Below are 62,275 nucleotides of genomic sequence, written 5' to 3'. Positions count from 1 at the left end.
AATGTTGTGGTTGAGTTCTTAATGTCTGCCCTTCTATATGAATGAATCTTTGTAATGACTTAGGTTCCTTTCAAGCAATGTTTATCTCTCCGTTGAGTTAACTTCCACCTCAAATCTAACACCCACAATTTTTGCGTTGGCTGAATTTCTTGACGAAGAATTTGGCTATCACAAAGCCTTTTCTTTTCCTTGTAGATTTTGGCCTTCTTGTAGGATTTTTCCCAAATTTCTCTAAATATGATCGGCTGTGCTGGTGTATTGTCTAGTACAACATTTAAAATTTTCTCATCACCACCCGTCTGCCTTGTATCCAAATCTCTTTGAGTATTCATGCATTTCTGCTGCTTAGCAGGTTGCCTTAGAGCGTCAGATAAATTGAAATTTAGTGATTGCTTTGGAGCTTTCTGAGTCGCATCCCGTAGCGGCATATTAATGTGCACTTTTGCATCTGTCTGCATAGAATCTTGAATGTGCTGATCTATTGTGGTTTGCTGCAGCCTTTGGGAAAAAGGCATAGGTGGCTCAATAACTTGAGTAATAACATATTCAGGGGAAAATTCAAGGTTAGATGGCGTTGTTTCCTCTGTTGGGCATGTGTCATTGGCTGATGGCTTTTCTATTTCATATTTTTCCGTCCAAGTATCGTTGGTTTTTTCCCATCTCAATGTTTGATCTGCCGAGCACTCCTTCGAACCATGCGGGTTCGCAATTGGTTGATTATGGACATTGGAATTGGAATCATTTTCTTGTTCTGCCAATTGATATGTGAGCTGCCCAATTTGTTGCACTAGATTGTCGATTGAATTATTATATTCTGCATCTTTTGGGTGCTGCTCTCCGTATACAACCTAGTGGACTCCTCTAATTTAGCGATCTGGTCCTCCAAAGAAGGTTTCTGTGACCCACTAGGCTGCTTAAAAGTCTGTTGATTGCTTACCCACATAGAATTTTGATACACTGGCCATGATGGACTGTAAAAATTTGAATAGGAAGTTAATCTAGGCCTCTAAAAATTGTTCTTCATATTGATATGGTGCTGCACAAACTCTGGAAAAAAATTGTCGATGAGGACAACACATAATATCATGAGTATTCAAATTGCAAAGCGCACAAACTGTAAGTGTTTCTTGTGTGGCTCCAAACCAATACATTCCTACAATGCTCTTAAAACCAAAAAATTGTTACCTAAAAAAAAATTAAAATCAAGTAAATAAAAAGATATATACAAAAAATAATTAACTAGAAGTTGATAAACAAAAATTATTTAAAACAAACCCCTGCAACGGTGCCAATTTCTTGATAGTATTTTTACCACCTGCAAAAGTAGGGATAAAAATACTTGCAAGAGAACAAGGTAGTTGTAGTATAAATGGCTCAAGCAATATCGTTTTCCGCAGGGATTATTTAAAACAATTTGTGCAAAACCAAAATCTTAGTTAATTATTTAAAAACAAAGATTGGAAAAGGTTGATTTTGAATTTATAAATAATAAAAACGAATTTAATAAAAGTAATTTAGGAAAAACAACAAATAACCAATTAAGAAGAAAACAAATCAAAGAGAAAAAGTTTTGAGAAACAAATTTGGAAAAGCACTAGGCTTCCACCATCCCCTTAACAATCCTATGTAGATTTACTAATTACTTATGAATTATCCATGCAACTTTGAAGGTTAGGTTTTCCTTATGCATATTCTACTTATGGCATTCAAGTTAGAACGTATATCAAACATGCAATCCGTCTGTGGCATTCAGATCAAATGTAAACATGCATGACTCATTACACTTTGTGAAAACCCTTTGAAAAACCATACAACCCCTTAGACGTGGTATTCACCCTAGGTGAAATTACAACTATCAATCACAAGAATGACTCAATCCCCTGGTGGTATTCCAACCGAATTGCATCTGATTACTTATCTAAACATCCTAATGGTACCTAAGCATTAAGATAGAGAGACAGTTTAAACACAGTGATTAATAATTCAAAGCATGCATTCATAATATCATAAGCAATTAAATAAAGACTGCATATTCATGCAAAGGCTTAAGGCATCGCCGTAGCAAACAAAAATTAGTTACGAATAACCATAAAATAAAAGGACTTTTATTGAAATAGAAAGAGGATAGAAAACACCTTGAACTACAAATTGTCAAAGCCTAGCTAAGTTCTCCAAATTGATGCCCCTCCCCCTCTCTAATGGCTAAATAGCCTTATTATACTACTACAAAATAAAATCCTACCTCAAAAAGGTCTTCTAAAAACTAGGAAACATAATAGAATAAGATAACTAGGAAATAAAAGGTTTCCCATTTGAACTGAAATTCGGACTTCTTAGAAAATCAGACTTTTGACCGAATAAATCAACTCTGATTTGGTCCCAAAATGTGTCTTTTGAAAGGTTGAAACGTCCCTAACAAATTCTCAGAATGAATATTCCTCAAAATATACCATCTTAACCTCCAAAATACCCAAAACGTCCAGAAATGTCAATCTGGAAAAAGTTGCACGCTGGGCCTTTATTTCATCGCCACTGTCAAACGACTTGGTAAAAAAATCTGAAACTTTGATACAATCATCTTGAAAGACTCAAAAACATCCTTCAATTGGAATCACTCCAAAGATCATCCGTTTGTTTAGTTTTTGCTCCAAAGGAAGTCGAATGTCCTACATTGAAAATATATAACAAAGTATCAAAATTCTACTAAAATAACCAATAAACTATAACTAAGAATAGGGTAAAATATATGGTATAATATGGACTCATCAAATACCCCCAAACTTAGCTTTTTGCTTGTCCTCAAGCAAAACAAAACTCAAAAACAAATATAAAAATTAACAAACTAGAAACTTAAACAAAACTAACTAAGACACAAAAATTTCACTTTCAAGTTGCAATCCATAGAAAACGTTAAAAATTAGAACATCTTTCCAAAAGTTCCAATCAATCCCACCACGGAGTCTAAGCCATTTAGAATCAATTAGAAAAGAATTCATGAACTTCCTTTGGTGTAAAGTGAACTAACATGGTTAAGGAGACTCAACTAAAATCTCTACCTTTCGTCCTCTTTATTTAACATTTCACACATAATAACTTGATATTTTTTTTTCTTTTTTTTTTTACCACCTGCAAAAGTAGGGATAAAAACACTTAAAAATACTTGCAAGAGAACAAGGTAGTTGTAGTATAAACGGCTCAAGCAATGTCGTTTTCCGCATGGATTATTTAAAACAATTTATGCAAAACCAAAATCTTTGTTAATTATTTAAAAACAAAGATTGAAAAAGGTTGATTTTGCATTTGTAAATAATAAAAACGAATTTAATAAAATTAATTTAGGAAAAGCAACAAATAACCAGTTAAGAAGAAAACAAATCAAAGAGAAAAGGCGTTGAGAAACAAAATTGGAAAAGCACTAGGGTTCTACCATCCCCTTAACAATCCTATGTAGATTTACTAATTACTTATAAATTACCCATGCAACTTTGAAGGTTAGGTTTTCCTTATGCATATTCTATTTGTGGCATTCAAGTAAGAACGTATATCAAACATGTAATCTGTCTATGGCATTGAGATCAAATATAAGCATGCATGACTCATTACACTTTGTGAAAACCCTCTGAAAAACACCCCTAAGATGTGGCATTCGCCCTAGGTGAAATTACAACTATCAATCACAAGAAGCAATACTCAATCCTCCAATGCTATTCCAATCGAATTACATCTGATTACTTATCTAGACATCCTAATGGTAGCTAAGCATTAAGATATAGAGACGGTTTAAACACAGTGATTAATAATTTAAAACATGCATGCATAATATCATAGGCAATTAAATAAAGACTACATATTCATGCTAAGGCTCACGGCATTACCCTAGCAAACGAAAATTAGTTACAAACAACCATAAAACAAAAGGAATTTTATTGAAATAGAAAAGGATAGAAAACACCTTGAAATACAAATTGTCAAAGCCTAGCTAAGTTCTCCAAATTGATGCCCTTCCCCCTCTCTAATGGCTAAATAGCCTTATTTATACTACTACGAAATAAAATCCCACCTAGAAAATGTCTTCTAAAAACTAGGAAACATAATAGAATAAGATAACTAAGAAATAAAAGGTTTCCTATTTGAACTGAAATTTGGACTTCTCAAAAAATCAGACTTTTGACTGACCAAATCAACTCCGATTTGGTCCCAAAAAGTCTCTTTTGAAAGCTTGAGATGTCCCTAACAAATTCTCGAAGGAATGCTCCTTAAAATATGTCATCTTGACCTCCAAAATACTCAAATGTACAGAAACATCAATCTAGGAAAGCTGCGCGCTAGGCCTTTATTTCATCGCCACGGTCAAACGGCTTGAAAGACTCACAAACATCCTCCAATTAAAATCACTCCAAAAGTCATCTGTTTGAATACTTTTTACTCTAGATGAAGTTGAATGTCCTACATTGAAAATATATAACAAAGTATCAAAATTCTACCAAAATAACCAATAAACTATAACTAAGAATAGGGTAAAATATATGGTATAATATGGACTCATCAATATATACCACTGAACTTGATGGGATACACATTATACGAAACTAGTTTCAACGATCGAACCATCACACTTGTTTGTATATATTTTGAGATCGCATACGCCAAAAATCACAAAAAATAAAAATAAAAAAAAATAAAATTCAGAGATCTAGCAACGGGACAAAACTTTTCAACGGTTATAAACGAAAAATCACGATTTAACCGTTATTTTAACTCCGATTTTGATGATTTTTTACGGCTACACTCCTTGACCCTATATGAATACAATGAACGAATTCGATATTCAATTTAAAATATTTACACTAGTGGATACCACAAAATCTTAAGGAAGAAATAATTTAGTTTTGGAACCATTCATTAAGGTCTACAAAAGGTGATTAAAGTTGTCTGCCTGCAGAAATTTTATTAAACTAAACTTTTAAAATGTCACATTATATTCACCTAGAAGAAGGAGACACGCCCAAAACCTGCTGCAACTGGGACTGCATTTTCTACCTTCTTGAAAGTAAAGGAGTAATAAAAAATTTCTTGTTATATCAGGAGGTTTGTTATTGCTCCTTTACTATTTAGTCTTAGTATTTGTTTAGTTATTACTTAACTATTTGTTTTATTCTTTTTTTTTATAGTAAAAAAAAAAAAAGAATAAAGTTTTCAATTTAGGTTGTATTTTATCTTACAAGTAATGATAAATGGCGGATATTTTTTTAATTTGTAATACTACAGGGGGCGGATGTAGCCAAGTAGATCAAGGCAGTGGATTGTGAATCCACCATGCGTGCGTTCAATTCCCGTTGTTTGCCCATAATATTAATAATTTTAAATAATTTAATATTAAATATAAATGGTAGACACTGAGGACCATGTTATTATTATTTCTTTTTTTGCTTTTGTGTTAAGTGTATTTATTTTTCTTGATAAATGATTTGCCACAAAAGGATTTTTTTTTTTTTTTTTTTTTTAGTGAACGTGTCACAATTAATTACTCATATTTTTGTTTTTATTTATTTTTTGTAAAGACAAAGAAACGAATTCTATTTTCTAAGGAAAAAGTCATTGACTTTGAGCGACGAAGGTTCACCTTCGTTGCGCAAAACAGTTTTGTGCGACGGCAGTAGAGTGACTTTTGGAGCCAACACACCATGTTCTCTTCTTATCGGCAAAGACCGGGAGTTAGTCGCATATAAACCTCCTCGTCCAAGTCGCCACGAAGGAAAGTGTTTTGAACATCCAATTGATGGAAGTGCCAATTGAAGGCACCGAAATGTCACCAATTTGGCTGTAGTTAAGACCTTGTTGGGTGTACCCTTTGGCAACAAGGCGTGCCTTGTATCGTTCAATGGTGTCGTTGGAATTATACTTAACTTTGAATGCCCATTTGCATCCAATGGGTTTCTTGCCTGCAGATAAAGAGGTGAGGACCCCAAGTGTTATTTTGTTCTGGTGCCCCAATGTCCTTGGCCACAGCTTCACACCAAAGAGGATCAGAGGATGCTTGAGTATAAGTAGTGGGTTAAACTATTTTGGAGATGGCAGCAACAACAGCTTTATGGAGATGAGATAAATTGTGATATGAAAAATAATTGGAAAGAGGGTTTCTAATGCTCGTACCTGGTGTAGAAGAAGATGATTGGATGGGTGCGGAGGGCACACGCGCGTCACAGTGGAAGTCGTGAAGGAGGACTGACGGTTGCGAGATTCGATTCGAACAACGAAGCGGGGGTGGAGCAAGGGGACAAGAGATGGGAGCGGTCTCGGGTAGTGGGGAATTAGGAGATGCCGGTGACGGGAAGAGAAGGTTTGTTTGGTTTTGAGGTTTCAGATGGAGAGGAATGGATAGGGAAATCAGATGAGGTATTATTAAGAGGTGGGGATGTAGGGGATTGTGGAGTTGTAGGTTCGGTGGTACGTGGAGTTTGCCTGGAGAGTGGTGTAATGGGTCTACTAGTAAGGAATAGGTTGATTAGAATTAAAAAGAACAGGGACAGATGTATGATTTGGAGATGTAAAGGGGAAAATATTTTCGTGAATAATATCATCCCGGCTAACCAAAAATTTGTGAGATTCAAGTTCATATAGTCGATATCCTTTTTGCCTAGAAGGATAGCCGACAAAAACACATTTGCAGGCACGTTGGGCAAATTTGTTTGTGGGTTGGAGATTTGTCGCCTAACACAAACACCCAAAAACTCTCAAATGGTTATATGATCGGGTTCGGGAAAAGAGAATTTCATCCCTGGAACAGTAGAATAGGATTCATCTAGTTCCATTAGTAACTGCATCAAGCGTTGTTGTTCTTCGCGCTCAGTCAGAGACTTTAATGCCCCACATGAGCAGGAATCTATCTGGTTAGAGGGCAGTTCATCCCACTACCCTTTGAGTGTGAAGAAATAAATAGTGTACGTAATAGGGGTCGGAAGGATCAGTGGAGTCATCCATGGTGGAGGATATTTTTGCATCTGTTTGGTTTTTTTTTTTTTTTTTTTTTTTTTTTTTTTTTGTGCCGGAAGGTAGAATTGTATTAATAATCAAATACGAGTGGATACATTTGCATCTTCTACTAAAATATTAAACACAAATTATGGTCTTAATTCATCACAGCCAAATATCCCACCATGCTTCAAAATGTACACTGCCACCATATGGGCTGCACGATTGCATTGCTGAGGAGTGAAGATAAACTTCACCGACTGGAATGACCACATCATATTCCAAAAATCAACCAAAAAGACCCTTATAGAAACATCAGCTTGGGCCTCTTTGTTGAGCATTTGAACCAATCCTTTAAATTGGGTTCAACCTCGAGCACCTCACCTAATTCGGGAATATCCCTTAGCATACACATCTCCAGAGCCAAACGGATAGCAGCTGCCTCAACCATAATGGGTCACCCTCCCCTCCCGCCAACTTCGGAATTCCCGCGAAATCCCACACCACCTACTCTTGTATCCTTCCTCCATGTCGCATCATAGTTCAGTTTCAACCTTCCAAAGGCTGGTTTCCTCCATCTCGTCACTGTCTCAATCCATTTTTCATCATTTCACGTGCAACAAAATACCCTGGTCTCGCCGAATATATCCCATTGCTCGTGTAGTGCCAAATGGACGATCTAATAATTTATGCATCCTCCGACTCGAACAACTCAGCCACAAGGTCGTCCTTCCATTCCTTAGTCACGGGGTCAATGAGAAAATACACCTGTGGAGCTGTGGCCCTTTGCTTCATCAAAGGTTTAAACGAGTTGGGTTTTGGGATCCAAGGGTCATTCGCTGCTTTAATACTTGAGCCATTCCCAACTCGTAATAATTGTCGACTAAGTATAATTCCTTTCCAACCCCACCAAGATTTATTCCTTTTATTGGCCTTGAGAAATGAATCCTCACTCACCTGGAAAGCCAACGATCCATCAATCCTCTCTTGCCAAGAATCCAATACTAAACCTCGGCACTCTTGAATTTCCCCCCATCGTGAATCGTAAAAAAACCTTCTTGGTGATCTAATAGCTGGCCCTTCCTTTTCTTCATCATCGACAATGTCATTAAAATCCCCGATTAATAAGGACTTCCCAGCCGAATAGCTTATTCTTTTACCGAGTTTCCTCCACCGATCATCACCAAACCCGAGCTCAATGAAGAAACTGTCACTTTTAACAAGTGCGATCCTTGCGTCCTCTTTCCAAAAAATACATAGCCCACCACCAATGCCCCTTGGTTCCACCGGTTGCACAAAGTCCATTCGAAGCACCTTAATAAGATACTCATAGCGATAACTTTTATTTTTAGTCTCAACAAGTATCACTACGTCACGGTTGTGAAGCCTAACCTGCTTCACCAGTGCGTCATCTTTGGGACTGATTATCTCTGTCATTACCATAGAACAGAGTAGAAAGAAAAGCGGAAACGATGATATGGAGGAGTCGTCAGGTGACGAAGCCGGCGAGGAGAGAAGAGTGCCATATAGGAGGACACTTATAATTTTCAGAGGCGGTGGGGACCAGCCAGGAGGGGTCTCCATGGGGGCCATGAAAACATTATGCTGGAACCGTCAAGGAATTGTGTTGGTGGGGGGTTGGTTCCTAAATTGAATGGGTCCGATTCATGCGTCCCTCCTTTGGTTGGATCGTAGGCTCTGGTTACCATGTGAAAATGGTAACACCTTTCATTGATCATAGAATGGTACAGGGAGATCATATTTAACAAGGATTCTGATGCAATTTATATCCTAGGTTTTAGTTGTTAACCTAAAATACACCATTGACTAATTTAAACATAATTACATAATCAATTACAACAATCAAGGAAAACATATATCTTGACACAATCAAAGGCAAATCGTATCTCAACAGCCCAAAGAAAATGGTAAACAGGGGCCATTAAACTATATCTGGTATCGAATATCAATCTACTATATTTAGTGATTATCCATAATTCATTGATACTCCGATACTCTTACAATATTCATTTGATCATACCACTCAACCATGTACTACTAGACAAAATTGAAATGTTCATCCTTTTCGGAAAACCAAAACCTTCATCGGCATTCTACAACTGGAGTTTTCGAAGGTGCATTTACTACTTTCTAGAGATGAAAAAAGAAGAAATGGGCAAGGAAGCATTTTCCAAAAGGGAAAATTAAGAACGGTATAGACGACAAACATCATTTTCACAACACAATTCATTTTTAGCTAAATTAATTTTAATAATCAAGAGAATGCACATACAGGCCCTCTCCAATCTAAAAAGGAAAACAAAATAAGAGAGCAGACTGATTGTGAATGACATCTATGTTATCCATTACCTTTTCCTTTCGGTTTCTTTCAACCTAAACTGGAGCTAGTACCTGGTACAGGCCTCAATAATGGATGATTTAGCGTCGACTGGGCAGTCCCTGCAGAATTAAACGTAGCATTTGGAGCTGCTGAGGATGACTGTATGGATGTTAAGGGTATCCTCGGCCCCAACCCTAACATTGGTTGACGTGGCATGAATGGCATACGGGGATGGACTGGTTGGTTGTTGCTGTATCCTGATATGCTTGGCTGTGAACCTGAAGATGACATAATCTGTTGCCTATTGTTACCAATGTTATTATTGGACATGGAAGGACCAGCACCTGCTGAACTCATGGGCGAAGCTCCAGCAGGTCTAAACTGAGTTGACATGATCCGGGCACGTTCACTAGCCATCCTCTGCCTTGTCTTCTCCACTTGTTCACATTCTTTCATTAGGAAGGTTTCCACTTCTGCAAACTGCTTTAACTTCAGCTCCAATCTCTTCAACTGTCATAAATTGCACATTTAAGATAATCTTATTCAGTTTGAGTATGACGTTCGTGCGATATTAAATAAACCCTGCTAAGTGAGATATAGGCAACTAAGGAACCAACCACTAGTACGGCAATGTTATGCCCAAATAGGCTTTTGACTTTCAGAGAATATCCAGTGACCAAGGATACGAAATAAACCTGGGATTCGCATTGTGTTTCCCATGTTCGTGTCATTCGTTTTCGTGACATAACTAATAATCTTAACGGGTTGTGTCATGTAACACTCAGTAAAATGAACGAGTAATATGACCCAACCCAAACTCGACCTGTTAATATTAACGGGTAATATGACCCGACCCCTTACCCATTAAAGAAAATATATCAATAAATAATCAAATGAAAAACATAATACTAAATTAGTATCTACATACCACATTGTCACATAAATATTATTTCAAAACATAAAAACACATTTGTCTTCAAGCATTACATACCCCAAAATAAGAGCCTAATGAAAAACATTAGTGCATTATTACAAATATCAAATGTTCAAGGATATGCAAATTGGAGTTTTTTCTCAGGGTTGTGGAGCCTTTTTCAAAAGTCAGAAACTTGCCAATAACACTCAAAGCTTGCACGTTTTTTGACAACAAAACCCTTCAATTTTCATTCATCACCAAGGGAAATGGTCCATTCTTCAAGAGGTCTATTGTCGTTTACGTGTACGCTCCATTCTTCTCAGCAAATTTCATTTTTTCAGATTTTCTTTTTTTAAAACATGGTCTTTTAGTGGATGCAGAAAGATGAACGATTCGGATCGTTTATATCACGTTCAGATTTTTACGTTTAGTCAAAATATTGCTTGGAGTTTATAAACTCTCTAGATACTATATAAAACTCATACTTCAGCTAACCATAAACATTGGAATGTGATATCAACGATCTAAAGCATTAATTTTTCTGCATTTGGTAAAAGATCATGTTTTCAAAAATAAAAATATGGAAAACAAAATCAGGTGAGAAGAATAGAGCGTAAACGATAACCAACGGTTAAATCTAAATTTAGAGTTTATGGTTTATGGTGTCAAATTTCAAGGTTAACCCCTTCACCCCTTCACGAAAGTTGTAAAGCTTGTCGTTATGAGTGATTATATATATTTTTTTTTTCATTTTTCACACTTCTACATTAATTATTATTAATTTTGCACTCAAACAAAAAACACCATTCATGAGGGTTTGGAGGGTTTTAAAACTGTAAACAACAAAGTAAACAACGTCTAAGCATAGAGGATGCAATCAAGAGCGTTTGTATATTATTTTCATATTTTCACACTAATACATTAATTATTATGAATTTTAATTTATTTTGAAAGCCCCTAAAAACACTATCTACTAGGATTTTAAAATCCAAACGACGATGTATCCATTGTCAAAACGTAGAGGATGCGATGACAAGCGTTTGCATATTTCTTCACATTTTTCACACTTGTAAATTAATTATTACGAATTTTTAAATGTGCTTTGGTATTTTTAAATTACTTTGGAATTTTTTATCTCACTTATGTGAGATAAATATTATGGCAATTGTCGTAAAGTTTTTTAGTAGTTTAAAATTATAAAACTAACTTTTTTCTTATCGGGTTGAAACCGACTAACACGGGTAAACCTGTTAAGAACCAGTTATACGTGTGACCCAATTAGTTAATGTTTTGACTCTAAATCCGTTATTTTGTGTCATTTCGGGTCGGGTTAATAGGTCGTGTAAGCAAATGTCAGGTCTAATATTAAAGTATTCCTGTGAGTGTGAGATCGAGGACAGAACCTGAAGTGGATACACTTTTCTAATTATATAATAACTTTTAAGCATATGCCATATAATGAACGTTAATAGAAGTTGAAAATTGAGCACCACATAAAGCAGCTCCTGGCAAAATGAAATAAGTTTCTCTGAGCAAAAACACAAGGAATTAACCGTGGATATTAGCCGGTACTGGTTCGACCAATTTTCAATGGAGATGATCCATACCGGGGTTGTAAGCCCAGGATCCCATTTGGTCCAACACCCAGGTAAGGTTACCCACAGACCAAATAAATTGAACTAAAATCCAAGATCCTATATACTCAATGCTAATCAGAAAGGACAGTAATACGTGAATTGTGTTACGATTGGATTAAATTAATACAAGAGACAAAGACATAGCCCTACCCATACACACATGCGCATGCCAATAGTTCTCTAATTTTCCATATAACAACACAACAAAATATGGTTTTTAAGTAAGCAGCTAAAGTCGGATCTAAAAAGGACCTCTCTTGGTTTTGGTTCCTAAGAGATTCAACTCCATATTCACATATCTTCTTTTACTGCGTTTTTTTTCATCTGATGAAAAGAAAAGTCTCATTTTTACTTATTAATGAGAAAAGAAAATGGAAGTCTTCTCTTCTTTTTCTTGTTCTTTTTTTAACTAACACAAGAAAAGAAAAAAACACAAATAAGAAGGAAAGAAACAGTTACATTTAGCAATATTCATACCTGATGATTTATAATATTAGCAGATAGCCTCTGAATTTCCCGTTCTTCGTGATCAGCAAACAATTTTGCCTTTAGTGCAGCTGCAGCAAGGCCGGCTTTGGCAGCGGCTTTAACTTTCTCTGCAGGTATGGGAATCGCCCCTGCCTCATTTTGACCCCAATAACCATGGGCTGCTGAGTTCTTTTCTGAAGTTTGAATTCAATCCATAAATAACTGGAAGAGAGTATCCAAGACGAACATAGAAAACTCAAGGCTTACCCTTTTGCTGAAGTAAATTTGCAGAATTTCCATGAGCACCACCTTCTCTACCTTTTATATTCTCAGAGTTCGTCCTTCATAGGTCAGAAACAAGTTTTAGGGGAACAGAAAAGACTTTGCAATATCAGTAAAGAACATGGGGGAATTACAACATGAAAAACTTTTTAGGGGTTTCCAACGTGTTTACTAAATTAGCAAAATTAGCAGTACAAGAGAACTCATCTTTTACAAAAGGAATTTAACAAACCAACTTGAGGGTTAAAAATTGGGGAAGGGGGGTTAACTGCGGATGTCTAAACCACTAAAAGTCCTATGAACTCCACAGGTAACTATTTTGGTGATAAAAAAAAAGAAATGAGGGATATATTAAAGTTAACTCTGGCTGTAAAACATTACAAAAAAGGAAAATCACCTATGGCCTGATCCTTCCATAATACTTGCAGAGGCAGATACACCATTATCCTCAGAAAATACAGTCAAGGCTGCATGGGCACAAGATGCAGCAACTCTTGGCCCAACAGAGGAGGCCAGAAATGAAACCTGCAAATATTATACACATGTTAGCTATGTAAGAACACAAGTGAAGTCTGGATAACCTTTATCTCATTAAATTTGCACATAATTGAGAACTCAAGTGAAATCTAGAACCTTTATCCCTTTCGATAAATTCTGCATTCATATATCTAGATAGATCCCCTCTAGACCTTGTTTAGCATGACTTTAAACGACTAATCAAATTACACAACAACTCTAATAACGCAATGTTAAGAGAGCATGTAATCTTCAAATCTACTTACTCAACCCTCTATTATCAGTTTTTATCTCATATTCTTCTTCGTTTGTTTCTTGTGTGCTTGCACTAGTTGTAAGCTCGCCTCAATACCACTCTCTCAAGAATGTAAACCAATTATGATCAAGTGAATGCTTTGCACCCTCCGAATGAATGTATACAATGCATGGTCCTAGACCCAACCACGCAACAAGAACAAAAAACTGAACCATTGAAAAGCTTCACAAGTTCCCACAAGCATGTATGCATTCATCGTCTTAGTTGATAACTTAGAATCAAATATACTCAGTTTATTAAAATATTTGCCACTATAAATATATTTATCCTGAGTCCTGACTGCATAGTCTAGCTGCATCTGTTTAAAGCATTTCCATTTTCCAAACAGATGAAAAAGTCGCTTCATGAAAAGAAATGAAAATGCTTCCATTATCTGTGGTACTGGGGGTGTGTCAAAGATACAAAAGTAAAGAATAATTAATCTTGCTTCCTTTAATATAACTGGGACAGTACCTTTCCAGGATACCTGCCCATATGTTTCAAGGGAATTACAAGAAAATAAAGGATCATGATGCATCAGATTAGTCGCCTACCATGGCCATGACTGGATTCCCAGAATTCGCAAAAGGGAACCTATTATCAGAATCAGCATCTTGTAGGCAGGATCCTAAAGACAAATTGTGAAAAGATAAGTCAGAATGTAATGCAGAAAATACATCAGGATTACTGAAGAATGAGAACCATAAGTAAATAAAAAAAAACCTGCTGCATCCCCATTTGAACTTGAATGAAATCCTCCATGACCATCTCTATCCAATGAATTGGAAGACAGGGACATGCCCGGAACATCAATATTTTCAAGCAGGCCATCCTCCACAGGCAAACGAAGAAAATGAAGGATGCATTGTGCTTTTGACTTTGAACCAACATACTCAGCAATTTCATTCCAGTTCTCATTGTGTATTTCCATTGCCTCGAGCAGCAGTAGGGTTTCTTGATCAGTCCAACTTTCCCCATCCAGATCACCATAATCTTTTGTTGAATCCATCCTTATGAAATCTATGCTTGAATGACCAACAACATATCTTCCCTCGTGGAAGCAATTAGAGCACAGCAGTACATCAACCTGAAGCACAATACACCAATTAACTACAGTAGAGAATAAGAATTCAACCAAACTATACTAAGAATTAATATAAATAATTGGGTTCAGCTACAAGGATCTTTTGTCTCCACTCAAACTCATCAAGGTGACGTACTATCTTTTAACGTATAAAGGCAAACTTCAACATCATTCAAATATAGCTCGGGGTTTCAAATGTGTTTATAATGCTTGAAATAGACCTAGAAGAGAATTAGTGCCTTGAAGGCTGTTGAAATTAAGAAGTTAACCTTTGGTTCATGCTCATCAGGTATCGGCACAGACTAGTCAATTCATATGTTTGCAGCTAATCTTTTATATGAAAATTCACAAATTAAAAGGGCTGCTTATTTTAAAATTACAATACGATTTTCTTTCTTTTTATAATCCTTTAATTTAACTAATTGAAGCCCGTAAAACAATATCACTTGTGCTCAATATCTTATTAAATCAAATAGAAGCAACTTTTGAACTAAATAAATCCCATTTTAGATTTCTTTTTTTTTGCTTAATAATATCTTTCTACTTTGAAGGGAAAAAATATATAAGATGAATAAGTCAATTTATCAAGGGAAAAATCTTAGGGTAAGAAAGTTCCTCAATAAAGGGCAAAATCTTATAAGTTTGAATTAACATGAAATTAAAGTCAGCTTACCTACCTATCTATCTATATTTAGTTATGAACTACCTATCAGATGGTTTTAAAGCTTTAGAGGTATAGTTGTGTCCAAACTTGGCCCCCTATCTCTAACTTGTGGGTATTAACTTCATACCGGATGGTTTTAAAGCTTTAAAGGTGTATTCATGTCCAAACTTGAACAAAGACTTGAAATAGCATTGCCATTGATAGAGCCACCAGCTATTCTGCTGGCGTCTACATAAAATAACATAACGGGCCAAAATACATGAGGTCTCGAGGACATGCTGTTAATAGTAATGCATCTAATATGGAAAAGGAAAATGTGACATTGTGCTAAAAGTTATCACAAGAACCAGTATAATGCTTAATATCAAATCATGAAAGTTCAATTGCACTTGAGGATGCCAATAAGTTGAGTCAGTTTAGATAAGCTAGTTAAATTTTCATCAAAAATTATTGTGGTATCTTGCAGTGGCCTGGGAGTCACATCAACATGAAGGTAACATGCCAGCAAGTACTGCAAATTATTATTATTTGTTCCAGCAGTTTCATTCATCCTCTGAAGAAAAAATACCACCCATTTGATAGAATTATGGACAGAATAAACAGAACATGAATGAGATGATAGATATGTACCTCCTTCTGTGACTGATAGTATACATTAGGAAGAGAACAAGAACAATAATTGCAATGGTTTTCAGATAGACGCTTCCGAATTGTGTTGTCCAAATCAGAGACATCATCATCATCATGACATGGCAATGACGAATAAACTTCAGCTGCCTTGAGCCTACATCTGGGCTTGTCAAATTTGATTAAACTATCAATGGACTTAAGATCAGCTGATGGCACTTGAATCTCACCATTTACCTCCTCCCTTAAGTAGGAACAGCCATTCCACGGCTCATGACTGGGTGCTTCAGCACAGTAATTGATAATTCCCCAGTGATCAAGAAAACGGATTATTCGAGTCAAATCTTCAGTACTTAGACGACCAGATAATTGTGGGAAATCAGAAAATGCAAGCCTCTTCTCTGGATTTTCCATGTATTTGGCAACAATTTCATTCCTACAATGCATGTATAGCTCAGGAGTATGATCTGATGATTTTCCTGAGAAAAAATGCGGCACCACCTGTCTCTCCAACCGATGCACTGCGGCAGGTAAAAACCAATCTGCAAACAGGAGAATCCCAACAAAGAGAAATCCATATTTAATATGCATCTACATACACAAAAATGCATAAAAAACATGTATAGCGGTTTGCAACAAAAGCAATCTCAAAGCTTTAAGGTGCAGAAAATATAGAATCTACGCGATACACGCTTAGGAATCCAAATCATTTTAGAGGTTAGCAGAGTCTGAACGCAAAAGTAAATCTTTTGTAATTACATAACTGTCATATTGTCTGTCAAGGTCAGCAAACCAAACAATAGACAAGTGTCGAGTCAGGTCAGTTCAGTTATTAGGCTACCATGATTGTTCCATAAGACACCAGCATAAGAGTACAACAAAGATACTCCAGAAAAACCAATCTCGAAATGGGTTATTAAATATAAAAACTTCCCAGCCACTTTCTTGCACAACAGAACAAGTATGAAATCCTGCAGCTAACAAAAAAATACTCAGAAATTCTACTACTTTAGCAACTGTTTTCCACTTTATTGAGCTCACAAGTAACTAGATGTCAAGAGAGAGTTGGACAACCATATATACCTGCGTGCATTGGAACCACATTAACTCTGTTCCCAAACCGCTTCACAACGCCGTGGCCTTCCATAATCGAAGGCGGAGTGACCACGTAAGCCGCCACGGAGCCATCTGCACGGTCCGGATCCAGCGCCGGACTATCGGCAGACACGGCGGACAGCGCCTGGAGCTGACCGTACGACACATTCTCCAATAAAATGGAACTGGCGGGCCCCTTGGTGTCCCCGCCGGAATGATTGCCTCGCTCGAGCGCAACGAGGGCAAGAACGGAGGAGTGGGGCCGGTTGACGGTGCGCAAAACGACGGGAGGGAAGTCACTTACGCGGACCCCACCGTCCAAGACCTCGGTCTCGTGAGGGGCGGGATCGGGTGCTGCAGCGGATGGGGGGTTATGTTGGGGGTCCTCCGAGTCGTCGTTCGGGTCGAGCTCGTTGTCGTCGTCGGCGGCGGCACAGGCGTCGTCGTCTTCGTCGTCGTCGTCCTCGCGCTTGTTCCGGCGAATTTGGGGGTCGCGCTTTCGCTTCCTCCATTTGCCGTGTGAGTCTGTGGAAAATTCAAAACAATGTTGGAGTGAAAACAGAAATTGTGGAGTGCGGATTGCTGTGTGTGTAATCAATTGAAATGTGAGTCTGAATTTCTAGAGAGAGAAAGAGGTGTGGGAGAGAGAGAGAGAGAGAGAGAGAGAGAGAGAGAGAGAGAGAGAGAGGGTTTAGGTCTGAGTTTTACCTGAAGGAGAAGCTGGCATTTTTAGGAGAGAGAGTGAATTGGAAATTTGTGGGGACTTTGATTGGCGCAAAATTAGAAATCAAAGGCAGAGACACACACAATCACAGACAGAAGAGAGAGAAGAGAGAGAAGAGAGAGAGCCTAGTGCTTTGCCTTCTCTGTTTCTTCTCAGCTTTGTGTTTTTGCTTGCTTTGCGGAGCTAATTCTAGTTTTCAGGGTTTTCCTTTTTCTTTTTTTTTCTTTTTTTTTTTTATTATTTCTTTCATAATCGCTCAGCGTTGTACATGCACTTGGTAGAATTGTAACTTCATTTTTTCCTACACTTACAACGCACGATATGTACGCACTTAATCAATTATTTGGTTGAATCAAATCACTCATGCACGTAACTACTTCCTCCTTCAATACTAACAATGTAGATCGTACATGCACTTAATCTATATCTGGTTATGTACAATGCTAGCAATCTTTCTCATTGGATATTTTAAACTCTCCTTCTCATTCTCGTAATGTTACATCTCAATTCCAACAGTCTATTTTTTAAGTCATCCTTTAAAGATCAAACTATCAAAAATCATTCAAAATATTAAATCGTTTAGTCGTGTTAAAATTATTTAATAAATAATTGAACCATGTTATTAAGTTAAAAACATAAAATACGACATTTTTATGATTAAGTGACTTATGATTTGATTGATTTTTTTTTCAGAGTCGATCTTTGTATTAACTAGAAAGTACATTATTTTGGTCATCACACTCTTTGGTCAAACTAACCCACTATTGCCTTGCCTTTGACTACTTTCTTTTTATGTACTTCAATGTGTGTAAATTAATTCTTCTTTATACTTTTTTTTTTTTTTTTAACAAACGATAACGTTAATGAATTAAATTGTTAATTGTTAAAAAGAATGAGATCAGTGAGAATTGTACTCACAATTAGTACATAAACATCTTTGCTTTCCTCTGCTTTGCACTTACAATCAAGGCCAGCCCAAGCTCAATGCGGGCAAGGCGACCGTCCAAAACCCAAAAAAATTAGGGGCATCAAAATTATTAGTGTGACATATTTATATACGTTTTGGTATTTATAAAATTTGGTTTAATGACAAAGAAATTTAACTAGAATCGGGGATTTTGTTGTTTGAAATTAATGAGGAAGTATTGGGTTCAAAACATCATGTGTGCTTATTTAAATTCCAATTTTACAAATTTCTTTTTATAACAGTATAAATTTAAGGAAAACTAATGAAAATGGCTTGAAAACTTTGAGTTTTAACGATAAGGACAAACAAAAGGGTAAAGTGAATAGTACCAGGATTAATTTTTTACTGTAAAAATGTGGTTTTTCGTTAAAGTAAACAGTACCGCGGGCTTTTCGTTAAAACTGCCATAAATTTATAAAATTTGGCTAGATGATTAGAAGTTTAATTAGAAGCAATGGTTTTTGTATTTAAAATTAACGAGAGGTTCTAAGTTTGAAATGCTATGTGCATGTTTATTTTTTTCAATTTTTACAAATTTTTGTTTGATTGTTAATTTATTTTTAATTACTAGCTAGTAACTATGTGGGTTGCTATTTTTAAACATTTGTTCCAATTCAAGTCTAAAATTCAACAAAAGATAATGCGTAGACTAATTTTTTAAACCAAATTTGCAAATCATATGACGTGTCATCAAAAGGTTTAATTTGGTGCCCGTTCATTACTTATACATATCCCTAAAGACTCAAAGGTATCATTATTTTTTTAGTCTTACATTGACGAGGTTAGTAAATAAGAACGATTTATACAAAAACACTTTAAAAGTTCAAATGGAAGACAAAACTCATAATCTATCTACTTGTATAAGCTTGAAGTCTTTTGGTTTCCTTCTCTCGATACAAAATAAATTAGTTTTTTCGTATTTCTAAATTACTGAGTTTGAAGTGCTTTTCTAAATATAATTTTATCAATGTCTTACGTGTAAAAACAATTAATAATTTTTTTATATGAAGTGAGGGCACATTTTTTCACATTGCTCCGGGCCTCAAAAATCTTTGGACCAGCCCTGCTTACACTACATCGTTCTTACACTTATCTATGATTTCTTCTTTTCTATACTTCAAAAGGATTAAATTTAAGATGTTCTAGAATTTGAACATTAACAAAAAAGAAAAGAAAAAAAAAAACAAATCTAACTTTTTGTAGATGTGACACATAACCGAGCGCAATGGCGTTCCAGGAATCATATAGCCGACCCTACGTAGTGGAAAAATGCTTTGTTGTTGTTGTTGTTACCTTTTTAAACTCAAAAATACTTTTTAAACTTGTTTGGCAGGACTATTTTCAAAATTTGAATTTAAGACTAATTTTAAAAAAATAACCTACTCTCTAAAAACATCAGAAGTGAGTTTTTAGAGTTCTTAAATTTAAAGTTCACTTTTTTTTCTCTCTCCTCCCCTCTTACTCCAAACCTCTCTCTCCTCCCCTTTCATTTTACTTCTTTCCCTATCCTCCTCTCTCCTCCATTCCACTCACTTGATTCTTTATTCTTTTTCTCTCCTCCTTCTCGTATCTCCTTTGACCCCTTTCTCATTTTTCTCTCTCCTCCTGTCATCTATTTCTTTCTTTCCTCTTTCTCCCTTTCATTCGGCCTCTCTCTTTAGATCTCTTTGTCCAGTTTAACTTTTAAGATTTAAAACCAAACAAATATTTGAGTCTTAAAAAAAATTGTTTTCAAAATATATTTTTAAGAAATGTTTTGAGAAACGATGAAATTATTTTAATAGATACCAAACATACCCTAAAACGATTTGGGCTTGGAATTGATCCCAAATAACATAAACCAGTTTGGGCTTGGCCCCATGCATATTGATGAACCGAACTTCCCTTTTTACCCTCATGCCTCTCCTGCCTTTCCCTCTCCGCCGGTCTGGAGGGAATTGCTCTGCAGACCTCAGAAAATTCTTATTCGTACCCACCATTTCCATGCTCCCACTGCACCTGAGGTCTCTCTCAACCATGAGCAAGCGACAAAGACCCATCAATTCTCCTCCATCGACCCCCCAAACTCCGCAAACCCTCAACTCCAAAAGACCCAAATTACCCCTCGTACCCACCACCAAGTGGGTCCCACTCAACCTCACCCAATCGGAGCTCTCCCTTCCCCTCACCTTCCCCACCGGCCAAACCTTCCGGTGGCGGCAGACGGGCCCTCTCCAGTACACCGGCGTCGTCGGGTGCCACCTTGTCTCCCTCAAGCACCTCCCGAACGGCGATGTTTCTTACTGCCTACACAGCACCACCTCCTCCGAGCGCGGCGGCGTGGAGGCGGCCCTGCTCGATTTTCTCAATATGGGTATATCTCTGGCGGGAATGTGGGAGGTTTTCTCGGCGTCGGATTCGCGGTTCGCCGAGCTCGCTGGGTACTTGGGCGGGGCTAGAGTGCTGCGGCAAGACCCGGTTGAATGTTTGGTTCAGTTTCTTTGTTCGTCGAATAACAACATTCAGAGGATTACAAAAATGGTGGATTTTGTGTCGTCGTTGGGGAACCATTTGGGGTCTGTTGGTGGTTTTGAGTTCCATCAATTTCCATCTTTGGAGCGCTTGTCGATGGTGTCAGAGAAAGAGTTCAGAGAAGCTGGCTTTGGCTATAGGTCTGTCATTAATAATCACTTTATATATATGTATATTGTTTGTTTAACCGTAGCGTGGAAGCACTAACTAATTAGTAAGTTCGTACGGCGCTAACCATTTGTTTGGGTCCGCGCCGCGGTTTGATCTCATCTCGTGTTTTGAGTTGTTCACTAGTATTCAAAGATCATCGTTGCAAAAAACTTCACCGATCTCGGAAATCATTTAGCCATTTGATTATTACCTTAAACATTTAGAGTTTGTGTCTGTCTATTTTTCTGTTCACAATTAGATACTTTGTGGGGATGTTTTTCAATCATGAACTAAAAATTGATGGGTTCAGATCATGGGAATTATTGTGGAATGGTTCAGAACGTTTGGTTAATGTCGTGGTTAGTGCTTGAGTGTCTGCTTTGTTTGTGTGTGTGTAATATATATAGGGTTTGTTGGGTTGTAAAGTTTACAACATTGAGATCTGGTTTGTTGGGTTGGTTTGTACGGGCAGGGCCAAGTACATTACTGGCACTGTAAAAGCTTTGCAGTTAAAACCTGGTGGAGGTGCAGGGTGGCTTTTGTCTCTGCGTAAAATGGAGCTTGAGGAGGTGATTGAAGCTCTTTCGACTTTGCCTGGAGTTGGTCCCAAGGTGGCGGCATGTATAGCTCTATTCTCGCTCGACCAACACCATGCCATTCCTGTTGATACACATGTGTGGCAGGTATGCTCTTCAAATTTCTATTTCACGAGTCACAAATGCATTATATGCTGCTATTAAATTTTGTTCATAGCTTCTTGGTGAGTTGTTGATTGGAATTGTAGCGTATCTGCATTGTTTATAAAGTCCATGAAGTGCTGATGTTTCAATGATTTTTGGATGAGGAAGATTGCTACAAGATACCTCATACCTGAGCTGGCAGGTGCTCGTCTGACGCCTAAGCTCTGCGTCCGTGTGGCGGAGGCATTTGTGAGTAAATACGGGAAATATGCAGGATGGGCTCAAACTGTGCTTTTTATTGCTGAATTACCTTCACAAAAGGCCCTTCTACCAGCTCATTTTACAAGTGCAAAAGAGAGTAAAGCTACAAAGAAAAAGGATCGTGAATCGCACACTGTAGTGGATACTTCAACTGTTGATTAGTGACTTGACAATTGGAATCTGGACGTTTGAGTTAAAACCTTATAGTTAGATGATTTCATCACTTTTATTATGCGGCAAGGCGTCTAATTGTTAAATACTGCAGTATTGAAGCTCAGTGTGCAAGACGATTTTCTCCAACATAATGAACTCCTTGCAAATCAGAACTCTGTAAGATGAATGAACGTGGTTTACGCACTGCCTATTGGAAGGCCAGGTTCACATTGCATTCTATGAATTTTTCCGTCACCTATTTCTTTCAAAGCTCATTCTCATTCCGGTGAACGTTGCTCTTTCCTCTGCATCATCACTGCTTGTATTTCTTCCTTGTTAAGGTATATTTCTTGGCAGTCATATTATTGGATTTCAGTAGATTACAAATTGATGTTTGTTCAAACATTATTTGCATCTCAATCAAGAATCATGAAGTGTATTTAATTTATGAAGTTGTTTGGACATATATATATATATTGATTTGTTACCTTAGATATCGTTGTTTCGTTTATGTGAATGGAGATCGAAGTTGGCTACTAACATTATTTGACAAAAACTTGAACGAGAAGCTTAGAACCCTCCAAACTTTATTTCAAATATAATACGATGACACCTCATATCCTTTAGGTAATACTCTACACTTGTGGAGAGTTGTATAAGCAATTTATACCTGTATGTAACAGATGACCTGAAAACTATACTTGCATCACGTGCATTGTGCATCGACCAACAGAGTTTTGCTGATGCCTGGGCATGGATCGCCAAACCTGTTCTTCGATAGAAGGATAGAACATCTCCTCTTACCAATACAAACCTGAAAAATTAAACCATCATAAGAAACATGCACATCAGTTCTTTCGATTTTGGGGCAACAAAATGGAGCTCTGAGACTGCTGTAAAACGGTAAGTGATGCTCACCTGCTCTACAATTGCTGTAGAAATAGATGAGTGGCAGCTTCCGGTGGAATAATTTTGACAATCACCAGAAGGGTTGCCAAAGCTTGCGAACAAGACCTTGGAGATGTTCCTCTTGGGAGGGCAACTGAGCTGAACTTTTGGCTTTCTGTTGCGGTTCTTTCTAGTGTTGTTTTGGTTCTGAGTTTTCAGACCTAACCATTTGACTACCGGGGGTAAATGTGTCTCGGAAACATGCCCGCATACTTGTGCTACTGAAATTTTATCCAGTGAAACTTTGAGGGGGTCGCCATTTTCTTCTTCCAGGAGAACTAATAGATTGCCGGTAGGCTTGAGGAAGGCTCGAGGTACATGGTACCTGAAAGATCAACATTTCAAGTAAACGCTTGTGCTTACAAAATATCATCGTAATAACAAATTTACAGGGTTGGTATGAACTCTTACCATGTCTGGGAAGGTTTGCCTTCCGGGGTTTGGAACGAGACCCAATATCGACCGATACTTTGTCCATTGACGAAAGCTTCACCCTTTCCCATGGAGCCGAGATTTAATGCAATAGGATCATTTCCTGCTGGTGCATCAAAATGAGTCTGCCAACAGAGACAATGACTTAGAAACAGCCAACGTAACGAAATCAAGATACATTTTTCGTTAACCAATAGTCATACCTTAAACCATTTGAGTCGTTGATTAGCGGAGCTTCCCAACGTATTCCATTGAACTTTACTTGATCCGGCATCTGTGTAGATTTCTAACTTCTCTCCAGACAGCCCAACCTGATAGCCCCATGAGTTTTTGCTCATCTCTCTCTCTTGAATCAGTACTTTACGTAATCCGCCCACTCTACGCTCTAGATATGCTCCCGAATCCTTCAAATAAAACGTAAATTTGACATAAATTGCATGCAGATAACTTGATTGTGACTTGGATTGTGTGTTTCCTTGCTACAGTTATGGTAAATATGCAACGGAGAAACAGAAATTGGAAAAAGTGAGACTGAAAAATACCGGTAATCCGACCATTGCGCTAAGAAATGAGAGGGAGTTCACCCCTTTGTTAAGAGTAACAGTCTGCTCCAAGGAAAAACTTTCATTCCCGTGCCTTCCATGTGCAGATCCTAAACAATAACGAAGCATTTCGAAGTATGTGAAGTTGGTGATCAATAAGGCAATCGAACAACAAATCTGAGAGATGTGTGGGGATAGGAAGGAAGATATAGTGAGATGCAAAACTTACCTACAAATACTCCGTTTACAAACGCGTGCAAGACATGTCCTCGCGATTGAACAACTAATTTAGATTGAGTATTTGAATCTTGCTTAAGGCTGCATTTGGACAATCAATCGAAAGGATATCAGTAAATGATACAGTTAAATTCATCAAATCCTCTGTCTGGTTGATGTTTTACCTGATAGTGTACCAAAGGTAATCAGATTCGTCTTTTGTTGTGAACAATTGCTCTGGCAATGTGTTTGCTCGCGACACGGTGTTGTCAAAATTAGGAATAGCTTCCTTGTACTCTTCCCATCGCTCTGTTGAATCAAACTTTTGGGTTAGCTGCCATGATCTAGTAGACTGTTGTGCGTTTACCTGTCGAAGGAGACTTTTCAGTGGTCGAAAAATATGTCTGAAATATCTTAACTAATTGTTGATGGATGTGAACTTACCTTTGCAGTGTTGAAGGCTACAGTTTTGCAGTCTGGCAGGATACTGATTGACTTTCGAGGCAACTGATACGGAGAATTTTGAAAGACAACACTCGCATCTTTAGGTCCCTTGTTCACTAAGAAAGCAGCACATTCTCCAGACTTAACTTGGAATACATAGGCCTGTTGAGAAAGATCGAAGCCCCGTTATTCTTATCACACTCAATCACGGTGAAAGAAATAAAGAAAATGCCGAGAATTTCTCGTCAATGTTCTTACATCTTGCAGTTCACCCAAAGAGACATTGGTTTGGTCTCCAGAGAGCAGAGAATTGGAGGCTAGCTTCACCGCAGCGTGCAGTTCCTTCAGATGACCCCATTTCGGTTGCCTTACTGAACCTGCAGAACTCAACACGTAAACAGTTAAAATGACAATATGAAAACAGAACACACTCAAATGAAAACGAGTTGTAGAAATCGGAATTCACTTTCTATAAAACACTAACGAAATCGATTCATGAAATCCTACATTCAGAATCTTACCGTACTCATCAAGAGGAGCTTCATCATAGTAGCTAGTGATCACAAATGCAGAAGCTGATCTTCCGAAATTGGTTCCTCCATGATACTGGATCAAAACCGCGTTGTTAGCAGAAAACATCATGTTTGATTCAATTCAGTTTTATTAGTTTGATAATTATATCTTGTCAAGATGATCATACCATATAATAATTTACATAGCTTCCTCTGAACTTTGCAATAAACAGTGCAACTTGATACGCGATATCTTCAGCCGATCTTAGTAATGGTTTGTCACCATATACTTGGTATCTTCAAAATCAAGAACAAAATCTTGGCATTAGTTAAAAGCTCGTTTGATAACCATTTCGTTCGATAAAGAAATGGAAAAGAAACTTTCTGTTTAGAGTGTGAAGACGTACTGGCTTGTCCAATTCTCTGTCCATAGTGCTGGCTTATTGGGAGAATTAGGACCAGTAAAGGTTTCTCCACACTTCATTCCATTGCATGTGTTGATCTGCAGATTTCGGGATTTAACTTGTCAAAGACTTAGAATAAAACCGACCTTATACGACAACATAACATGCCAAACTGCCTGACAAACTTCGCAAGCACATGTGACTGGAAAGAAACTAAACTAACCACGGGATCTGGAGCATCATCTTGTTTGCACATAACCCAGGGCACACCAGTTTGAAGCCCGACCGCCATTGCTGCAGCCCAACGAACATAAGGAGGTCCCCTTTCATGAAAAGCTGGTTCTATCATTTTGTACTCGTTCTCAATCTACATATACGTATGCAATACACTGTCAATTTACAGGGTACATTTATTTTTTTTTGCGACTTCCAAGCAAAAATAAACCTGAGCATGCAATGATCCAAATTTGCAGTATGACAATAGAAACGTAAACGAATATTGCAATTTATAAGTTTGTGTTATGGAGTATGGGCTTTTTACCTGTGACAATATAATTGGTCCACCTTGTGAAGCGTACAATTTTTCTGATTTCATCATGGTGACTATTCTGGTTGTCCATTTTTCCATTTCAATCTGCCATTAACAAAATGATAACGGATTTCAATGGATTCAATCATGCGACATCTTATTTACAACTAGAAAGAAATACCGGTCCCGAACACATGGTTAAACCCCTTAAAAATGTAAGTTATCTACCTTGAATGGTTCATTATCGGATCGATAGACAATGCCAGGAATATCCCTTAACCAAATTGGTAGACCCCTGCAGCATCCCCACCATAACATTAACATGGTAGTGTATTTAATTGCGTAACATGCTAAACAATCTAACACATTATGTTGCCAATCGTTCGTCCGCACTATTAGTCAAATTAAATGTTTATTAATATTAGGATGTTCTGATGATATAACATGCTAGATAAACGACAAAATATCATTACCCGTATGTCCATTCACTCTCGATGAAAGGTCCGATTCTAAGGGTGACATAAAGGCCTTGGTTTTGGACTTCCTTAATAAAGCTTATTATATCATTTCTTCCACTGAAATCAAACTGCAAAACAAGGACTAACCAGAATCAGAACCATTATTAGTGACTGAGTTAGCATGTAATTAAATTAAATTAAAATTAGAAAAAGGGAGGGAAGTAAATTCTGACTTTTCCTTGTTGGCGTTCATGAAGGTTCCAAAACACGTATGTTTGTATCACATCTATTCCTCCTTCCTTGGCCTTGGCTATCAAAGATGGCCACATCTGAGAAGGACATGAAATTTGAAAATAAATAACACTTACGAATGTAATTTCAATGAATAATAAACAATACATGATAATATTGTAAAAACGACATTGAAGAATTGGATTCCGATTACAGAATGCACTTTCAGTCATTTGTTTACTTAATCTATCAAAATGCACGTTAAGTCCACACGAATTTAGGAATCCAACTCTTCATTTTGAAAGAATTAGACCCCCTTTACCAATTACGCCCTCATTCGGTTCTTATCAGAGCACGAGCACTACAACCACTCCCAACCATTCTCCCTCTCCATCTCCCTTCTCCCTCGCCACTGCGCCACCTGCGCCATCAATAACATGGCCAGGCCACTAAACATTTGCAACTCAAATCCGTCAAATCGCCTCACCCCCACTACCTCGCATGACTGTCAAATCGCCTCACCCAAAACCACAAATTGATTCCATAACACCAAAACTTGAGAAAGAAATAAGGCAGACGAATTTCTGGCTTCTGTGGAGACGACTGGTCAGGGAGACTGTTGGGTTTTGGGGTGGCGGTTGCTGGGTTCTGGGTCCCATCGCTGGCTTTTGTTGTAGCGGTTTCTGGGTGCTGGGATTTAAAAGTCATAATAATTTTAACTGTTGGATTAAATTTTCAAGATTCGAATTATGTGACTTAATAGACTTGGTGGAAAGAATCTTCCATTTTTGGGTTTTATTGTCAGGTGCTGTTGAAGAATTCTTCTCTTATTAAATAATTTATTTATCCTACTATGTAATGGCAATTTTGACCTTATTAGGTTAAAAAAAAATAAAAATCTAAATACACCCCAAATCATTTTTAATATATTATTTATCTTCTTCAACTATCAAAATCTCTCCGACTCTTTATTGTTGAACAAAACCCTAACTAATGAAACTACAAACATGTTGATTGAGAAAAAATATTTTTGACAAATGAAACATGAAATTGATGTTTCGGAAGCTTCACATGAGTTAAGACTTCATATTTTGTGTTCTTTTAGTGATTTTGACGACATCGATAATTATTTAATCTTGCTTTTGCTGCGTTGTTCAAGCTTCTATGTTCGTATTCATCTTTTAGGGATTACATGAAGAATTAAACATCTAAAATTACCATGAAATATTAAAAACATATGACATCAGTTTTAATGGTGGAATTGAAAACAACCCACTTATGCTTTAAATCTCAGGCGGCATCTTTTGTCAAAATTTCAATCGGCATTTTTTGTCCAAATTAAAAGCTTTATAAGATTTGGGAAATGTGGGGTATAGAAAATATAGGGTGTATGTAGAAAATGTAAAGTGTATAATGAGAATGTGAGGTGTGAGAGTATTATGGGGAACTATGCATGGTGTATTAAGATAATTTTTCATTGAAAAAATAAATATAAGATGTATTAAGTATGTGGGGTTTATTCAATAATTTATGGGGTGTTAATATAATAAGTCTTTTTTAAATAGTCAAGCCTTCCATAAAAATAAATAAATAAACAATTAAAAAAAAAGCAGTTAAGGCCTTATTAATAATATAATTCATTTAGTTTTTTTTAAAAATATATCCAATTATCATATAAGTAAGGATATTTTAGTAATCACATTAGTATTCTTTCCAATTCGTGTGAATAAGTAAACGGTATAAATGAAATCAATACTTTTTTTACTCTGATTCAAAAAAATTTCGTAAACAGCTTCAATAAGAATTTGATTATAATTCTATCTCATTCCAACTCCTCCTTAATTCAATTTTTTTATTTTGATTATGAATCAGTAAATAAGCCACTGGAGTAGAATAGGGAAAATTTTTAATGACTTAGAGATACAATATAATAGTAATTAAAGTATATTAAATTCATTTTTGTTGTTTAGATTCAAAGTAGGAAAATGACTTGTATAAAACGCTTTCACCATCCGTCATCATGACATTTAAATCATTACTACAAGTCCACGTAGAGTTAATCTTAAATATAACCTTGTATTAATAATCTAAATCGTATAATAATCAGTTTCACGTCATAAGGTTGGATTTTTTGAATATTTCATATAACAGTGGATGTGAGAGGAAGAATGACACAAGAAAAAAGGGGTACAATAAAACCATATGGTTCGCGTGCATTCTTTAGTGACCTATTCGATTATTTGCAACAATGTATGGAGATGGACGCAAAAATACAACACGATACGATACGATGATACGTAAAATTAATAAGAATAATTATTGTATAACCACAAAAAAATACAACACAACATATCATCGAAATACAAGGAGTACTAATGTGTCCATGCTTGGTAGATTATTTGTTAAAGTTTTTATTAGACTTGGAAAATAATTTTTAAAAGGAATGATTTGAACGCATGAAAATTCACATAAACCCCATAATTATTACATTGCCTAGAAATTTGAGGCAATTACATGAGATCATGTAATTGGAATCAATATCATGCAATTGAGGAAAAAAAAAAAATGAGGAATGTTATCTGCCTTCGATTAACAAATTAAATTATATAATTAATGCAAAATTTTAATTTTTCTCCTTAAAAATAAGATTATGTAATTTAATTTATTAATTAAATAGAAGTATCGAGTAATAAGTATAAAAAATAGAAATAAAAAATGCATATGGAGAAAATAGCTAACTTCCTTTTTGAAAAATAGTATGACCTTAATTGAAGTCGTTGACTATAAACACATAGTAACGATACAACGTCACCTACTAAATCACTTAACTATTTCTTTGATGATAAAAAGATATAAATAAAAAAAAATTACTTCATGAATCCCTAACACAAATTTAACATTCACTCAGGATTATAGTTTGGTGGTATTCCTCTTTACTTAGAAGTGATAGGTTTTAGATTCAAATTTTATGGATGACGAATTCGATGTCAAATTAGGTTGGTTACTGTGTGACTTAACCAAACTCTCCCTCCACTTAGTATAAAAATGTATGGATGTACTAATAAAAGGGATTTTTTTAGCAATTGTTTACCATTTTAACACAGATTTCTCACAAACATCAGTAGATGCAATTTTCTCCGCAATAATATATATTTTCTTGGAAGAAAATCCTTTTCTTTTTTCTAATTCAAAGTTTTCTCAATTAAAGCAAGAAATACCCATTTTTTAAGCCTTGACAAAAATTTCTTTTGGCTCTTTTATAAAAAATATAAAAAGAATATTTTTGCTTTTTTGTATTATGGGGACTCTTCTTGGCTTGAATAAAAAGTATTTGAAAAAAATGTAGAAAAAGAAAAGGAAAAAACAAATGTAAAACGCGAGGATGCAGCTCTACTTGCCTACCTAACACGATGAGAACTGAACAAGCTAAAAACCCAGAATTTGTATTGTAATAAAACTTTGAAATAAAATTAAACAAAAGAATTATTCACAAGAATGCAATACAGTTTACCTCAGGAGCGCTTCTTGGATAATGAATTGAACCCGAAAACAGAACTTTACGTTCGCCATTGATGATCAATGATCTTCCATCGTACGTAACGTCGCCAGCATCAGACTTGCAGGCAAAGCTCATTAACAACAATGCAAAACTGCAGAGAAGAAGCCTCACCATCTCCATATAAAATTCCACAGCCTCAAATTTGTTTTTTGTTGCTAAGACTTAAAATTCTGTCACAAAAAAAAGAAAAGCGTTTAAAGATTTCTGGCAGAAGCTTATTGGGTTGCTATGATTCTATGAGTAAATGATATGAACCTTGATCCATACAAAAAAAAAGAAGAAAAAAAAAGAGAGAAAACTCGGGGTCCTTATCCCTTCAACGAACAAAAGGGGAGATTTTCTAATATGCTTTCGGAAAACTTCGGAGTATAAATAACCGGAGCGTAATAGAACTTTGTCGAAAATATACAAATTACTTGTATGAGGGTTTCGGACCAAAATAAAGAAAAGGCAGATTAGGGTTTCGTTGGTGCAGCCTACCCTTACTGCAATCTGCTATGATATCAGAGGTTTGGACCCTTTCACTGGCTTCTATTAACTTTTTGAGAGCCTTCAATTCAAACATGTCCTCTTTGATTTCCTACTACTTATAACACACACACACACATATATATATATATATATATATATATATTCTGTGTCTAGGCCTTGGATTATGATTACCTTTTTGGCTTGGAATCTAATTCAAATCCATTAACAAACCTACAATTTGGGGTTTGTTTTATGGTGTGGGAATCAAGAACGAGCGATTTATTTAGTTGTAAATCAATTAGGATGTGCAAGATGAATACATAAATAAGATGGCAATATTAACTGCACCAATTAATTAAACAAAATATATTCATACATATATATATACATGTACACGAATATAAAAATTAATGTGTTCTTGTCATACTAGTAATGTATGATGCTAAATTGTCCAACGCAGAATTTGGACAAACATTCATGTTGATTCTTGTTTAAATGTGTGGTTCAGATTTACAGTCTAACAACATAAATGTGATAACAGAACATTACTTTGCATAGCTATTGTATGAGATTAAGAGTGTAAGAAGGCTAATTGAATGGCTCGTTAATTTGCTAGAAAAAGTGTAACAAGTGGTTAGCTGCAGCACGCCAATTTGGTTTTGTATTGGTGAGATTGGTGGTTCTATCAGTGTGACATACAAGTATCATGTACGTATTCTACCATAACAGATTCTATCACTAAAATTGCGTGGATTTTGGTCAATATATATTGCCATAATTTAGGGGATGTGACAAATATATTTGAGAATACACTAATTAGAACATGTATACGAAATTGCTCCTGATTAAAGGGGAAAATCAGATAACCTATGTATGACATTTCTTGCCCTTCCAATAGTCAATGTGGGCAAATAAAAAAGGATCACAACTAATTGAAGAAGAAATTCTTAAAGTTATCGGAAACACAAGTCACGAAGGGAATTATTGTATAGTACGCTAAAACAAATACACGCGTTATAATTTGAGTGACGACATTCCAAGTACGTTGCTTGAATTGAAGATGAAGTTTTGCAGTTCTATACAAGGAAATGTTTGCATCTTACACCACGGCAACACGCTTGTTTTAAGGGACAAAAACGTCAAGCATCCTCAAATATAACCACCAACTTAATTAAATTTGGTTCTTTGAAGCAAACTAGGAACAAAATAACCAAAAGGGTTTCCAAAATCTTTGAGATAAGATATCCAAGCCTTTCATGAGCAGCATGCATGATGCATATGTAATATTCAGTTAGTATATATCTCACATGTGACCTGTGTAATCGCTAGGGTTGGATGCATCTTGCAAGCTAGTCAGTTGTAACAGTTCCACATATACTTCTGTTATTGATACACCATGTCTATAGAGATACCAAGGCTTCACGTTATAATTCATATATATCTCTTCATTGTTTCTAGCTAGTTAGATTAAACCACAACTTCAATCTATATAGCCCTCGGGAAAAAAGACACATAAAGTCAGTAGAGAAATTGGTCGAAATGACGACCGTAATGCTCCTAAAATTAAAATCACTAGGTGAAAGAAAATGAGCATAAGTTAAGTTCAAATTCTTATGTAACTGTTGACTCTTAAAATTACAAACCCTACGTGGCGCGCAGGCCGAGTAACTAATAAGCTAACTACGTCATTCGGTTGAATGCGGGGCGTGCCAACTCATCGGCCGAGCTCGGCCGAGGAGTAAAATTCGTTGATGTCGCGTTGAGCGCGTTGTTGACTTCTCTATCTTGCAATTGCGACCGAGGAAGGAACACTCCCGGTCTCTGGGTTCTATAACCTGAAGACAAGGCTACTAATTCTGCGGAGTTCACAAATCGTCGGAGCCCGATTCGGTCACTGTGATTATATTCGTAAGAGTATAAGCACGTCGAATCGAGACCAAACTATATGGACACAGGTACTCAAATGTGATGTATGTCTTGACGGTAAATGTAGTTCGGCCGTCGGAATGCCGAACTCTGAAACTTACTTGTGAGTATCCAATCATAAAATCACTCGGCGTCCAGTACGCCGAGTAACGCAATTCGTAACACCTGACTACGCCGAGAAGGCTAGCAAGGTGACCTCTACCAACAAGGGTTCGAAAACCCTTCTCGGCCGAGACTTAGATAGGTAACCGGTCGGCCTCGACGCAGTGCTGTTTATCCAAATTGAAGGTGCTTCTCGGTCGGCTGATTCTGTTGCAGCAGTGCTATTTATCCAAACTGAAGGTGCTCGCCGGGTGCCTCCACAGTGCTGTTTATCCAAACTGAAGGTGTGTCGGCAGAAAAAGAAAAGGAAAAAATCTCAAGGTATTTGAGAGATTTTGCGCAGGGCAATTGTATGCTGAATTGAAGGTCCTTTTTTTGTTGCATGATTTCTTGTATTTATAGCACCTCATTCCTTGAGACCGAATTGCATCCTTATCTGGATTGGGAGTCCTTGTCCCGTTTCAACTCTACCTCGAACAACCTACTCCCACTAGGACTTTGAACTTTCCCCTTTTTCGAGGCTTTATTCTTTGCCGGCCGGGAATCCTGGTCGCACCAGGACTTCCTCGACCCTTTCTGATTATCTGGACTACTTCTTAGGATAGGACTCGACCGACCCTGCCAACTGGCCCGAGATTTATCACTCGGCCCATAGCATTTGACACAGCCTTGGGCCGAGCACAACCTGCTGCTCGGCCCAACAATATTATTTTGGACCCAAACAGTAACAAAAGAAAAAACGTATATAGGCGACACAGGAGGTACAAGATACTTTTGTTGCATGCATACTTAACAAGAACAAAATAAATAAAAAAAAGTATAAATTAATGTAGTAATATCGTTTACATTGGGAAAAAAAGAAGAAGAAGATAGTTGACAAATCGGTCGAAATGGCGCCCATAAACGTGCCTTAGATCAAGTGGGATGAAATGAAAGGAAATGAGCATAAGTTGAGTTCGAATTCTTATCTAACAGAATGAAAAAGGGCACATAGCCGACTGAGGCATGAGATCCTTTTATGCCATGTATACAGTATCTTAACAGGAATGAGATGAGAAAACTTATGAATAGGAGACGAAAAGAAAGAATCAGCCTAGTTGATCTTATTCGACGATATATGTATTAAATTAATGAAATATAAAGGGAAATTCACACCTTTTCCAATGTGTGTTAGTAAACACAAGATAAATTAAGAATTGAGGGTATGTTTACTTAACAAAAATGGGAGAATGATAGAATCAAAGAGCTTTGAAATAAAGGAAATTTAAAAAGACAACCGGATCAATTAGCCGTTAGTTGATATGGTTCCTTATTTTCATACATTACATATTACAAGCGAAAGCTCAAATTTTTTTTCTTTTAAGTTCACGTGTGTGAGTAAATATAGAGAAGAGTTAAGATGTGAAATGATTCTCATACCCATACTTCTATAAATCCAAAAACCTCAATAATATTTGGCAAAAAAAACCTCGAGAATAAAAAATAAATTTAATTTCTGTTCCAAGTAAGCAGCTCAAAAATTGTTTCAATACTCATATTTAAATAAACTTAAGAAACTCATAGTCAGAATAATTTCAGTTTTTACTCGCAATAATAATCATGCCATTAGATGAAAGTGAGGGGAGAACAAACCAATTAAAACTTCAGAATAATTTCAATTTCAGTTTCTATTCGCCATAATAGTACTCGTATTTTAATAAAACTAAGAAACTCATAATCGAATTGACTTAATATGATGACCTGAGAACTGTGCTCGAAATTTAATTATTTGAGTAAGAAGTCTCGCAAAAGTTACATTTTAAGTAGACAAGAGACAAACTTGTTACCATCAAGTGGATGCATCAACCAAAATCATAAAAGTATCAAAATTGTCCACAAGGTGGTTGAATAGGCCCAGAAATATCTCTTTGAATTCTTGCAAAAATTATGAAAATTCAGCATCAACCTTTGATTGTGATGGTTAACTATACCAACTTCCCCTGAGAACAAGCCTTGCAAGGGTTATCATTTGATATAACAATATGTCTACTCAATAATGAATGCCCATTAGAGCTGGTAATCAGGGCTGGTTCAGAGATTTTTTAGGCCCGAAACGAAGTAAAAAAATGTGCCCTCACTTCATATAAAAAATTATTTGTTTTTACATGTAAGACATTGATACAATTATTGACATACCCCGATCGAGATCAGGGCATGCTGGCCGTCACGTGGAAGTGACGTAGCCATGTGCACAGTGCGGAAGCTAAAAAATAAGTAATGTAAAAAGTACGAATAAATAAAAACTAGTATACAAAAGGTAATAGAAATAAGTGCTAGCGTAAGTGAGACACAAGTTCAGAGCAATAAGCCTAAAGCAGTCCAAAAGAAAAATGGTGCGACAACAGTACACCCGAAGGTGACCCTACGCTGGTGATCGTCTGTCAGAAATGCCGGAAAAGTCCTCTGGGAAACCACCAAACTTGCTAATCAACTAGAACCTGGAGGGGCGCAAAACAAAAGCGTGAGTGGGCAAAAACAAAGCTTTTCGAAAATCATTTAATAAATACGTTATAACCCCTCGCCGTAAAACCTGTATACTTCCCAGAAAATAGACATACATATATAAATATATACCAATAATGATCAAGAATATGCCATGCCAACACCTTAAAATGAAATGCAAGTGCTCAGGTATAAATCATATCGATAACATGTAATCTGGCAGCCGGAGTCACCTAACGTGACCTGTACGGCTGAATCTAGAGCTCAAATCTCAATATCAATAACTAGACCTGCACACGAGTCGGAACCACCTAAAGTGGTCTGTACGACAGGCCTGGGTGTAATACATATAAACGCTCAAGTGCTACGATCACGTGAAGGCTGGGCGAGTAATCGCGGGTCATCTACGAGTCGGAACCACCTAGAGTGGTCTGTACGACAGGACTGTGCACCTAACTTGGATCCAAGCTGAGCGTGTTGTGCGGGAGGTGAACATCACGTGAAGGACTGTGCCCTACTCTGGGCGGGAGCACTAACACCGGGGGTGCAGGTTATAAGCTCTCTATGCATCTCAAACCACTACTGAATGTAAACATGAATAACAATTACCTGGCACTTACCTGTGCGTCCACAACACCAATACACACACATATATGCCAATGCAAGTAATTATGCATGACAAACGGCAATATAAAATATGGCATATAACTATTAAACATTTAAATCAATTTCTGGGAAAATATAAGTATATAGGTATATACGGAAAACCAAAAGCCCACTCACTGGTATGTGGAAGGGTCGTAGCCCCCCTGCCTCGAGTGACCACGCTCGTCCTCGGGATAGGTATCACCTATATGCGAAACAACTGCAAAAACGTCAATTTTAAAGCACATAACCAACCTTTAGAAATAACTTCTCATACAATGCTCAAATGGGGTGTATGAATACACCAACGTGATCTACTCAACCTCAGGAACATCCCCATATTTTTAAAATAATTTTTCACCACCGCACGCGCCCTCACGCGCCGGCCACGCGCAAGCACGTGCCTGGCACGCTGACGGCATCAACTGACGGCGTTAGGAATATTCCGTTATCTATAATGGTTTCCGTCAACGGCGTCAGGAATATTCCGTCAGATTTGACGGAATATTCCGTCGTCTTCTCCGGCGAGCCTCCGGTGCCGGAAAACTAGGAAATTTTCAAACTTTGATATCTTCTTCGTTTTTCACCCAAATTTGACAAAATTGGTACCAAAATAAAGCTTAGAACTAGAGGAACACAATCATACTACTTTCAAGGGTTAAAAACCACGAAATCTCACCTGTAGAATCAACCCAACTCCGGCCAACTTCGAAACTAGTGATCCCGACGTCCAAAACCTTCAAACGAACCACCCCGAGCCTCCTAGGGACCTCACCAAGCTACCTACAAGCTTGAAATTCCCTAAAACGTGAGAAATCACGTGAGCATGAACAGTACTCGAAATCGGACATCGTGGATTCGACGTGAAAACGAAGGTGTTCTTACCTGAAAATGGTATGGTTGGACTCCTACAAGCCTCACAAGCTCGAATATGTGCTTGGATTCCACGATCTGTGAAGGTTTGATGGGTGTGTGGGTGTGTCCGTACGTTTCAATGGAAATGGGAAGGGAATAGGGACTCGGGACAACACAGGGAAAAGGAACAAAAAGGGTGTGGAGTGTGGGAGTATATGTGTGGCTCAAAACATGCCAACAAAACCCAAAACAACCACAAAACGTAAAGGAAATCGAACTAGGGGCAATTTCGTCTTTTCACACGTACGTTGTAATATTTCTGGGACGGGCTGTCACAATTATATTGAGAAAAACACTTCAAACTCAGTAATTTAAAACACACAGAAAAACTAATTTATTTTGTACCGAGAGAAGAAAACCAAAAAATTTCAGGTGTACAAGTAGATAGATTATGAGTTTTGTCTTCCATCTGAACTTTTAAAGTGTTTTTATATAAATCATGAGGTGTTTTTTCTTAGTTACTAACTTCATCAATATATGACTAAAAATAATGATATTTTCGAGTCTTTAGGGATATGTATAAGTAATGAATGGGCACCAAAATAAACATTTTGATGACACGTCATATGATTTACAAATTTAGTCTACGCATTACCCTTTGTTGAAGATTAAACTTGAATTGGAACGAATGTTTAAAAATAGCAACCCACATAGTTACTAGCTAGTAATTAAAAATAAATTGTCACATCCCGGCCCGGGACGGATCACTTCCTGGGCCCGCTCCACCACCGTAGCACGATATTGTCCACTTTGGGCTTACCATTCCCTCACGGTTTTGTTTTTGAGAACTCATGAGCAACTTCCTAGTGGGTCACCCATCATGGGATTGCTCTAGCCCCCTTCTCGCTTAACTTCGAAGTTCCTATGAAACCCGAAGCCAGTGAGCTCCCAAAAGGCCTTGTGCTAGGTAGGGATGGGAATATACATATAAGGATCACTCCCCTAGACGATGTGGGATGTCACAATCCACCCCCCTTAGGGGTCCAACGTCCTCGTCAGCACACCACGACCAGGGTTAGGCTCTGATACCAATTTTCACATCCCGGCCTGGGGCGGATCACTTCCTGGGCCCGCTCCACCACCGTAGCACAATATTGTCCGCTTTGGGCTTACCATTCCCTCACGGTTTTGTTTTTAGGAACTCACGAGCAACTTCCCAGTGGATCACCCATCATGGGATTGCTCTAGCCCCCTTCTCGCTTAACTTCGGAGTTCCTATGAAACATGAAGCCAGTGAGCTCCCAAAAGGCCTCGTGCTAGATAGGGATGAGAATATACATATAAGGATCACTCCCCTGGGTCGGGGCGGGACCACTTCCCGGGCCCAACTCCACCGTAGCACAATATTATCCGCTTTGGGCCCCGACCACGCCCTCATGATTTTGTTTTTGGAAACTCACGAGCAACTTCCCAGTGGGTCACCTATCATGAGATTGCTCTAATCCCCTTCTCGCTTAACTTCGGAGTTCCTACGAAACCCGAAGCCAGTGAGCTCCTAAAAGGCCTCGTGCTAGGTAGGGATGGGAATATACATATAAGGATCACTCCCCTGGGTGATGTGGGATGTCACATAAATTAACAACCAAACAAAAATTCGTAAAAATTAAAAACAATAAACATGCACATAGCATTTCGAACTTAGGACCTTTCGTTAATTTTAAGTACAAAAATCATTGCTTCTAATTAAACTTCTAACTACTTAGTCAAATTTTATAAATTTATACAGTTATGAAAAGAAATTTGTAAAAATTAGAATCTAAATAAGTGCACATGGTGTTTTGAACCCAAGACCTCCTTATTAATTTCCAACAACAAAATCACCGGTTCTGATTAAATTTCTTTGTCATTAAACCAATTTTATAAATTTATATTCTTATGAAAACGTATATAAATTTGTACACTAATAAGTTTGGTGCCCCTAATTTTTTTGGGCCCCGGACGGTTGCCCTGCTTGCACTGGGCCTGGGCCAGCCCTGCTGGTAATGATCCTACACATCATGGTGGATCTTAGATGACCCAAATAGTCATGCCAAAACATTTCAATTTTTGGATCAATGAACTTCTGACTTATGACATTATGTGCTTCAATTGTCTTTATATATGTATAATACAATTCACTTGATAAACTACACAACTTCTTCAATGTACGCTTCTGGGTATCATTGGAGGTGATGCACAAATATTTCACATTATCTGCATTTTTTGTTACAATGTGGTATCGATTCGGACGTATATCTTTAAAACTTAATAAATTTCTTGTAGATCGTGTAGCGTATAACTTATTTTGTATGGAGAATATTGCTCCATTTGGTAACATGACCTAAGCTTTTCCTGAGCCTTTAGTTGCGTCTAATTGGCCAGATATTGTTATTACTTTTTCTTTTGTAAGCATCGGGCTTGAGAAATATTTTCAATCTTAAAGTATCGTATGTGTGGTTGTGTAGTCTGCGAGACAGATATCTTCGCCATTGTTCTTGTTTTGAGAACTGCCACAATTTTTTTCCATCCTTTCTGAGTAAGACAATCAAAATTAAAAACAATTTATTCATAATAAAAGGGAAGCTACAATGCCACCTTTATTGAATTGAAATGCAAGCTTTAAACAACAAGTTCAGATAATGAAAACAAGAGTACAATAAAAATAAAAATGATTTATTCGGACCCATGAACTTCATTCCCCCTTTCCACAACAAAGTCGGTTGTGTTCAATTAACCTAATAAATCGAATACTAGATTAGATATATCCATTAGATCAGCCTAGTCGATGAAATTAGTCTCGACATTCTTTCCTTTGAGGGAGGCTTGATAAAGATCTACAGGATGTTTCGGTGTACAACTGGTACGCGCTCAATGCCCATTCCAACCACACCGATTATAGACTCCTTCAGGATTCCTATGACTGTTATTGTAATAACCTGATTATTTTTAAATATGTAATTTAATTATGAAATTCAAATGGGGGGAAATGAAATCCCGCTTCTGAATTTTATTGCTAATTAAGTATTTTGTAGTCGTATTCGGAGTTACAACGCATTTATATTCATAGCATATAATTTTATTTCAATAAGTCAAAAAGACGAAAATGCCCCTAGTTGGCTAAACATAATTATGCAAGGACATATTTTATCCTTATACGTTTCGCCGTATTTCTTGGCATATTTGGATAGAGCTTGATCTCACGAATGTGTAGGCGAAAACCATTCACAAAAGGAGTTATAACGAAGGAGATAGAAACGAACAAAGATAAGGGCATTTTGGTCATTTGACCCTCCATTTCTAGAAGGCTTTCGCTTTGCTGGAGCAGGGACCGTGGAGATGACGCCACGTGTGTGGCTGTGATGGTGGAAAGAAAGAAAATGAGAGGAAGGAAGGGGAAAACTAACTAATGGGAAGAGGAAGCAAGGAGAGAACGAGGAAAAAGAAGGAATCGAATCCACCCATGATCCGTTTTCCCTACGTGACACAACTTGGTTTTGGGTGGCAAATTTTGACGATTTTTGCTGATTTTTTTGACGAATTCCACCCAACCACCACCTACACACTTCACCCCGACCTCCACTCTTCCATTTCCACCCAAATTCCATTTGATTTAACCTTAGATTCACGAAGAATGAAACTCGTCGGTTTCGTGGGTGTCATGGCGGCAATCCGCCGTTTCTACAATTACCATCATCAACCACCACCCTTGTTTAACTCCCCTTGAGGTATGGATCAAATCCCAAACAAGAGTGAGGGCAGCGGAGCAGCGAAGAAGACGAATCGAGTAACACCTATTTCTAAGATTTTCGAAGGATCAAGGAAAATTTTAGGTATTTCTCGACCAAATTGAACTTCGGCTCAGTATGAAAATTATTCCCCTAGTTATGCTCTACAATTTTGTGAAATTTGGCTATTTTTGGAGTTAGTCGAAAAATGAGGTTTTCATTCGCCAGAAACCGCCACCTGCTGTGACGCGTGGCCAGTAGGCTGACGTTACCTTTTTAAGTTAAATTCGATATTCTGATTTCATAGTTGATACTTGTTTAATGTGATTCGATTGTTTGAGTCTAGTATTGAACATATCTACCACTTGAATATTTTTAGTAAACGGTTTAAATTTGATGGCGAAATACGAATGGCTTAATCCCGTTTGAGGGTACATAGGCAGTCTAACGAGGAGGTTAGATGCAGCCATAAAGTAACCAAAATAAAATTTAGAATAATTGTTTTTTTTTTAAGGAGATTTAATATGGTTAACATAGTAAAGAGTAACCATGACTTTATTTTGGCCTATCACCGAATTTTGCTTCCAAATAATTTATGGATTGTTACATTTATTCATATGAGCTTTACCTTGGCAGAAATTTACATTTTGAAAGCTCAAGTTTGGATCGTGTCTCGCACCTTGGTTGTAAAATTGAACATCATCGTTCTTATCCTTTCGATTTCATCAGCCTCACTTGTAGTCACATCATCGCCTTAATTACTGCCACGAAATGAGGTGGTGATTGCTTCAAAGGAAGCAACATTCACTTCTAAGAGTGGTGCCGATCCAATTGGTCGAGACTAATGATTTTTCATCAGGAGTTCATTGTTCTACTCACCCACAAGAAGTACTGATATCAACTAGTTGTACTTTGTAAAATCGCCTCTCTATATTGTTGCTGCATGAGCAAACTAGAGGCATGAAAAGTACTAAATGTCTTTTCTAGCATGTTTGCTTCATTGACATCCTCTTCACAAAGTTTCATCTGAGAGTTGATTCTAAACATTGCGTAGCTATACTCAGGGACAGACTTAAAATCTTGGATTCACACATGTGTCCAGTAATAACAAGCTTTTGGGAGAATCACTGTTTTTTTGGTGATGATATCTATTTCTCAATGCATTCTGGAAGAGCTAGTGGATCTTTAACTGTCAGGTATTCGCTCTTAATCTTTCATGAATGTGCCAACGAATAAAGATCATGGCTTTCGCCCGATCTTAGGAGGATGCTGTGTTTCCTTTCTTAATGAGGTCCCCAAGATTTCCTGCCTCAAGATTGGTGATTATACTGCACCATCTAAAATTACAGTAAAATTAAGTATGTAGTGTAGGATGGGTGGTTATACCACACTAACTAAAAATGCAATAAAATTTAGATAAATAAACAATAGGTTAGTAATTAGAAGCTACACCAAATAAGAAATAAAAAAAATATAAGTAATTATTATGTCGAGGACTAGTAGAAGACATGTGGTAGCAACTCTTCCATGTGGTGGCGAAGGGTCACAATGCAGGTGAGGAAGAGAATGAAGAGAAACAGTAAGATCCTTACGGGAATCATTTTTTAGCAAGGAAATGAAAACTGGTTAGGGTTAGAGAGCTGTGCTGATAACGTGTTATAAATAGGCAAAAGTGAGAGAGAAAACATTTTTACTAGAGATTAAAGTGAAGCAGGAGCAATGTTTCACACTGTTTTTGTAATTGTACCATACAATGAATGCAAGTAAAGAAGGGAGGGAGATTAGGTATTCACTTTCTACCAAGGACGAAGCTAAAGATCTACATGGATGGGGGCATCTTTAAACAACAAAGTCACAAATTAAAAAGCTCAAGAATATACTAAACAAAACACTTATAAATTAGTCCATAAGGTTTTTCATACAACATATCACAATATCCATCGATGTGTTTTTATGTTTTGAAAGCGTTGCATGACAACCTTATTACCAATACCATCAAACATCCGCCCCCTCTGAGCCTAAGGTGGCTCCGTCTGTGCTTTCTATCTTTGATCTTGTGTATTGTACTGAGGAGGATACAAACATATCTCTATATATAGAGGTTTTGATCCGACACCATTTTAAATGTATGAAGAAAACTTTACATACCAAAATAGTAACAATCAAACTTATAGTATTTAAGCCTACAATATTACTCTACAATCTTAACTTCCCTTCTTCCCTCTTTAGTCAAATTATGTGGGCATTCACATAGTTTTAAAACATTTTGAATGTTTATACTAAGGGTGCATTTGGTGCACCAGACTATCTCGGACTGAACTAGCTTCAGAGACTAAGTTGAATTGGCTTGGCATGGACTAAACAGTACTAAAATTGTGAAACGTTTGGTGCAGTGTAGGATTAGATAGGTCTATTTTTTTATTATTTATTTTTAATTATGAAAAGCTTTCCATTTTTTTTTTGTCTAAAAACACTAAAATGCACTTTATAAATAAAAACAATCAAATATTTAGCAGTATACCAAGGAATCAAAATCTTGAATTTTCGATCTTTCCCATCAAATTTTCTTAGCAACCAAGCAAATTAACAGAAAAAATAATACAAATTAAACAATCAGAAAACTAACTAAAAAGAAAGAAATACTGGAAAAAAAAAAAAAAAAACCTAGGTGATCGACTTGAGAAAATCTTCAGCCATCTTTGGAGGCTTGCATTCTGCAAATCAAAAAAATAATCCAAAGTCAATCAATATTAAAACCAAAGAAAAAAGAAGGGATTGACTTATAACTTGAGAAGGATTAAGGTACCAGGGCGGCAAAACAAGGTCTGATCGCAATTCAATTTAATTTCAGCTGAGAAAGCAAACTTGATGAAGACGAAGAGTTTGATGAATTGCCATGATTGTTATTCTTCCCCATGGCCTTGACAACTGAAGAATGAAAACCATTAAACGAAATCATGCGCCTCAAATTCAAGACCCCAATCTCAAAATCCTTCTCATCTTCAACGCCAACCCATAAAATAGGTTTCTCTGAAAACAAGTTTATAAGCAGAAACGGCTTCTGCTGCTGTGATTCGCCTTCACGGACCCATTAGACTAAATCATGTGCCTCAAATTCAAGATCTGAATCTCGAAATCCTCTCTTCTTCAACGCCTACCCACGAAATAGGTTTCTCAAAAATCGAGTTTCTGCCGATGTTCTTCGCCTATACGGACCACAGATCCATGGCGACCTCGCACGAGGAGGAGTTTTCTAGAGAGAAGAAAATAGGAGCGAAGCGGGGAGGGGCGAAGAAGATCTGGTCTCAGCAGTCTGCCCGATTTTGGGGCCTCGCTAAGACGGGACTAATAAATATGGGACTATCCTAGTAGTCTAGTCCAGTCTATTCTAGTAGACTAATAAATATAGGAGCGAAGCAGGGAGGGGCGAAGAAGAACTGGATACAGTATTCACAGTATTTAGTATTATCATCATCTGACAGTCAAATATACTTCTTAGATGTCATAACAGCATGTTGACCGCCTTATGGTGGTAGTATTACTAAGTACTTATAAGTATTATAGCCAAATTCTATAAACAGATATTACGATAGAGAAAGAGTTCACATGTATGGTGGTTCACCTCTATAAGAGAGAGATATTACAGACAACATTGAATTTTAGTGCACATAAAAAATGCACATTTAAGTTACATATACAAAGAAAAGTTGTTAGATTTCATTCGCCTAAATGATCTTACAACTCTTATTAGACCATCTTTAACCATTGGGTTAAAATCTAAAACTTTAAACTCAGAAAATTTAGGTTTTAACCCACAAATAGTTTTTTTTTGCTTCAATCCTTATGGGTTAAATTTTTAGCCCGATATTATTAGGTCATCTCCAATGGAGATGGCTATAGGGCCATAGGCCAAATTTCAGTTTGAAATGCTCCAAAACCCAACTCCAATAGAGGGCTGGGTTAAAAAACAAAAAAAAAAAAAAAAAAGGGACCCAACATGCCAAGTTTCAGCCCTTTGGCCATTGGGCTAGGCATTATTAGCCATCTAGCCAGCCTATTTGAAGGGCCTAGTCTGTCGACACCGAAGGGCTACATGACATCAATTGACGTCATGTAACCGTTGGAAAATGTTTTTTATTTTTCATTTTTTAAGGACAAAATTAAAAATAAAAAAAATTAATTCTAATTTTTTTTTCCTATAAATACCTAAGCCATTTCTATACTATTTCTCACATCATTTTCACCCTTCCATACTATCTTACCTCATTTTATTTCAATTATTCACAATTTATTCACGTCAAACACTCTTTTCATACACACCCCTCTCGTACCTCTTCCAATAATCTAAATTTAAATTTTTCAATATTTTGACAAATGACCACATATTCAACCAAAGGAAAGACTTGAACCCAAAAAGATGAAGCTCTTTGCAAGGCTTATAGATGTGTCTCAGAAGATAGTATCAAGGGTATTTCTCAAACAAGTGAAGACATTTGGACTCGTACGTCCAAAAAGTACTTTGAGTTCTACGAAGACACCACTCCACTGAACCCTAGAAACCATGAGAGTTGTTCTTCACAATGGTAAAAACAACTTCATCCAAGGTTGAATAAATGACATCAAGTCTTGATAATGGCCGAAAGAAGACATGCTAGTGGAGCCAATCTATACGACGAAGTAAGCGTTTTCACAAGTTCTTTTAAATATTTAATTATATTACATTTAATTCCATAAATTAATTTTCTTTAATTTTTGTAATTATATTTTTTGGGAACGCCAAGCAGAGCAGTTGTATATGGATGACATGAAAAAAACCCTTTACTCATCAAGGTTGTTGGGAAATTTGTAAAGGGTGGGTATTATTTCATGATCCACCTCAAGAAAAATATGGTCCTACGCCGGTGATTGGAAATGTTTCCGCTATAGTTAGGGATGAAGAAGTATCTTCTATCATTGAAGAAAATCTGTCTCCGAGTCAATCTTCCATACCCAGGGCTATGGGACGAAATAAGGCTAGAAAATTGAAGAAAAAAAAGTAAGAAAAAGGAACATGGAAATGGACACCATGAATTATACTCCAATTGACACACCCCGTCTGAAATCAGGGCATGCTGGCCGTCACGTGAGGGTGACGTAACCACGTGCACAATGCAGAAGTTAAGAATAATAATAAAAGTATGAATAAATAAAAATCAAACTACACATAGAGTAGTTAACATACATGTGCAAGCGTAAGTGTGAAAAATAATATTCAGAGCACAAAAAACCTAGTGCAGTCCAGAGGAACCAACATTAACTAAAACACACCCAGAGGGGGTCCTACACTGGTGATAATCTGTCAGATATGCTGTGAATTCCTCGTGAGCCACCAAAAGAGCAATCCAAACTAGAACCTTGAGGGGCACAAAACAGAAAGTGTGAGTGGGCAAAAACAAAGCTTTTCAAAATCATTTCATTATCAAAAGTTCTAACCCCTTGGCGTAAAACTTGTATAGCTTCCCAGAAAATAGAATATACATATATATAGAAAATATGCTCAGAAATATGCCATGTCGAATGCCTCCACATAAAATGTAAGTAACCTAGGTAATGTCAAACAATGCAAATAACATGTCAACCGGAGTCACCTAACGTGACTTGTACGACTGAATCTAGAGCTCAAATCCCCAACTCACTAACTATACCTGCACACGAGTCGGAACCACCTAAAGCGGTCTGTACGACAGGACTGGGTGTAAATAAATACGCTCAAGTGCTACGATCACATGAAGACTGGGCGAATAATCGCGGGTCACCTACGAGTCGGAACCACCTATAGTGGTCTGTACGACAGGACTGTGCACCTAACTTGGATCCAAGATAAGCGTGTGGTGCGGGAGGTGAACATCACGTGAAGGACTGTGCCTTGCTCTGGGCAGGAGCACTAACACCGGGGGTGCATGTTATGAGCTCTCTATGCATCTCACATAACTACAAATCACAATCATATCATAACTTACCTGGCACTTACCTGTGCGTCCGCAACACCAAATATACATATATGCAACTACTAATGCATAAATCAATAGGCAAACATAATGCATGGCATTTAAAACATATAAACATTCCATTTCATTTTCTGGGAAAAACCACAGTATATAGGTATATACAGAAAACTAAAAGCCCACTCACTGGTATGTGGAAGGGTCGTAACCCCCTTGTCTCGAGTGATTGCGCTCGTCCTTGGGATTGGTCTCACCTATTTGCGAAACAACTATAAAAAAACGTTAATTTAAAGCACATAACCAAACCTAGGTAATAACTTCTCATACAATGCTCAAATGGGGTGTGTGAATACACCAACGTGATTTACTCAATCTCACAAACATCCCCATATTTTTAAAATAATTTTCTGACCTCCCACGCGCTGCCACGCGCCGGCCAAGGCACAGCCAGACGCGCCACCACGTGCCAGGCACACTGACGGAGTCAATTAACACCGTCAGGAATATTCTGTTAAAACTAACAGATTCCGTCATTAAGAATATTCCGTCTTCTTCTCCGGCATACCTCCGGTGCCATCGCCGTTGCCGGAAAATTGGAAAATTTTCAAACCTTTGTTTCTCACTCGTTTTTCAACCAAATTCCATGAAATTGGTACCAAAATGAAGCTTACAACAAGTAGAACAAAACCTTACCACTTTCAAGCCTTGAAATTCACGAATTCACGCCAGAGAAACTTCACAAAATCCGTCCAAACTTGCAACTCACGATCCCGACGTCCAAATCCTTCCAACAAACCACCCCAAGCTTCCTAAGGACCTCACTTCCTACAAGCTTCAAATTCCCTGAAAAGCAACATTTCATGTGTGCATGAACAGTAACCATAATCGGGGTTCCATGGTTCAACGTGAAATCGTTGAACTCGTATGATCCTCACAAACACAAAGGTATAACTTTCCACCTCGATCTACAATGTTTTCACGGGTTTTGGGTCTTATCCATACGAAGAAGAAAAAGAGAGAGAGACACACACACGGGACAGGGAAGGTATACGGGAAGGAGATAGCGATGAGAGGGTGTGTGTGTGTGTGGTCCAGATGCATCCCACTAAATCCCCAAAACAACCACATAAATGACAAATATCCACTAGGGGCAAAAACGTCATTTCACACCTATGGTACAAATAATCCAAGACAGGCTGTCACACCAATGGGCAAGGCATATTTTGAAAGGAAAAAAAGGGAAATTATTGCCCGACGGCAGTTGTTTTCAACATCTGACTATATTCCTGTAAGGGCAGATAGATCCTTGTTATTAGTTGTTGTAGTCTATAATATTTAAGTTGTTGTAATCTTTAATATCTAAGTTGTTGTAGTTTTAATATTCAAGTTGTTGTAATATTTAATATTTAAGTTGTTGTAGTTTTAACATTTCAGATGTTGTAATCTTCAATATTTAAGTTGTTGTAGTTTTAATATTTGAGATGTATTTCAATTAAATTGTGATCTTAAAAATTAATGTCTAAGAACAAACTTAAAAATAATCAATTAACCAATAAGTTAAAGAACAAATTTAAAAATGATAAATTATTGAAATGCTAAAACATAGCACGTTTCGGTTGGAGATGGTATATATTTCCTGGCATTGTTCATTTGAAAATAATTTATTGCAAGGCTACAATTCTGGACGGGACTATGTATAGCCCTTTCTGACACACCCTGACCTGGAATATCCATTAGGACCCTAAATTGAGGCATGCTGGCCGACACCATGAAGGTGACGAAGCCATAAAGTGGGATAATGTATAAAATGTGAATACATTAAAATCTTAAAGTGCCTAAGTACACGAGTGCGCGGTGAGCGGGTCTGGACCCATTTCACGTGTGATACAAAGCATAGATATAGTACAGTAAGGTAAGATAATGATTATGCCATCAAAAAAAGCCACCTGTACTAGGAAATGCCACAAATCCTCGTTGATACGGAAACTCTACTGCTAGTACCTGGAGGGGTGCATAAATAGAAAGTGTGAGTGAGTGATCGAAATAAGGATTTTCAAAATCATTTTCCATTATCAAAAGTAGTAACCCCTCGCTGTAAAACCTGTTTAGTTTCCAACAAATCATACTACATAAGAGTATGAAATCAAAAGCATACTAATAGTAAACCCGGAAGTATACCACTATCCAGCATCTCAGTAGCAATACAAATAATCACGTGCTTAATAAACCATACTAGCATGCAAGTCAAAATTACATATGGTGACTTGTACAACTGTACACATATCATATCAATCAATACTAATACATAAGTCGGAGTCACCTATCGTGACCTGTACGACTTATCTGTATCTCATAAATAAATGCTAGTCAATAGCGCAATAACATGCTAGCCCATAACTCATCAACATGCTAGCCAATAGCTCAATAATATGCTAGCCAATAGCTCAATAACATGATAGCCAATAGCTCATCTACCAAATCCTGCACACGAGTCGGAACCACCTAAAGCGGTCTGTACAATAGGCTGGGTGTAAATAAATACGCTCAAGTGCTACGATCACGTGAAGGCTGTACGAAGTATCGTAAGTCACCTACGAGTCGGAACCACTTAAAGTGGTCTGTACGACAGGCTAGCACCTACCTTGGATCCAAGGTGAGCGTGTGGTGCGAGAGGTGAACAATCACGTGAAGGCTAGGCCCTGGCCACGGGCGGGATCACTAACACCGAGGTGCAAGTTTATGAGCTCTAACATATCTCAATACAATCGTACTCACTACCATCATTACCATCAAAGTGTACATACCTGAATCTTACCTGAGCGTCCGCAGCGTCATTTGACACTTCAAAGCGTTCACAATAATTAAATTCAGGTAATATATGTATGAATATACCATGATACAATCTAAACCTAAACATTTCGTAATGCTTCCAAATATATATAATATTACCAAATATATAAACATATATACAAATGGCATGAAATGCATAACTGTAACACCCCACTCCCGAACTATTTACTTTCGAGAATAATCATCAATGATAAGTCCAAATAGACAGTAATTAAATTAACTATCACTACTTAGCTTTCCTTACCTCAATTTCTTGATTCTTCACATCTTAATTTATGACCAACATTAGTTATACCAAAACCTAAGGTTAAATCTCACATTTTTCACCGATCTCCCTCACATAGCTTGTGACATCCCACATCGCCCAGGGGAGTGATCCTTAAATGTATATTCCCATCCCTACCTAGCACGAGGCCTTTTGGGAGCTCACTGGCTTCGGGTTCTGTATGAACTGTGAAGTTAAGCGAGAATGGGGCTAGAGCAATCCCATGATGGGTGACCCACTGGGAAGTTTTATTGTGAGTTCCCAAAAACAAAACCGTGAGGGAATAGTAAGCTCAAAGCGGACAATATCGTGCTACGGTGGTAGAGCAGGCCCAGGAAGCGATTTGCTCCGGGCAAGGATGTTACATAGCTCAATTCCACAAGTAAGGCTATTGTCTCAATTATTTAGTCTCGTTTATTATATGGCTGTATCTAACGTCTCGTTAGACTGCCTACGTACCCTAAACAGGGATCAAGCCATTCGTAGTTCACACTAGTCCTCCAAAGCATTAACAGAAATTATATGAAATTCAATTTGTAAACGTTTGTGGAATTATCAGTCATATAAATACGATAAAAGGAAAATACCCACTCACTGGTATATGGAAGGGTCGTAGCCCCCTAGCCTCGAGTGACTGCGCTCGTCCTCATGATAGGTCTCACCAATATGCGAAACAACCATATAAACATTAATTTAACGCACATAACCCAAAACTAGGTAATAACTTCTCATACATTGCTCAAATGGGGTGTTTGAATATACCAACGTGATCTACTCAACCTCACGAATATCCCCATATTTTTAAAATAATTAATGCCGTTAGGAATATTCCGTCCAAAAGCAAGCATATTCCGTTAAAACTAACCTGACGCCGTTAACTGCAGTTATGAATATTCCGTTAAGATTAACGGAATATTCCCCTTTCTTCTCTGGCTAGTCGCGAAACTCCGTCGCCGTCGCCGGAAACTGGGAAAAACTTTAAACCTTTATATCTCAGTCGTTTTTCATCCAAATTTCATGAAATCAGTACCAAATTGAAGCTCACAACAAGTAGAACATTCCCTTACCTGTTTGAACCCCAACAAGGATGGAATATCGCTGGAAAAATCGTGATATTCCGGTCACCTCTGCAACTCACTATTCTCGAGTTTCCTGACGTCCAATTTCTTCCAAAATGCTTCTCTGAGCTTCGTGAGAGTGTCTTAAAGCTCAATATAACCTTAGAATCCTTTGAAACCTTCGTATTTACGTATGCATGAACAATACCTCAAACTGGGATCTCGGGTTCTCAGGTTTTTAAGTGTTTCAAGTTCTAAAAATGGTATGGATGTACTCAAGAGCTTACAAGGAACATGAAATCCACCTTCAAGGTCTCGATCCGTGCAAAAAATGGTTGAATCAAAGGTTGTCCGTATAACTTGTACGGAATTTACAAAAATATCCGAGAGGGAGAAGAGAGAGGAAGGGTCCATGGGTTGGTTTAGGGGTGTGTGTGTCCTGAAGGCAGCCAACCCAAAACAAAAGAAAACAAATCACCCAAAACACCAACTAACGTCCAAGGGCAAAATCATCATTCCACACCATCGAAGGTAAATTTTGAGACGGGTTGTCACACTTTCTATTGGAGATGACTTTAAAGAATGAATTTAGGATAATTTTGTTCTTAAAGTAACTTTAAAAAAAATTATGTAGACTATATAGTTTAATGTTATGAACATTTTAACCTAAAAATATTTATATTCCGATAAATATTGAAAATCGTTAAACTGACACCATGAAACACTATGACAGAATATGAAACACATGAAAGAATTTTTTTTTAAAATTATTTTAGCCGTTAGATTTAAATTTAGATCATTAGATTTTTTAGATTTTAATTGTTGGATTCAATAAATTTATAAATATAAAACTAAAAAGAAATACGCATATATGGTAGGTCAATCCACTAATCCAAGATGAATCTTGGACTAAATTTACCCTAAAAGAAGAGTTTTGAGTTAAAACTCATATTTAGCTCAATGGTTGAAACAAATTGGGGTAAATTTGCTCCACCTAGCCCAATCTAATATTTTGATATATAAGAAAATGGCACAGCCCATATCTAGAATTTTGACCCAATACAAACAACTGGAAGAAAAGAAAAGAAAAAAGAAAAAAAACAAACACTGGAAGGAAGGGCTGGAGTGACGCCGAAGAAATCAAGCGACCTATAATTTAGTGTTCTTGTGCGCAACGCATTTCCACGAACGAAACGATCTCTCTCTCCCCCTCTCTTTTCAGTTGTCTGTGAAAGCAATTGGATTTCGATTCTGATTTTTGAGAAACCCTAATTCTCCGATGTCGGTAAGTTGAAGATGCAAAGCTTGATTCTTTACTCGCACAGATGCTGATTAGGGTTTTCGTAATTACCCAACGGGGGATTTTGATTTTTGTTTTGAAAATTTTGGTTGCCAGATCACCGAGTACAATGGGAGTGCACTGGTCGCAATGGTGGGGAAGAACTGCTTCGCCATCGCCAGCGATCGCCGCCTCGGTGTTCAGCTCCAGACCGTCGCCACCGACTTCAAGAGGATTAGCCAAGTCCATGATAGGCTCTTCATCGGCCTCTCCGGCCTCGCCACGGACGCTCAGACTCTGTACATCTCTCTCTCTCTCTCTCTCTCTCTCTCTCTATATATATATATATGTACATATATTATTTTTGCGTTCCTTCGGGTGATTTTTGGGGATTTTGGTGTGAACTTGTAGGTATCAGAGGCTCATGTTTCGGCACAAGCTGTACCAGCTTCGTGAGGAGAGGGATATGAAACCCGAGACTTTTGCGAGCCTCGTTTCGGCTATTCTGTATGAGAAAAGGTTTGGAATTTGCTCAAATCTGATCCTTTTTTTTTATATATACTTAGGAAGTTTAATGGGTATTGATTACTTTAGCCTAATGTGATGAGGAACTAAAAGGTTTGTCTTCCTTTTTGTGATTTAGGTTTGGTCCCTACTTCACTCAGCCTGTAATTGCTGGGTTAGGTGATGAAGACAAACCATTCATCTGTACTATGGATTCAATTGGAGCCAAGTAAGTTATTTTTTGTCTTTCACTCGTTTTCTTTTTCGACTTTCTCATAACTTTTTAGCTGCCCATATGCTAAGGACTTCAAAATTGTTTCTTCATCTTCCCAAATAGGATAAATATTCATGCTTGCTACTTCTATTTTGTTTGTGTGTTGATGTGGATTTTGCTTCTTGTTGTGATGTTACTTGTGTTCTGTATATGTAGGGAACTAGCAAAAGACTTTGTTGTTGCTGGTACTGCATCCGAGTCCCTTTATGGTGCTTGTGAGGCAATGTTCAAGCCTGATATGGTTAGTTTCTCTATTCAATTTGCACTAGCTTTATCAATGGTTGGTCAATATTTTATTTGATCTGGTTGTTGTTGCAGTTGATCTGCTTATGTACTTCTTCAGATATGAGAATTTCAGTTTTAGGTGCTTCAGATATTCTGTTGAATCATATGTCTCCCATATATAATGAACATTCAGGCACGTAACTGTGACACGCTGTCTCAGGCGACTGTGATTCATATTTAATGGTATAGATGTGTTGTTGCTTTGAGAATGGGGCTATTGAAATCAAGAAAAAAAAACAAGCTGAGAGATCTCCAATCAGTTGCAACCTTTTGTCTTTGTGTGTGTGTGTTTGTGTTGCTACTACTGAAAGGAGTTGGGGAAGGGGCAATATAATTCAGGGGAAATGCTACATAAATAAAAGCATATATAGAGATAAACAGTTGGCTCCATTGCCAACTGAACTTCAATAATCATGTAGAGGATTCTGTGGGGCTGAAAATTTATTGCTGTCTGATCAATTAGATCATTGTGATAATGTTTGCTCCTAGTACCGCTAAAATGCCCATCTCCTTTATTATATTTATTACTAATGAGAACAGCTCTAAGCCTCTAACAGCAGTTTGTCTACCAATTGTCAATCAGGAACCAGAGGAATTGTTTGAGACTGTCTCTCAAGCATTGCTTTCATCAGTAGATCGAGACTGTCTAAGTGGTTGGGGAGGCCACGTCTTTGTCGTGTAAGCCTTACGTTCTCTTTACTTATTCAGATATTCTTATCACTCAATTTCTATACAAACGGTGTTATAAATGAAGATAGGTGTGTACATAGAGAGCGAATGTCTCTTGAAGCAATGTAAGATTCTATTGTTCCTTTTGTCATTCATACTTTAAGATGCTGATATAGGATTCGAATCATTTCTTCCATCTCTTTGCCTGCCAAATAAAGCAAGTAGCTATATATACTTCAGCTGAACATGATATTGGGGAAATAATTGTGAAACACTAACATTGTGCTTTACATAATATGATTAATGCTATGTGAAATCCAGGAATGTTGTTTGTCCTGAAGGCTAAAGCTACATTGTCGTGACCAGTGGCTACTCTTACCGTAACATTTGGATTAGTTATCTTGTTGGTGATACAGTAGAGCGTAAATAAAACCTAATTCCCTAACCGGTTAACATTATTTGGAATCTCAGGAATCAATTTCTTTGGTGGTCTGAATTCTCAATCCATTGTTGATTTTTCCTTCATGTTCTTTATATCCTTATTCTCCCTATGTTACAACTTCACAGTAATTAAGATTTGTGAGGGCCATTTAATTCCCTCCATTTATGTGAGAAGTAACACTACCCGTTTTAACACGTGCATTCATTTTTCTGCAGAACACCAACTGAAGTGCAGGAGAAGATCTTGAAGGGAAGAATGGACTGACCTCGCTGCATGCCTTCTAGTGAATCCTCTTGCATTTTGTTCTGGCTGCATCTTTTCCTCAAGTGTCTATGTAGCTTTGACGTGAATGAGCAGACATAAGCATTCTTAGCGATCATAGGCCCCTTGTTATGTTTTGATTTAATGTACTTCGACGAGTATAGACAGTGGGATCATAGGTCACTTGGTGAAAATGCCGGGAATTCAAATATGTTTCAGTTGGCACGCTCATGAATGTTTCTAAACAGTTTTCGAATTTATCCAGATGTATTTGCTGTTTCTAAGCATTATCTCGAATTTATTCGTGGTGCGTATTCGGAACACATGATGTTACTCTCGTGTGTTCGGTTCTGTTTCGTAGATGTGGTGTTATGGTGAAAGACATGCTGTTAACCAAAGTCTTGCGTTTTGACAAGAGTGGGAGAACCCGGCCGACGTGTTAATCGGTACTGGATAAGCTCGATATTTATTTTCGTATTTTGACGTAAGCAAGACATTGGAAGAGGGGTAATCGAACTTGAAACTCGGGTGTAGGGGGTGAAAATTCTTGACCAACTGAGCTACAAGGTCCATGAGAGCAATGTTTTGGGGAGAAACTTGATCTTTTTGTCAGAAATGGATTAGTCTGGCGTCTATTCAGCAACTCTTTCACAACATTCTCAACTAGTTCAATGCTGGTGTCATCGCTTCGCTTGTGGCATACGCAAGTCAGTGGTGGCAAATAAAGCATATTCCTTCACCCAGCCACCGTTTTACACGATCATTATTACGCTATACCCCACGCCATATGGGATTGGTTGAATTCTTTTGACCTGTTTACTTTAAATATCACAACGACTTGATTCCTGACTTTTCTACCATTATTGTATTGAATAAAATAAAATAAAAAATTTTGTGGATCTCATGTTACATTGCGTAATATACAGTACTCAATGTTTAATATTTTTTTGATATGAGATATTTTCATGGAAGTATAAAAAAATTAGAGAAATGTATGGAAATTGGGGGAAGTCTAAATTTCATCTCATGTGGGACAAACTCTTAAGTTTAGGCTAAAATCGACAGATATCGTCGGTGTTTCTGACACATCTGTTAAATATCGGAGAGTTTCTTATATTTTGTCCAAACCAATGTTTGATAATTCTTAAAATTTCATCTTAAATTTCCATCATTTTCATCGAAAGCAACCAATATCAATTTCGACATATCCGTCGATATTTTCACAAATTTGCATATCGATATTTCCACGTATACCGATATTTTAAACACTAACAATACTTGAACCTTTTATAATTAGATTGTTTTCTCTCCTCTATTCACGAGTTCCTCCCGTTTCACATAAGTAGACATGAAGAAACCTTGAATCAACCCATGAAACCAAGAACACAAAGGTAATCTCGCACAATTTCTTAAACGAAAACAAAAGATAACACCGAAACAGTTTTCGGTCTGATCGCTTGGTCTTCTACTACGAGAGTTGTGTTAGTCTTTAGAAATAGAAAATCTCTTTATGATTAAAGGCCTTCTGCTAATCATCTGCTTAACCTCATAATTAATTATTCTGGGGACCATGGATGTGAACAAGTTGACAAGAGGATTGTCTTTGCCCAGCGGAGAGGGAATTGCCGATTGCGAAGGGCACAAGTCACAACCTAGGAGCCCAAAATTTTGGACTAAGAAGTTGTAAATTATGGGAGATCATTTTCTTTGGCACACGAATTTGAACTAGGAATCTGGAATACTTGTATCGATGAGGAATAGGTTTCCCATTGCTTCCAAGGGACGTTGCCTTTTCTCTCAAGAAACCTCATAAAAATAATCCAATAGTTTCCCCTCATATATCTCAAATGAATCTGGTTTTTTGACACTGCGTTTCTGGAAGAGATTGATCGTAGTTTTCAATGGCCGGAGAAGAAGAACGAGCCAAACAATCTTCCCGGAGGACCCCTTTCACCGAACTCAACCAAGTGAGCGCAGATTTCATTCTAGCCATGGCTATGCAAGAGCAAGAGCAGGCCTACACAATGCTCGAAACCATAGAAAGCGATAGTGAAGAAGACGATGCTGAAATTGATGATGCTTCTTCGTCCTCTAATGAAAACTATAATCCAGACAACGCTGCTTTCTCCGAAAGCAGACAATTTGATGCTGGTGATTTCAGGTTTTTTGAGGACGAAGAAATTGGCAGCAGCAGCAGCAGCGACCAAGAAATGGATGATTTGGACGTGGATGAACTAACTTATGAGGAATTGTTAGCACTTGGAGAGTTCATAGGGGAAGAAAAAAGAGGACTTCCCAGCAGTGAGATTTCTACATGTTTGCATCCCTACACCTGCAAATTAGCGGTCGATCAGAGCAAGACTAGCATCGATCGGTGTGTGGTTTGTCAGATCGAATATGAAGATGGTGAATTACTAGCTGCATTGTCCTGTGAACACCCTTATCATTGGGAGTGTATAAGCCAATGGCTTCAGATTAAAAAGAGTTGTCCTATTTGCAGCACAGAAGTTTCATCACCATCCTCATCATCCAAGACCAAGAATTTATAAATAATTAGGGTTATGCATTTCATTTTATTTTATGGGTTTGATTGCAAAGTATAAATGTACAAGATTTGTGTTTCAGTTCTAGGTAATTAGTTGGAATTTGGTAATGAATGGTGTAATTAGTTGGAATTTGGTAATGAATGAAGAAATAAAAGACCATAGAATATACTTCATCTATAATTTTCTCTCTAAACTGAAATAATTTTGTAAAACTATGCATATTGAGGTTGCAAGTTGCAACTAAGGCCCAGTTTGATATTATTTTTTTTTTTCCCACCAAAATCTACTTTACTTTAAAGTTAAGCAGTAAAAAAATGTTGGTAAAAATTAAATATTCTACTTATTTTAAAAGTAATGACTTCCAGACAACAGCAACTGCTTTAATAAAAAGCGAAGTTGAGCCTTTTAATGAATATTTTTAATTCCTGTAATACGCTTATTAATTTTTTAAAAATATATTATTTATCCTTCTAGACATATTTAATCCTTGTAGAACAAAGTAACCACCACCACCGACCACTAAAAACCTTAACCTCTTACGTCACCGTTTCCATTAGCACCACCATTGTTGCTGCCACCACCACACCACAATCGCGCCATCACTTACACCACTTACACCACTACAACCACCACCACAAACCATACCCACCATCACTACCACCACAACTGCCACTACCATTGTTGTCGTCATCGTCACCACCACAACCACAACCACTGCCACCACAACCCCCAACATCGTTGTTGTCGTTGCCCCTATCACCATTGTTACCTATGCAGCCCAACCACCATACCCCATTATTGGCACCATCACCACCAACATCACAAACCATGGCCCTTGCTACCGTCATCGTCATCATCACCCACACCATCATGTATATTTGTCATTATATACAATTATATAATTTTTACATTAAAATTTACTAGCTTTTACACTATTTTTTATACTTACAATACTTTTAAAAATAAAGTTTATCAAACATTCAACTGCTTTATTTTGCAGTTGATTATTCTTAAAGTACAACATAAACAATTTAAAAAAAAAAAGCACATCAATCCCAAACTGATTCTAAATGACCGATTTAGTACCAACAGTCCCTGCTTTATTAGATGAGACTTGTTGACACAATATATTTTGTTTTTCATAACTCAAGTTCGACCACTTAGTATTATGGTCTAGTAGTATTCTTATTCACTTGTAAGTGAGATGTCTTAGGTTTGATTCTCGTTAAAAACAAATTTGAACCACATTATTGCTAGATCATTGTAAAGCTTAACACACTCCCACATCACCTTACATCGCCTTAATATAGATATAATCAATTATTCAAAAATAAATAAATAAATAAATAAACACTCAAGTTGGAATATTTGTAAGTTTATCAAACGAAGATCAATACATTAATCTAAATTAATTGAATAGTCTAATTCAGGTCAAATCACCAAAATGAATCTAATAAGTTCCACGACTAATTTATTTTTTCATAAAATCTAGAATCTGACATTCTATTGATTAAATACCTAGAATAAAGTGAACTGTCCAATCCGCTCTCATTTAAATGGTGAGCTGCTTTGAGCATATGTTGAAGGAGATGATGTAAAATGAAGAGAAAATGATTCTCTACTTTCCTAATCTTTTTATTATTTTGTATTTTTTTATTTGAACGATCATGTTTAAATTATGTTAATATTTTGTATTGATTTTTTAATAAAAATAATAAGATAAAAAATAATATATAAAAGAAGTAAATGGAAATAGGGAGGGTAGAAGAATCCTTTTCCCACGTGAAGCCTTTCAATGGCAAGGAAACGAAGAAATTGTCAAGATTAACAGCTATATCCTAATCCGATACGGACACAAGAAGAAGAGACTACAAGGAAAGTGGAGGATTATTAAAAGTTTGAAAGGTTCATGTGCGCCGCCATCAACCTAATCGCCTACAGGTTGTATCTGCCCTGTGGGTCGGTCTCAGCAGGTCTAATTTTGTCGCCACCTGCAGCATTGGACACGACGAATCTTAGACCCTTAATTGGACATATACGCAATATTTTAATTTAGCAAACACCTAAAATTTCAACTATTGTGAATAAAAGTCATGTCCTTAATTTGTTCATGCATGCTCTACTTTGTCACACAGACGACAAGAAAAATTTGGAAGTGCACGAGTAGGTTTTCTTCTTTTAGTGTAAATGAGTCGGAAGGTTTTCAATGTTGAAGGTAGATAATTGTCGATAGTTCATATAAATATAAAATATTGAGATATTATTATTAATGTATTGTGTATTTAGGCATGTATATATGATGTCAATTGTTGATGTCAATGCATTATAAATTACATATTAATAGAATTTTCTTTATTAACTGAAAAACGGTAAAAAGACTATTAATTTTTCTATTACAGAAAGAAAAATATGACAATAATGTAATTTCAGACAATCAAATTTTGTTTTATTTATTTATTTATTTAAGTCTTATCCACATGTGATTTTATCTAATATTAAAAAATAAAGGCTTATTATATTATCACCCCATATTTTGTTTAATGCACCTTACATACTTAATACACCCCACATAATTCCCCATAATACCCTCACACCCCACACTCTTAACATATACTTTATATTTTCTACACCCCATATTTTCTATATACACTTCACACTCTTCACATCTTACATCTTACATCTTAGGTGCAAGTGAAAAATCATGGAAGTATCCTTCTTCTATTTATTTTAAGTAAAGAAATAACATGGAATTGAAAAAAGATCAAGGAAGTATCCTTCTTCTTGTTTTAAGATTATTATGTGTGCGCAGAGAGACATATGGAGAGAGCCATAAGGGATGTCGAGCTCTTGGGTGTCAAACAATTACTGCAATTTTTGTTTATGCATTTTAATTCAACCACAAAAACAAAAACCCAGGAATAAAAACCAGAAAGTACAAAACTTTCAACACGTTCTTATATCTTCATTGCTTTAATAAACAACTCACAAGAAACCAACGGAGCATTGATGGGCGTTGCTTATGTTTTGTAACAGGTTATGACTTCCTTCCCTATTCCTGGAGATGCATTGATATCACTACTTCATGACTATTTTCTTTGCCTAATAAGCAAGAGAAAGCTTTATCAACAAAAACCAGTGCCTTCATCTAAGGGTCATCAAGAACATTCACTTTGTCTGAGAGTTGAAGAAGATAAATAATCTTGAGATAAGAATTTAAAATGATTTGGGGTGTATTTAGAATTTTTTTTTAATTATTTTAAGATTGAAATTGTCACTGTATAGTAGGTTAAATAAGTTATTTAGTATTAAATTTAATGTGAGATGCATTCAACATAATAGGTGGCTAGTCACGGCCCCAATTAATGTCTAGGCGTTTGAAAATTAAGAAAGGTTGTCTAGACTTGCTGAGGCGCCCATCTAGACCGCCTAACTCGTCCAGACCCGCTTAGGCACCCGCCTAGGTCGCGACTCACTTAGACAGAAAATAGATAACTTTCATTTTACATTTTATTTTTTCAATAAATTATAAGAGACTTGTTGCATACTTAAATGAAGACGCATTATATCCTTGTTCCCCATTTTTTCATTATGTTCCAATACTTAATAATATGTATGTCATTCTATATTGTAGTTTATGATGAAAGTATATAAATTTTAAGTATACGAAGACACTTATTTACACAAATTATAATAGATTTACTCAAATCCGCCTAGTCCGCCTAGGCGCCCGCCTAAGCCCCGCCTAGTCGACGAGGCGCTAAGCCCTAGCTCGCCGCCCAACTAGCACCTAGCTTCTTTTAGAACCTTGGAGCAAAGTAACCACCATCACCTACCACTACAAACCTTAACCTCCTACGCCACCATTTCCATTAGCACCACCATTGTTGCCGCTTCCACCACACCACAATCGCACCACCACTTACACCACTACAACCACCACCACAGCCATACCCGCCATCACTACCACCACAACTGCCACTACCATCGTTGTCGTCACTGTCACCACCAGCACCACCATAAACACAACTGCAACCACTGCCACCGCAACCGCCACCACTGTCACCACAACCCACAACATCGTTGTTGTCGCTGCCCCTACCACCATTGTTACCTCTGCAACCCAACTACCACACCCCATCATTGGCACCATCACAAACCATGACCCTTGCTATCATCGCCGTTGTCATCACCCACACCATCATATATATATTGGTAATCCACGCCATCATGTATATTTGTCATTATATAAAATTATAAAATTTTTACATTAAATTTTATTAAACGCTTTTACACTACTTTTCATACTTACAACACTTTTAAAAATAAAGTTTATTAAACGTTCAACTGCTTTATTTTGCAGCTGATTATTCTTAAAATACAACTTAAATAGTTTAAAAAAAAAAAAAAAAACACAACAATCCCAAACTGACCCTAAATGGCCAATTTAGTACCAAGAGTCCCCCTTTATTAGATGAGACTTGTTGACACAATATATTAGATTTTGTTTTTCATAACTCAAGTTCTACCATTTAGTACTACGATCTAGTAGTACTCTTATTCACTTGTAAAAAAAGGATTTTAGGTTCGATTCTCGTCAAAGACAATTTTGAACCAAATTATTACTAGGCCATTGTAAAGTTTAACACACTCTCACAACATTTTAATGTAAATAATATCGTTTGTTCAAAAAAAAAAAAAAAAAAACAAAAAATTAAAAACTCAAGTTCTAGTATTTATAAGTTCATCAAACAATGACCAGACATTAATCTAATTTAATTGAATAGTCTAATTCAGGTTGAGCTACGAAGATGAATCTAATAAGTTCCACTCACAACTAATTTATTTTTTGCTAAAATCTAGAAACTGACATTCATTTCTTGATTAACATACCTAGAATCAAGTGAACCGTCCAATCCGCTCTCATTTAAACGGTGAGCTGCTTTGAGGATATGTTGAAGAAGATGATGTAAACATGAAGCCTTTGAAGGGAAGGGAA

At 37.1% G+C, this 62,275-nt stretch overlaps 5 protein-coding genes across 9 annotated transcripts; 3 read left to right on the top strand and 2 right to left on the bottom strand.

Moving 5' to 3' along the window:
- Positions 1–9,204: 9,204 nt before the first annotated feature.
- Positions 9,205–17,926, bottom strand: SWI3C (SWITCH/sucrose nonfermenting 3C). Its single transcript, XM_068448649.2, has 9 exons — positions 17,606–17,926; positions 16,886–17,422; positions 15,806–16,344; positions 14,151–14,514; positions 13,982–14,055; positions 13,014–13,141; positions 12,602–12,675; positions 12,344–12,528; positions 9,205–9,823 (listed from the first exon to the last, which is right to left on the bottom strand). Exons 1-9 carry the CDS (start codon positions 17,622–17,624, stop codon positions 9,362–9,364), a joined length of 2,382 nt encoding a protein of 793 aa, XP_068304750.2. The 5' UTR covers positions 17,625–17,926; the 3' UTR covers positions 9,205–9,361.
- Positions 17,927–20,442: 2,516 nt separating this feature from the next.
- Positions 20,443–22,791, top strand: OGG1 (8-oxoguanine-DNA glycosylase 1). The gene is made up of 3 exons (XM_068473107.2): positions 20,443–21,239; positions 21,722–21,932; positions 22,098–22,791. The coding sequence occupies exons 1-3, from the start codon at positions 20,458–20,460 to the stop codon at positions 22,350–22,352; spliced, it is 1,248 nt and encodes a 415-aa protein (XP_068329208.2). The 5' UTR covers positions 20,443–20,457; the 3' UTR covers positions 22,353–22,791.
- A 109-nt stretch (positions 22,792–22,900) lies between these two features.
- On the bottom strand, positions 22,901–31,722 carry BGAL16 (beta-galactosidase 16). 4 transcript variants are annotated; one of them, XM_088686506.1, is made up of 19 exons: positions 31,639–31,722; positions 30,571–30,788; positions 27,062–27,157; positions 26,844–26,956; positions 26,599–26,665; positions 26,383–26,475; positions 26,065–26,208; positions 25,845–25,939; positions 25,626–25,734; positions 25,447–25,531; positions 25,184–25,302; positions 24,926–25,087; positions 24,667–24,848; positions 24,495–24,583; positions 24,266–24,375; positions 23,927–24,127; positions 23,703–23,848; positions 23,262–23,616; positions 22,901–23,157 (listed from the first exon to the last, which is right to left on the bottom strand). In XM_088686506.1, the coding sequence occupies exons 2-19, from the start codon at positions 30,736–30,738 to the stop codon at positions 23,050–23,052; spliced, it is 2,442 nt and encodes an 813-aa protein (XP_088542632.1). In that variant the 5' UTR covers positions 30,739–30,788; positions 31,639–31,722; the 3' UTR covers positions 22,901–23,049. The 4 variants fall into 4 exon arrangements, with proteins under 4 accessions (XP_088542632.1, XP_088542633.1, XP_088542631.1 ...); XM_088686507.1 differs by having other exon boundaries at positions 31,517–31,670; XM_088686505.1 differs by lacking the exon at positions 31,639–31,722 and adding an exon at positions 31,099–31,209.
- Positions 31,723–52,056: 20,334 nt separating this feature from the next.
- On the top strand, positions 52,057–55,017 carry LOC137737794 (proteasome subunit beta type-3-A). 2 transcript variants are annotated; one of them, XM_068477353.2, is made up of 7 exons: positions 52,057–52,304; positions 52,416–52,597; positions 52,710–52,817; positions 52,942–53,031; positions 53,233–53,317; positions 53,945–54,039; positions 54,688–55,017. In XM_068477353.2, the coding sequence occupies exons 1-7, from the start codon at positions 52,299–52,301 to the stop codon at positions 54,734–54,736; spliced, it is 615 nt and encodes a 204-aa protein (XP_068333454.1). In that variant the 5' UTR covers positions 52,057–52,298; the 3' UTR covers positions 54,737–55,017. The 2 variants fall into 2 exon arrangements, with proteins under 2 accessions (XP_068333454.1, XP_088542506.1); XM_088686380.1 differs by having other exon boundaries at positions 52,122–52,304; positions 53,919–54,039.
- A 1,448-nt stretch (positions 55,018–56,465) lies between these two features.
- LOC137728435 (E3 ubiquitin ligase BIG BROTHER-related-like) lies at positions 56,466–57,460 on the top strand. Its single transcript, XM_068467221.2, has one exon. The coding sequence runs from the start codon at positions 56,635–56,637 to the stop codon at positions 57,280–57,282; it is 648 nt and encodes a 215-aa protein (XP_068323322.2). The 5' UTR covers positions 56,466–56,634; the 3' UTR covers positions 57,283–57,460.
- The last annotated feature ends 4,815 nt before the right edge of the window (positions 57,461–62,275 follow it).

The sequence above is a fragment of the Pyrus communis genome, chromosome 15 (assembly GCF_041283825.1).
Source record: "Pyrus communis isolate YQ-2024b chromosome 15, ASM4128382v1, whole genome shotgun sequence".
Lineage (NCBI taxonomy): Eukaryota > Viridiplantae > Streptophyta > Magnoliopsida > Rosales > Rosaceae > Pyrus > Pyrus communis.
Note: the sequence above shows the minus strand (reverse complement) of the source record. Positions and strands in the feature narration are given on the sequence as shown.

Coding starts and splice junctions, on each gene's coding strand:
- SWI3C (XM_068448649.2), bottom strand. Junction 14,515..15,805: donor ACTATCAGTCACAGAAGGAG/GTACATATCTAT, acceptor ATTGTGCTTCAG/GTTGATGTACTGCTGTGCTC. Junction 12,676..13,013: donor ATGGAAGGATCAGGCCATAG/GTGATTTTCCTT, acceptor TGACCTATGAAG/GACGAACTCTGAGAATATAA.
- OGG1 (XM_068473107.2), top strand. CDS start 20,458: ATGAACCGAACTTCCCTTTTTACCCTCATGCCTCTCCTGCCTTTCCCT. Junction 21,240..21,721: donor GAAGCTGGCTTTGGCTATAG/GTCTGTCATTAA, acceptor TTGTACGGGCAG/GGCCAAGTACATTACTGGCA. Junction 21,933..22,097: donor TTGATACACATGTGTGGCAG/GTATGCTCTTCA, acceptor TGGATGAGGAAG/ATTGCTACAAGATACCTCAT.
- LOC137737794 (XM_068477353.2), top strand. Junction 53,032..53,232: donor ATGGATTCAATTGGAGCCAA/GTAAGTTATTTT, acceptor CTGTATATGTAG/GGAACTAGCAAAAGACTTTG. Junction 54,040..54,687: donor GGAGGCCACGTCTTTGTCGT/GTAAGCCTTACG, acceptor ATTTTTCTGCAG/AACACCAACTGAAGTGCAGG.
- LOC137728435 (XM_068467221.2), top strand. CDS start 56,635: ATGGCCGGAGAAGAAGAACGAGCCAAACAATCTTCCCGGAGGACCCCT.
- BGAL16 (XM_088686506.1), bottom strand. CDS start 30,738: ATGGAGATGGTGAGGCTTCTTCTCTGCAGTTTTGCATTGTTGTTAATG. Junction 26,957..27,061: donor ATGAACGCCAACAAGGAAAA/GTCAGAATTTAC, acceptor CTTGTTTTGCAG/TTTGATTTCAGTGGAAGAAA. Junction 25,940..26,064: donor ATGATGCTCCAGATCCCGTG/GTTAGTTTAGTT, acceptor CGAAATCTGCAG/ATCAACACATGCAATGGAAT.